This window comes from Protobothrops mucrosquamatus, unplaced genomic scaffold (genome assembly GCF_001527695.2).
Source record: "Protobothrops mucrosquamatus isolate PMUCROS unplaced genomic scaffold, P.Mucros_1.0 scaffold3320, whole genome shotgun sequence".
Lineage (NCBI taxonomy): Eukaryota > Metazoa > Chordata > Lepidosauria > Squamata > Viperidae > Protobothrops > Protobothrops mucrosquamatus.
Window position 1 is genome coordinate 1 of NW_015389310.1, and position 64,922 is coordinate 64,922.

The 64,922-nt window shown below is 45.1% G+C and overlaps 9 protein-coding genes and 3 non-coding genes across 12 annotated transcripts; 6 read left to right on the plus strand and 6 right to left on the minus strand.

Annotated features, from left to right (window-relative positions):
* Positions 1–162: 162 nt before the first annotated feature.
* Positions 163–5,338, minus strand: CCDC180 (coiled-coil domain containing 180; the record flags this gene model as incomplete). The annotated part of the gene is made up of 9 exons (XM_015826825.1): positions 5,110–5,338; positions 4,859–4,977; positions 3,540–3,727; positions 3,168–3,256; positions 2,395–2,504; positions 1,955–2,083; positions 1,439–1,549; positions 997–1,092; positions 163–326 (listed from the first exon to the last, which is right to left on the minus strand). Coding segments are annotated over exons 1-9 (1,235 nt in total), but the record flags the coding sequence as incomplete, so codon positions are not given.
* A 988-nt stretch (positions 5,339–6,326) lies between these two features.
* On the minus strand, positions 6,327–10,021 carry SURF6 (surfeit 6). Its single transcript, XM_015826827.1, has 5 exons — positions 9,894–10,021; positions 9,279–9,493; positions 8,281–8,520; positions 7,676–7,761; positions 6,327–7,353 (listed from the first exon to the last, which is right to left on the minus strand). The coding sequence occupies exons 2-5, from the start codon at positions 9,370–9,372 to the stop codon at positions 6,667–6,669; spliced, it is 1,107 nt and encodes a 368-aa protein (XP_015682313.1). The 5' UTR covers positions 9,373–9,493; positions 9,894–10,021; the 3' UTR covers positions 6,327–6,666.
* A 3,424-nt stretch (positions 10,022–13,445) lies between these two features.
* MED22 (mediator complex subunit 22) lies at positions 13,446–15,728 on the minus strand. Its single transcript, XM_015826828.1, has 4 exons — positions 15,667–15,728; positions 14,819–14,943; positions 14,203–14,283; positions 13,446–13,690 (listed from the first exon to the last, which is right to left on the minus strand). The coding sequence occupies exons 2-4, from the start codon at positions 14,939–14,941 to the stop codon at positions 13,472–13,474; spliced, it is 423 nt and encodes a 140-aa protein (XP_015682314.1). The 5' UTR covers positions 14,942–14,943; positions 15,667–15,728; the 3' UTR covers positions 13,446–13,471.
* Positions 15,729–15,960: 232 nt separating this feature from the next.
* On the plus strand, positions 15,961–21,204 carry RPL7A (ribosomal protein L7a). The gene is made up of 8 exons (XM_015826833.1): positions 15,961–16,028; positions 16,821–16,941; positions 18,044–18,193; positions 19,130–19,270; positions 19,526–19,605; positions 20,223–20,353; positions 20,767–20,836; positions 21,056–21,204. The coding sequence occupies exons 1-8, from the start codon at positions 16,026–16,028 to the stop codon at positions 21,158–21,160; spliced, it is 801 nt and encodes a 266-aa protein (XP_015682319.1). The 5' UTR covers positions 15,961–16,025; the 3' UTR covers positions 21,161–21,204.
* On the plus strand, positions 17,893–17,967 carry LOC114923406. Its single transcript, XR_003810614.1, has one exon. It is a non-coding gene; the product is annotated as a small nucleolar RNA SNORD24 (small nucleolar RNA).
* Positions 18,990–19,055, plus strand: LOC114923407. Its single transcript, XR_003810615.1, has one exon. It is a non-coding gene; the product is annotated as a small nucleolar RNA SNORD24 (small nucleolar RNA).
* LOC114923405 lies at positions 20,058–20,135 on the plus strand. The gene has a single exon (XR_003810613.1). It is a non-coding gene; the product is annotated as a small nucleolar RNA SNORD36 (small nucleolar RNA).
* Positions 21,205–21,452: 248 nt separating the features above from the next.
* Positions 21,453–27,380, minus strand: LOC107297466 (surfeit locus protein 1). The gene is made up of 9 exons (XM_015826829.1): positions 27,311–27,380; positions 26,217–26,289; positions 25,929–26,059; positions 25,305–25,387; positions 24,336–24,527; positions 24,081–24,153; positions 23,656–23,818; positions 22,918–22,999; positions 21,453–21,909 (listed from the first exon to the last, which is right to left on the minus strand). Exons 1-9 carry the CDS (start codon positions 27,371–27,373, stop codon positions 21,843–21,845), a joined length of 927 nt encoding a protein of 308 aa, XP_015682315.1. The 5' UTR covers positions 27,374–27,380; the 3' UTR covers positions 21,453–21,842.
* A 65-nt stretch (positions 27,381–27,445) lies between these two features.
* Positions 27,446–31,200, plus strand: SURF2 (surfeit 2). The gene is made up of 6 exons (XM_015826834.1): positions 27,446–27,556; positions 28,360–28,514; positions 28,956–29,059; positions 29,371–29,562; positions 30,192–30,346; positions 30,948–31,200. The coding sequence occupies exons 1-6, from the start codon at positions 27,449–27,451 to the stop codon at positions 31,020–31,022; spliced, it is 789 nt and encodes a 262-aa protein (XP_015682320.1). The 5' UTR covers positions 27,446–27,448; the 3' UTR covers positions 31,023–31,200.
* Positions 31,201–32,498: 1,298 nt separating this feature from the next.
* Positions 32,499–41,341, minus strand: SURF4 (surfeit 4). The gene is made up of 6 exons (XM_015826832.1): positions 41,207–41,341; positions 36,073–36,259; positions 35,119–35,195; positions 34,934–34,977; positions 33,965–34,151; positions 32,499–33,295 (listed from the first exon to the last, which is right to left on the minus strand). The coding sequence occupies exons 1-6, from the start codon at positions 41,252–41,254 to the stop codon at positions 33,029–33,031; spliced, it is 810 nt and encodes a 269-aa protein (XP_015682318.1). The 5' UTR covers positions 41,255–41,341; the 3' UTR covers positions 32,499–33,028.
* Positions 41,342–44,662: 3,321 nt separating this feature from the next.
* STKLD1 (serine/threonine kinase like domain containing 1) lies at positions 44,663–55,778 on the plus strand. The gene is made up of 17 exons (XM_015826826.1): positions 44,663–44,728; positions 45,650–45,694; positions 46,186–46,260; positions 47,512–47,582; positions 47,971–48,023; positions 48,257–48,375; positions 49,686–49,837; positions 50,188–50,318; positions 50,784–50,867; positions 51,867–51,986; positions 52,165–52,305; positions 52,434–52,562; positions 53,186–53,314; positions 53,906–54,034; positions 55,104–55,244; positions 55,348–55,427; positions 55,770–55,778. Exons 1-17 carry the CDS (start codon positions 44,663–44,665, stop codon positions 55,776–55,778), a joined length of 1,674 nt encoding a protein of 557 aa, XP_015682312.1.
* Positions 55,779–55,871: 93 nt separating this feature from the next.
* Positions 55,872–61,201, minus strand: REXO4 (REX4 homolog, 3'-5' exonuclease). Its single transcript, XM_015826835.1, has 9 exons — positions 61,104–61,201; positions 60,633–60,899; positions 59,742–60,067; positions 58,881–59,030; positions 58,177–58,370; positions 57,785–57,873; positions 57,232–57,306; positions 56,725–56,799; positions 55,872–56,518 (listed from the first exon to the last, which is right to left on the minus strand). The coding sequence occupies exons 2-9, from the start codon at positions 60,852–60,854 to the stop codon at positions 56,423–56,425; spliced, it is 1,227 nt and encodes a 408-aa protein (XP_015682321.1). The 5' UTR covers positions 60,855–60,899; positions 61,104–61,201; the 3' UTR covers positions 55,872–56,422.
* Between the last annotated feature and the right edge of the window lie 3,721 nt (positions 61,202–64,922).

Here is a 64,922-nt window from a genome sequence, read left to right on the forward strand (position 1 = left end):
CCCCTGAACCCTGGCTGTGTGTTAAGGGAGATCACTAGATCACCCCCTATCCTGGACTGCAGCCTTGACCTCTGCCATTTCTGGGGCTTCACAAGGCCTTCCACAAGGCTGCCTTGCTCAGGTTAAGAGCGCCCTGCCCTCTCGCCTCGCCGCATTCCTCACTGGAAGCTGGAAACGAGGTGCTCCTTCTGCACGACTTTCCAGATCTCCTTCCTCTCTTCCAGCTGACAGCGATAAAAGGAATCCTTCTTGAGCTCAGCCTCCATCAGGTTAAGGAACAACTTGGAGATCGCCCTCCGATTGGCCAGGAGAGCTTGGTTGATCATCTAGGAGTAGAGGTGAGACAGCCAGTGAGGTGTGTGTAGGTTGTTTAGGGACCGTTCAAAGTTACAACAGCACCGGAAAAAGTGAGTTTATGAGCCTTTTTCACACTTAGGACTGTTGCAGTCACACTTAGGACTGTGGCACGCTCGGCTGCTGCAGTGCCCCGGGGTCCTGTGATCCCCTTTTGCAAGCGTCTGACAAGCACGGTGTCGTGGAAAAACCCAATGGAAAAGACAAGAGACAGCAACACAACACAATAATTCTTACTTTTAAGATTCAGAGGTTTTATTTTTCTAATAATTGGGAATATAGCATTACAAAGCATTACTTACATTAACAACGCATTGCAATGAGGACAATAAGGTATAGCAAAGTACCTATTTTGCAATTTCATATTGCACAAAGCTCAGCAGGTTGCAAATAATACGTCCATATTGCGAAAGAATATAGAGTTGGAGTTAAAGCTTTGTTTTAAATCACGACTGTGGGGCCGATCTCAAATTTGCTCTAGGTCCGTCTTGTCACGTGAGGAGGGGGGGGCTATATTTTCATCTCCCACAGTGGGGAAGCCCGATGGTCAGTAAAGGAATGATTGTATTGATTGTAAGAATCAATCAATTGATTCTTACTGCAGACACCCACACACCCAGATCTTAAGAAGAAGGATCTTACCATGGCTTCCTGGTGTACGAATCTGTGGACATCCGAGGATAAGAGATAGGCAAGATCCTCTAGCATCTTGGTGTACTTGCTCAGGATGACTGTGATCTGGAAATGCAAGCAATGTAACAGAAGAGCAGAGTTGGAAGGGACCTGGGAGGTCTTCTAATCCAGCCCCCTGCTCAAGTAGGAGACCCTAAACCATTTCAGAATAAATGGCTGTCCAATCTTATCTTAAACACCTCCAGTGATGGAGCAACTGCAACTTCTGGAGGGAAGCTATTCCACTGATTGATTGGGAATTTCCCCCCCTTATTTCTAGGTTGTTCATCTCCTTGGTAGGTTTCCATCAGTTGCTTCTTGTTCTGCCTTCAGGTGCTTTGGAGACTAGATCGGCCCTCTCTTCTCTGTCTTCTCTTTATAAATTTAGCCTGTGTCTTCCACAGAGGCTCACCTGTTCTGCTCGGTTCACCTCGGCCCGGTGTAAAGCTTCATCCAGTTCTTGAATCCACTGCCTTCTTCGCTGGGTCTCTTGAAAGAGAAGACCCCACATTTTCTCAAAGTCCTGGAAAGAAGAAATGTGGCGTGACGTGACACCCACTGCATTCACAAGCGACGTCTTGTAACCAAGAAGCTTAATGGCACAAAATATTCTGTGGCGAGTCTTTGAGACTTATTTCACTTATTTTCCTTCTCTTTCTGGAGAAAGACAGGTTTAGGAGGGCCATTCAGAATAGTTTCCACTTCAGCTTTCCGTGGAAAAATGCCTCTTACCAAGCGACAGAAAGATTCAGCAATCAGCACTTTTAGAATTAAAAACACCCTGCAAGAGACAATTTTCAGCAGAAAGCTGGAAGAATAACATCTAAAAAAAAAATGGTCTGGCTCAAACTCCACAGCTGGTTTATTTGCTCCCAAAGTGGGAAAATTAAGCACTGGAGATTTTTGGAAAAAGGAAGCACCCACTGACCTGTATGGTGTAGGAGATTAAAGTGACGTCGCTTTCAGAGGCACGAAAAAAGGATTCAAAAGCCTCAGCTGATTCTTGTAACTGGGTCAACAATAATTTTCCAGGCTTCACATAACATTCTTCTATTTTCTGAAACAAAACCAAGTAGAGTTTTGGCAGATGAAACAAGACCGGCTTGGATTCTGACAGGATTAGAAGTAGTTCTCAATTTATGACCCCAATTTGGACTAAAATTCTGGTAGTTTTGGTCGCAAGTTGAGACACGATCCGACCATTTTTTTTACGGCAGTTGTTAAGTGAATCTCGTGGTTATAAATCCAAATCCACTCATCTGGGCATTTATTTATTTATTTTGCCATTTCAACGACCGGCCATAACTTGAGGACTTCCTGTAGAAGGAACAATAAAAATCGGGCTAGGGCTTAAAACAGCCGCCTCACCTTTCCGACGCGTGCTAGTTCCTGCCGGAATTGTGCCACGGTTTCTTCGTAACATAATTTTTTGTTCTCGTAGATCCGCTCCACGATACTGCTGGATCTTTTCTCTGAAACTGGAAGGGTGGATTTCAGACAGGGATCAGGCTCCTCCTGCTTATGGGCGAAACCCTGGTTTGTGTAATTATTTGTTTAATTGTAAGAGGCTGGATTTGGAAAAGGGCTGTTTCCTGAACTTCTCACCAGCCACAAAAATAAGAAAAAGAGTCAGATTCAAGAGGCAGTTGGGGTAGTGGTTAAGGCATTAGGCTAGAAACCAGGAGATGGTGAGTTCTAATCCAGCCTTAGGCACAAAAGCCTTTGGGCCAACCACTAGGAGTCTAGGAGTTCTAGTCCTGCCTTATGCATGAAAGCCAACTAGGTGACTTTGGGCCAATGCCCAGGAGATGGTAAGTTCTAGTCCTGCCTTACACATGTAAGCCAGCTGGGTGACTTTGGACCACTCTCCCGCAGCCCAACCCACCTCACAGCATTGCTGTTGTGGGGAAAATAGGAAGAGGAAAGAGTATTAGGCACTTTCATTACTTGGAGCAATTTATAAAAATAATAAAGGCACGATAAAAATAAATCTTAGAAAAAAACCCCTAAGACTCTTCTTCCATATTCCTAAATGTAAACTGGGGTTTTGCAGTGATATTACTAAATAAATAAAAAAATATGGATGTTTCAGTTCAGCACAAAACAGCAATGTCAGCACAATTAAAAATGTTAATATTTACTGATGACATCGGCAAGCCCTCTGACTTCCCGCGCGGCAATTACATTCTCGCTTTCTTTAGCCTTTACGTGTGCCAGAGTCACAGCCTCCCTGCAACAGAAAACGGAAAACTTGTCGGAAGGTTGCAAAAGGGGATCACGTGACACACACCCCCCCGGGACACTGCGACCGTCATAAATATGAGTCAGTTGCCAAGCGTCCGAATTTTGATCACGTGACCAGGGGGAAGCTGCAACGGTCGTTAAGTGTGGAAAAGGGTTGTAATCCACTTTTTTTTTCATTGCTGTTGTGACTTTCAACGGTCACTAAATGAACTGTTGTATAGAGAGGACTGCTTGTACTTAACAACCTCTTTAGCACTGTCCTTCCTTACTTGTACTGCACTGGATTTTCAGTGAGCTGATCATTGGGCATTGCCTCGATCCACGTCTGTTGGCGTTCGGACAAGAATCCATAGCTGGTCCTTCTTTCCAAATCCCTCACTAGCGGAATCTTTCCCGGAAGGACTTTGTGCCGGCTGATCTTGCTCCTAGCTCTCCCCAGGGCGTGCACCAGGTTGATCTTGGCAAAGCAAAACAGAATGGAAGAAAAATAGAACTGGCTGTGATGATGATGAGGATGAGGATGATTATATTTATTTCCCACCCTTCTTGCCATGGGGATACTCTAGGCAGCTCACAAACCACAAACAAAAACAAAGAAGTAAAAAGGAAATTTAAACAAAACAGGAACAAAATAATCGAAAAAACAAGGAAAAAAAGAAAACAAAGAAAATACATTGATAAGACTAGTAAAATAGCACAATGGGCCACTTTGATGAAAAATAAAAAAAATGACTATTTTTCTTTCTGGATGGATGGAGACGTTTTGCTGGATAAAGATAAAAATGAAGTTTTGATCCTGGGATTTGGTGATTAGATTTGCTAGGTCTACAGAAATACTGGGTATCATTAGAGTTTTACATGTTTAATGTTTTTATTTGCTTACATTCAAAAGCAGAAGGTTACAGATATTTATTACAGAAGTGCCTAGTACTATTGTGTGCATTTGTAGAATGCAAGGGAGGAGGAAAGAAAGGATAAAATGAATAAAGATAAAAAACAGAAGAAAGAGAGGGGTAGGTACAAAGGCCCGCAGAGAGGAAGGAAGAGAAGCAGAAAGAAGGAAAGAAGGTGGAAGGAGGGAGGGAAGGAAGGAAGGAATTCCAGCTAAAGCGTGCAGTTTTATTTGCTTACATTCAAAAGCAGAAGGTTACAGATATTTATCACAGAAGTGCCTAGTACTATTGTGTGCATTTGTAGAATGCAAGGGAGGAGGGAAGAAGGGATAAAATAAAGGAAGATATCAAGATAAAGAACAAAAGAAAGAAAGGGAGGGGTAGGAACAAAGGCCCACAGACAGGAAGGAAGAGAAGCAGAAAGAGGGAAAGAAGGTGGAAGGAGGGAGGGAAGAAAAGAAAGAAGGAATTCCAGCTAAACCTCCTAAAAAGAGAGGGGGAAGCAAACTTCTTCCAAATCCCATTGACTGAGTTGGATTAATTCCTTTTTTTGGGGGGGAGGGGGGGAAATAAAGCATAAGTCCATCCCTCAGGCCTCCATCCCCTAAAAATAAGAGGGAATTTCATAAATAGGCCATAAAGCTGAGGTGGTGGGAACCATTGTTTCCCCTTTTCGGCTCCTGCAGTCTTTGCACCTCGTCATCGAAGATCTGCCTGTAGACCTTCCCGCTGGGAAGGACCCGTGCAATCCCCACCGTAGTGGTGATGGGAAGCACGTGTGAACTCTTGCTGGATTTGCACATGGCGGGTTTAACTGGAGAAACCGCAAAAGAAAGTAAACAAGGGTTAGAAACAAGTGGATTAAAATATTTTTCTCTCCCCCCCCCCCACGCCCTGTCAAACCTTCGGCCTCCTCCCCCCACCTCAGCCGGCAGAGCCGACCCACCATTCCCAAGACCACGTCCAACCCGCGAAACCCGCGTCTCCGGTTTCCATGGTAACAACTGCAGGCGAGGCGGAGAGGCCCCGTCTCGCGAGAACCCGCGGGAATCCCGAGCCGGCTTCCTGGTCCTCTCGCAAGCCGTTGCCTCGAGACGCCCGCGGTTGCTAGGGGAGACAGAAAAGAGCGCGAGGATGCTCTGGGCTCCCGCTTGGTCCTTTTTCTGGCCAACCATCAATGCCAGGGATAAATAAAACAAATTTATAAAAATTTATGGGCTGTCCATCATACCATCTGGTAACCATTGTCCTCCCCCCTCCCTGCATCAAATGCCAAAAATTCAGCATTTTATCCATTTTGGATCATACGTTGTCCAAGGAAAACCACTCCTGCCATTGGATGGGGCTGACAACAGATTATTCCCCAGACTAAGGCTGGGGAGGGCCGATTCCAAATTTGCCAGAGCTCCTGCCTTTGATTTTTGCTACAAAAGCAAGATCTGCCCTATCACAGCCCAATGCTGTGCCACTATTTGCATCACATACTATATCAGGGTAATGTTAATTTTGCTGTTCGTGACTCAGTGCATGGGGCAAATCCAAGGTTCTGTAAAAATGTGAAAAACCCAGGGCCTTATATAAATGCAACTGAAGGCCAAGCCATTACCTGGGCACAGAAATTTCCTTCATGTATGTTTGCACTGACTATCAAGTCGCTCAATGAACACTCACCCACTGGTACTTCTTGCACCAGCACAGATTCTCATGAGATTATAAAAGAACAAACTGCAAAAACATCTCAGTTAAAGATATATAATATAAGCAGGCTTCTAGCTCTGCACTATGTGTCCAGATATGTTTATTTGAATTCAAAGATGCTTCACTTTTGGCATATCAAGCTTGGATAGAGGAACTGATGTGTGTCTCGGTGACCACTGCTGAAAACAGGATAAATTGAGCTTCATTAAACTCAAGCACATTTGAGTTGAGGGATGCATTTCCTGTATTTCCAGGAAATGTAACCAAAAGATTTATCCCCAAGACGAAATTTACATCCTGTAATATTTTTAACCCGGTCATTTAAAATCTAGGAAGTTACAAAACTGAATGTCCATTTTTGTTTGCATTTCAACATATGGTATAAATCCAGGCAGCTGGGTTGATTTATAGTTTCATGTATTATACCAAACAGTATACCAAATCAACAAACAAGCTGAGAATGCAGACTAGAATAGAAAATTTAATAATCCCCGCTTTCCTTTAATTTATTCCAAACATTAAGAGGATAAATGCCATCCTCTCACCCCATGATTCTACTTAACAGGACTTCAAGTCTCACTCCCCAAAACAGGAAAGGATAATTTGATAGACAACGTGTGGAAAGAGGCAATCTAATGACTGGTAGAGAGACTTCAGAAAGAGGTTTGAGGTCCTCCTCAAACTAAGGGTTGACCCAAACAGACTTGGTTGCATCATCTCCATGTCCCATCAGCTCAGAGGAAGATTTTTGTGGGTTCTCTAACATCCATCACACTATTCATCCAAACCCAGATTGGGTTAAAACTCAGTTTTTGCACTTAGAGCCAGCTTTCTTCAGATCTTCAGGAAGAATGCGGCCTTTCTTCCGAGCTTTAGCCTTCTTCTTCTCGATCCTGTTCAGCTTCTTCTGCTGGATGTTCTTGCGACGTTTCTCTTGTCGCTGCTGCATTCTGTCCACCACCTGCTCTGTCCGCTTTTCCCATTTCTTCTGACGCTGGGCCTTACGCTTCTCCTTGCGTTTCAGGGCGGCCTTCAGCTTCTCTTCGTCATCACGGATCTTCACACCTTCTGCCTTGTAAAGAACATTGGTCCACTGCATCTTTGCTTCCAATTCCTTAGCTTTCTCCTCATCTTTGGCCTTCAGCTCTTCCAGCTTAGTCTTCCGAGACTCCAGCCGGCTCAAGAGTTGCTTATAATTCTTGCCGGTCAGTGGCGTTATGTTGCCTTTTACGGATTTTCTTTTATCCCCCTTCTTCTTCACTTTGTTCAGCTCCTCTTCCACGTGGACCTCCACCTTGTTAAACAAGATGTCAGCCTTGCTCTCCACCTGCTGGGTCTCCGAATCCATGGTGGATGACGCCTCTTCTGCTGTTTTCTGCTCTAATTTCTCCTTCATTTTGATCTCTTTCCTCCGGCGTTTCTTTCGCTCTCGTTCGTATTTCCTTCGCTGGCGCTTCTCCAGCACGGTGGGTGACAGAGCTTGGGCACCGGCCTGCAAGAAACAGGAAACAATCCAGAAAGTCAGTTTAAACTGCACTGCTCAAGTGGACAACCTTGTCCCTAATGTGGTAACTCCAGAAATTCCAAACAAAAAGACGATCACACAACAAACTACTGTAAATTGAGGACTATCTGTATTTTAAACACTCCCCATGAGGGTGTGAAAAGATATGGAATTATTGCAGTACCTGTCCAGAGGTCAATGGCTATATTGCCAGATCAGTGATATAAGCCTGAAGGTAAAATTGAAAATAATACTCATTTTCTCCTGGACCTGGAAAGATAACTTTTTAAAACTTATGTCTCCGTCTTACCTTCCCAGATATTTCTTGAATTTTGTTGTGTAGTCTTTGCCGCAAGAAATCCATTGCAAAATTCGTGTCAGATGTCTTATTACTCCCTGGGTACATTAAAAAAAAAGATGAAAAAGTATAGCCCACCCGTGCAACTTCACAACAATCCTGTGAGGTGGGTTGGGCTGGCTTTCATGCTCAAGACATGCACTAGAACTCTCTGTCTTCTGGTGATTGGTCCAAAGTCACCCAGCCAGGTTTTGTGCCTAAGGTGGGACTAGAACTCATAATCTCCTGGTAATTCGCCCAAAGTCACCTAGTTTGCTTTTGTGCCAAAAGCAGACTAGAACTCACCATCTTCTAGGGATTGGCCCAGTCACCCAGCCGGTTTTCATGCCTAAGGCAGGACTAGAACTCACAGTCTCCTGGAAAATGGCCCAAAAATCAACTAGCCAGCTTTCATGCCTAAAATGAGACTAGAACTCAGTCTCCTGGTGATTGGACCAAAGTCACATAGCCAGTTTTCATGCCTAAGCAAGACTAGAATTGCCAGTCTCCTGGTTTCTAGTCCAGCATCTTCACCATTAGACCAGACTGGCTCAGTTCCCTTTCTATCACATTCTTACCTGTAACACCAGGTATTGCCGGTGTTTCTTTCCCATTTCTTTCCTCTGCACTGGCACCAGGTGTGATTGGAGTAACTGAGCCTGGCTTCTTAGCATTGGAACTTGCTGGTTTGGCTGGCGACGATTGGCTGAATTTGCTCCCAGAAGCCCCCACCGTATTTTTCTTTTTCTGATTTTTTTCTTTCTTTTTCTTCTTCTTGGGCTGGGTGCTCTCATCCCTCAGCCTGCTTCCCGGCACTCCTTTGAAAACAGACCAGTGGATTTATTACGTATTTAATTTATACCTTTACTTTTATTATTTTTACAAATAGCTCAAGGCTGCTAATATATCTAATACTCCTTCCTTCTCCTATTGTCTGCACAACAATCCTGTGAGGTGGTTTGGACTGAGAGGGAGGGACTGACCCAAGATCACCCAGTTATCTTTCGTGCCTTAGGCGGGACTAGAACTCACCATCTCCTGGTGATTGGCCTAAGGTCACCCCAGCTGGTTTTTATGGATACGGTGGGACCAGAACTTATCATCTCCCAGTTTCTAGCCTGCTGTCTTAACCAATAGACAAAACTGGCTGTCTGGATTTCCCATTCAATGAGACAAAATGAAGATAAATCAGTTCCCATTGTCTAGCCACTCTTACCTGCCCATTTTAGAAAAATATCCTTTTTCAAAGCTCTAAGGTGAGTATTTTGAAGGTCTCAGATTTAATTAAATGATCCGATAGAGAAAGAAAAAAGCACAGTGGCTTTGCAGAGAAAGCTGCAACTTGAACTTTAAAAGACTGAGAAAAATAAGAGTTGCCTAATCCGCTAGTCCTCTGCCCGATCCTTTTAAAAATAGCAACTTTACTGTTCTATCAGAAGTTTCCTTCGAACGCCCAGAGCCACTGAACAGCAAGATGGGAGGCATATAAATTTAATCCATAACTAAAGTCAGGACGTGACTCTTCTAGATTCCAGTATATAGCAGCGAGCTAAATTGGTGCAATTAATAATCGTACCAAACTTCCTTTTTGCTGGCTCATGGACTTCCTGGGTGCAAATCTTCTTTGCCACCATTTGCAAGTAACAGTCCGTAGCAACTAAGCTGGCCATTTTAGAGTAATGCCCAACCAAGATCAAACCAGGTTTTCTCCAGAGGAAAAACACCACTGAAATGATGGGGGTTTCACATCGCCGTTTGGCCCTTCATCTGTTTTGCCACTGAGATGAAATCCTGTGCAAAGAAAAAAAACAACAACTGATGAACAGTGCAAAGCCATAAAGTATTTTTTAAAATGCAGAGAGAAGATTCAATTGATAAATATTTGTAAGACTTAAGGCCAACTTGGATGAATGTTTAACATCTATTGTCTGATTTTTTCTCTTGTCGCTTTTATCATGTTCTATGCTCCCTAGAATCACTTGATAGATAGAAAGAAAGATGGAGGAGGAAGAAGGGAGAAGGAAGGAAGGAAATAGATTAGAGGGTGAAAATTTTTTTTGCATCCTCTCTCTTAGCTTCCCTTTTGCAGAATTGGGAAAGAGGGCAAGGTTGATAGTTAGCAGTTCGCAAGCCAAAGCCCCAAACTTCCTGAGCTAGGAGTCTTCGAGGGCTGGGGAAAGAAATCCATTACCTGGTGGTGGTGAGGGGGGAAGGAGGGTATCCGGAGCGGGCTCAGGATCGGGGGGCGCAAAAGAGGCGCAAAAGGAAAAAACCCACGCGCAAAGCAAGGCGCGCTCGGCCAGCTTTTCACCCACGTGGCTGGAGAGGTAGGCTTGCGAATCGATCCACCCGATCTCTTTGCAACCAGATCGGGGCTCGATTGCTGCAGCCTGGGAATATTCTGGGATGGCGGAAGGGTGGGTCAAAAGGCAGGGGCAGGGCGAAGAGGAGGAAGCTTTGCGCACGTGGTTTTGCTGCTGCTGCGCGCTTCCCGGGGATCGCGGTTTGAGCGCATCTGCACGGCTTCTCGTTGCCCCGATACGTTTTTTTTTTCTTCCTGTCCCCTCCCAAAAATGGAAAAATAGGGTTTTCAGCCCAGAGAACCGGGCTAAGCAGAATCCCTGAACCATTTCCCCATCCTATTCCGTTGTGATATTGGAGCGTTTTGCTTTAAATAGCTCCAGTCCTTTCCATAAACTCAATAGAAATGAGAAATAATAGCAGGAGATAAATAAACTCGCATCTAGCTCGGGATCTCGTTTTCGATGCTAGTTTTGACTCAGGGCTCCTAATTTTTTTTTAAACTAATTAAGCAAACCACAAAGCCAGCCAGCATTTTAGTACAGGCTTCACCTATATTTTCAGTTTTGTAATGATAGGACTTAAAACAATAGCTTTGCACCAATCTGACCCTTAAAGCACATTTTTGAAAGATGTAAAAGTGATCCGCCCTCTGCAGCTGACTCACTAGAACACCACAACATAAATTAACCCCGCAAAATAAACTTGTGTCTTATTTTGCCCTTCGGGCTGTGACATTCTTTCCAACATCGGTCTTAATTCTGCAGTTAAGTACATAAATTCTCCCATCAAAACAAACGTCTTATTTTTGAAATTCAGTTTTGTGACGTCCTTTGAAACATCTGGATTCAGTTTAGTGACAAGTCTTTCGACACAGACACTCTCCAGGTTCATGTCTTTGTGTTGGAAAGAACTTGGGCACTACTAAACTCGGCTACCTTTATTTCAACAACCTCGTACAATAAGGAAAAGAATACGCTTAAAAAAGAAACAGTAAATTTTACCATTAACAGATAAATCTTTCACATGTCCAACAGGTAAATGTCTCTCTAAGGTTACCTGGTTTTTGAAATCACAACTCAGGTCTAGTGTAAAAGTTGTGGGTTTCTTACTATCACTGTCTGGTACCTTAAACCCCACTGGCTGGATTTTTGGGGGTTTGTAACTCAACAGTATTTGGGGACCTGATGTTTTTCTCAGAGTCCCAGAAAAATAGACTTCATAACAACACACCGGTCATTTTCCTAGTCTGAGCATCTCCTTAAAGAAATGTCTTGAGTTGTGATGTTAAATATCTTCTCACAGAAAAAAAAAATATTTCCAGAATATCAAAGCTGTGTTGCAACCACGAATGAGAGGGAGACAGCTTTTATATATGTTGTCCTCAACTTACGACGACTGAGGCCAAAATTCTGTCGCTAAGGAAGACAGTGGCTCACGGAGCTTTGCCCGTTGTTTCTTGCCAGCGTTGTTAACTTCCCCATTGATTTTGCTCATGAAAAGGTGACAAAAGGGGATTAAAAAAAACCACCAGGGATTGCTACAACCGTCACAAATATGAATCAATGCCAAACCTCCGAATTTGGATCACATGACCCTAGGGATGCGGCAACTGTCGTGTGTGAAAAATGAGCATACGTCCCTTTTTTTCCAGTGCCATTAAGTTTGGTCACTAAATGAACTGTTATAACTCAAGGACTGCCTATAATGCCTAGCGAAGACACCCAGCATGTTTCCTATGCAATACAAGGTATTCCTCGTCTTACGATCAAAGTTTCTGTTGCTCAAGTTTATTGTTCCAATGCCCGCCTGCGTGCAAGCAGGGGATCCCTTTTAGGGGTGCTCGGGGGCACCCACTCCGTGCCCGTTGATGTGCGGATGCAAAGGGACCGAGCCCTGTGCGCCGGGAAGATTCTGCTCCATCGCGCCGGCGGTGGCGGCAGCCACGGAGGCGGTGACGAGATTTTCCAGAGGTGACCCCGCCGGTTCCTGTCCCCAGTAGGCTTCGGAAAGAGAGAGATTGGCGGCATCGCAGACGCCGTAGCTTGGCGGGAACGAGAAGCCGGTTAAGGCAGCGAGGAGCGTCAAGGAAAGGGAGACAGAGGCCGGAGGGAAAGGGGGAAGAAGGAAGGAAGCAAGAGAGAAGCAAAGGCATTACAAACACAGCAACACGTTTCAGAAGGCAGTAGCAACAAATTAGGATGGGGGGGTGTTCCCTTTTCAGAACCAGGGTTTGGCCTGGGGCTCTTTAGAAAAATATATATATATTAATCCTAGGGGTAAGTCCTGGACTTACAATGGGTGATTTAGTGACTGTTCGACAAACGGCACTGGAAAAAAGTGATGGCTGTTTTTAGCATTTACAGCATTTCTCCCCCCCCCCCGGCGTGGTGACATAATCACAATTTAGCAATTGCCTCATAGTGTGTCCCAGGGTCATGTGATCGCCTTTTGTGACTTTCCGTCAATCACAGTCATTGGGGACACCAGATTCAATTAACAGCCAGGCGACTGACTTAAAAAACTGCAGGGGTTCACTTAGCGTGGCAAGACAAGTCATAAAATGGGGGCAAAGCTCACTGGAACAAATGTTTCACTTAGCAACGGAAATGTTGGGCTTAAATGTGGCCGTTAAGTCGAGGACTATCTGTATTTTGTAGGGGGGGGGGAAATCTCCCAAATCCTGCCCCACCTTCTTCCTTCTCTGCTCCAGAAGCCCTGCTCAGAAGCCAGCAGAAATTGCAAAAAGAAGGCAGACAAGTTGCGAAAAAGAGGCAAAGCCAAGCAGTAAGAGACAGCAGGAGAAACAAGGCGATTCTCAAACAAGCTGTGGGTTCAATATATATATATATAAAACAAATAAATAAAAAATAAAATAAAAACCAGCCCAAAGTTGACATTTATCTTTTTTTTTCTTCCCACCACAGTTTTATTTGTAATAAAGCTGCAGCATTCATTTAGGGAATCCTCATATATACTATTAGAGATATACGGGGGGGGGGGGGGGAGAGACACTAAGAACATCATCAATAAAATAAGATCTGGCTTATTTCCGACCGAGGAAGGGAGGGAAAAAAAACACCATTTAAATCAGTGTTTCTCAACCTTGACAATTTTAAGGCATGTGGACTTCAACTCCCAGAATTCCACAGCCAGCAATGCTGGCTGTGGAATTCTGGGAGTTGAAGTCCACATGCCTTAAAATTGTCAAGGTTGAGAAACACTGATTTAAATACAAAACTGCAAGATTGTCATGCAGTGTTTCCCTTCTTAGAAGTTGCATGGAATTGCAAACAAGGAAATATGAGTGGCTCCATTTTTTTTAAGGATGGCCAGAACCACCCTAGAAATATTAAAATAACAGTTTTGGTTTTTTTTTAAATCAGTTTTAAGTCTCGGAGCGCAGCCTCTGTCTCCAGGGTCAAAAAAAGAGGCCACGGTGTGGTTATAAAAGCTTCTCCGTGGATTTTATTTGTACCTGGAAGAGTAATATTCCTCTTCCAGTTCGTAGAGGTCGACGGAGATTTCATCCCGCAGCGCAATCAGTTTCTTGTCGCATTCCTCTTGGAGAGCCCGCAATTGTTGATTGCGTTGGTTGATGGCTTCGTTGACCGAAGGAAAATCATTAAGGATTAAGAATTGTTTCAGATCTGACACCAGCTTCATGAGGGACTCACCGGCTCGGACCTGATGGAAAAATGCATATACAATGGCACCTGGGTACTCAAAACTGCTTTGAAACTCATCCAATTTGGCACTCAACGCATTTTGCTACAAACATTTTTTCTCTCGATTCTTATTGTTTGATATTCAACACACAAGCTAAGAACTTGTCGGTGTCGGCTGCCTTTGTGACTCACTACATTATTCCTCCTGGGAAAAATTTTGTTTGGTGCTCATCATTTTTGATTACTCCTCGCGCCCCCCGGAACCATGAGTTTGAAAACACGGCCAAATTTTATCAGAGTAATTAGCAATTTCGGTCATGGGTTATTTCCTTCCCATTTTCTGGTGGGACCGAATTAAAACCCAATTTGTGAGGGCGGTTGGCAGGCTCAGCTCTTCTCGCTAACGAAATTAATTCAGTTTACTTTATCTAGTTATTTATCAATAATATGCATAAATAAAGTTAACTTAATGAAAGGCAGGCATCGCAAAGCAACCTTCGGCTGGAGAACTCTCCGATCCAGCCCACTCACAATATTTGCTGCTCTGACGTGCATCTCATAGTTGTCCTGTTCGCCTTGTGTTGCACGAGACACTTGCGTTTCTTCTTCGATCTGAAAAAGGAAGCAGGGACAAAATCCGAGAATCTGGGTGTTTTCCTGATACCCAAGGATAAAACCACTTGATTTGTGAACCACAATGAGACTGTCCCCTTGTCCAAGCCGATCGCTTCATCTCAAAATGCAGGCTATCTTCCTGCACAACAAATGTCTACACGTACTCCTTGACTTAATTGTTGAGCAACCAAAGTTACGACACTGGAAAAAGTGATCAACAACCGGTCCTCACACTTATGACTTCCTTAAGTCAAGGGTTACTTGTACTTTGCTTGATTTCCAGGAATGATCATTTTATTCCTTCTGCTATGAAAGTCAATGTTCTGGCCCTTTAAAAAGCTGTCGAGAATTTCCCCCCCTGCTAATAAAATCAGTTTTTCTGTTTCTTTGCATTATGCAATGTTGTTTGCTCACTAGACATTTTCACAGCATGAGGAATATGGCAAAGAAACCACGGTGGCTTATAATGAGCCAAAGTTGAGGTCTGAAGAATTGGGAGGTTGGGAAGAAAGGTCTGTTCCCAGATATCTACCTTTGCAGATTTAATGATTTCCGTAAAGTTGTCCATGATGGATTTGACATCATCTTTCAATCTCTTGTTATAAGACTGGAGGAGTGTTTCTTTGCTCTGGGGTAGGACCCTTTGTTGCGACATGGCTGGGAAAGGAAGGGACCAAGAAATGGCATCACAAATTACAAAGTCCCGGGATTCAAAGAAAAATGCCTTAAAAATCAAAATCTGAAAGCCATGTTTTGTTTTAAAAAAATGAAATATTGCCCATAAACCTTGCGTTTCAGTTTTCAGAGTTAAAATTGGCACTTTGTGTCAATGTCGGCCACGCGTCACCTCTATTGCCCATTGACATCAAAAAGAAAATTAAAAAGAGAGGCCGTAAATAATCCAGCAACGGATAGTCTAAATTCATAAATACACACTTGTGCATAGGCATGCGTGTCTGTCTGTTTGTAACGTATATGTAGACAAATAGATGATTTGATTGATAGACAAATCTATCAAAACTGAGGAGCTGGAAACCAAATCACAGAAAAGGGTATGTTCCAAATTTATTTAACTAACCAAGGGACAGAAGTGGAAGAAAGGCTGCTTTCACACTACACAATGAACCAAAAACTAACCACCTCCATTTTAACCTATTGGCTGGTCACGTAGCTAATTCAGGGTTCAGAGTGTAATGCAAATTCCCCCCCCCTCTCTCCAACCCCTTCAAATCTAGCCTCCATTAACCATGAAGTAGAGCACCGTGACAATAAGGCTAATGAGGACTAGAGCCTTGCTCCACACATTTAAAAGACCAGAGACAAAGTGGTTTGAGACAGCAATGCAATTATTTATTTTTTTTTAAAAATCCATGTTCTCACCTTATCAACATCCACCCTTCTTACTTCCGCTCCTTAAGCAAGCATTTCTCATCCGAAAAGAGAGCTTTCTCACGATTGGCCGAATTAACCCATCCTGAAAGATGATTGGCTGTTCGGGGAAGGAGACTCTCTTCCTGTTGTATTGGGTTGTCCCGATACGAGGACTCTCTAGGAGCATGCAGAAGCCGGATGGTCGCTTGTCGTCTCTATGGTGAAAGCCGGCTGGGGAAAAAAAAAAAATCGGTCTTCCTCTTCCGCAACTTCCCGCGTGGTTTAGCGCCCACCTCTCGCGAGAACCAGCGCGACTGCGATATACTACCCAGAAGGCACCGCTCTCTCTTTTTCTCCCTCCAGCCAAGATGGTGAGTCCCCGCGACGTGTTGGGTGTACCGGATCTTCTAATCCGGCGCCATCCGCCCATCGGAGGGCCGACTCGGGGGGCTTCACCGCGCCCCAGAAGGCCAGGAACCCCACCGAACCGGAGTCAGCTACTATCGGGAGGGAAAAATAATGGGAAGCCGGTGCTGGGCCGGAGCTTCGGCCTCGATGCTGCCGCTGCTCCAGGCATTATCAGTCATGCCGATCGGGAGGCAGAGCAGTGACTTAGGCCTTGCTGGCTGAGGAATTCTGGGAATTGAAGTCCGCTTCGTTTCGATGCCGCCAAGGTCGGAGATCCCCTTGAATTAGGCAGAGCACCAGGGAATCTTCAAACTGGACAACTTTTTTTTAAGGTTTGAGGACTTCAACTCCCAGAATTCCCCGGCAAGCCGAGTCATGCCATGCTGGCGAGGGAATTCTGGGAGTTAAATCCGCCAGTCTTCAAGTCGCCAAGATTGGAGATCCCTGACTGAGAGCAATGGACATCTTAGTTGCTAGTCTAGGCCATTAATATTAGTATTATTTATTGAATTTATATAATATGCTAGTCTGGGGCATTAATAGAGTTAAAATGGATATTTGTAAGTGGATTCGCACTTGGTTGGGATGTTGGGAGTTCTAATCCGGCGCCTAGTCTGGTCGCCAGCTTTGGGAACAGCCATTTGGGAAGTCGTCAAAAGCTTGGGAAAAGGTGTATGTAGGAGATGGGGCCTTTGCAGATCTGGAGAGAGGTGGCTTGAGCGATCCTGGTTTAACTTGTGCTTCCGTCTTTGCAGCCGAAGGGAAAGAAGGCCAAAGGAAAGAAGGTGGCTCCGGCCCCTGCGGTGGTCAAGAAGCAGGAGGCCAAGAAGGTGGTCAACCCCCTCTTTGAGAAGAGACCCAAAAACTTTGGCATCGGTGAGTTGGGAAGGAGGACGTGGATGGTGGGAATCTGGGCCTTTCCTTTCTTGCTCATCGTGCAGGGAATGGGAAGAAAATGGCTCTGTGTCAAGAATGTTTTCATAAATTTATTTGGTTTGGAATCCTGGGTGCTTCTGAGCTTGGTTGTTTTCTTGCAGTTTATTTCTTGCAGTTTATTGCCGTCTTTGGACAAATATGGAGATAGTTCCATTTGGAGAATACAGATACTGTGCCGCTTTCAACTGGCTGCTTCCTTCGAAAACCGTGAAAAGAAAATAGTAGCCATTCCAGCTTAAAAAGAAAACTCCTGTGGTGCTTACGGTCACTTAAGAGACCCTCTCTCAAAAGCCCTTTGGAGCAAGGCACTGAAACAGATGCCTTGGTTGTGTACTTGTGTACATTTTCTTGTGTGGTAGTTAGATCTCCTTACAAGCCTGCTTTCACTTGTATGTATCCTGGGCTGAAAGCTGTACGTTGACTGCTAGTCAGAAGTCATTTTCAAAGTGCTGCTGTTACAAAGCCCTGAATAGGTTGGAATCAAATTATCGGGGAGATTTATTACCACATTTTAAACATTCTGGAGAAATTGCCCTGCTTCAGCTGTATTACAGCTGTTGAGATGGGCCTCCTGAAGGTTAGGGAGACCACACTTTCATTATATATTAGAAAACTTAAATTGTTGCCCTTGATTCTTCGTGGAACCTATTTATTCTTTGTTGCTTTTGCTGTTGCTGAATAACGAAATAACAAGCTTTGATATTTCATTGAAAAGTTGGCATAGAAAACAAACAGGAATGCAGAAATACATATAGATTGAGGGAGGGGGAGAACCTGGTCTTTTGGGTGGTGGCTGATCTGTCTTTTGGGGGAAGTTTGTTTATGACACGTATACGTCGCTCATCGTACAATCAAACAACTCTTGAAGTTGACTGTTGTGAAAAGGGTGCAAGCAAATGATGGACAAGAATATTTGCTAACTGAGTGGCAGTGCTGACAAGCTTACCAACCAAGATCTCTGATGCTATTGCCCCTTTTGGTTTTGGAAGGAAAACGCCGGCTCGCAAAACAATCCTCTTGAGTTTAATGCCGTATCTTTCAGGCCAGGATATCCAGCCCAAACGAGACTTGACCCGCTTTGTGAAATGGCCTCGCTACATCCGACTCCAGCGCCAGCGGGCCATCCTTTACAAAAGGTTGAAGGTGCCCCCGGCAGTGAACCAGTTCACCCAAGCCCTGGACCGCCAGACGGGTAAATTGTGATTTTTTTTTTTCTGTTTAATTATAAAAGGAAGGAAGCGGAGCGACGTATCTTAACACTTGCAAAATTCAGGGCTACAAATGAAATATGGGTCTTCCTGTCTGCAGGTAGCTATGATCAGAATTGAATCTGAAGTTACATCCATTAAGTAGTCCAGGTCGTTAACCAGGTCGCCACGCGACTGCACCTGATTTTATGACCACCTTGGGCGCAGTCTTTTAAGTGAGCAGTTAAGTAAACTCATTGGACCCAATGGACTTTTTTTTTTTTTTGTCTTTTGCCAGAAACTGGAGGTAAATGCTTTCCAGGAAAAAAAGCCATAAATTGTAGTCATGTGACTGGAACACTACAAACAGTCATAAATTGGGGGTGGTTTGCCAAGCACCCAAACTGTGATTATGGGAGAAGGGGGGTCTGAAACTTTGAAGTAGCTTTGGGGAGGTTTGTCTTAATGGTTGGTGACTGCTCCGGTCGTAAGTTGAGGACTTCCTGCAGTCTTAGAGGAAGGTTGAAATGGAGATGGTCAACAGCTTGCTTGAATCTTTCCCCCCCCCCCCTTTATATATAGCTGTATTTAAACTTACAGCGTGCATTTCATTGCTCAGAAAGTAATTTTTGGTGCTCAATTGCCAATTCAGAGCGTAGTGCCAATAAACATTTGATTTCAGGGTATGAATTTGCTGGCTAGATTCAAAATAATGTGGGGTATATGAAAAGAGGGGAGGAAGGGAACCCTCTTTCGGGTTTAGCCTGGAGGAGAAGGGGGGGGGGAGTTTTTCCTCTAATGTGCAGATGATGGAAGCAAATAACCTGAGTTTCTTGATGACTCCCAACCACCAAGATCGCTGATGCACAAGGATCCTCTATTCAGTTAGGAGAGCCGGCGAAGAAATCCTCCAGTTCTAATTCAGTGTCTTTCTCCCGCAGCGACTCAGCTTCTGAAGCTGGCTCACAAATACAGGCCTGAGACCAAGCAAGAGAAGAAACAGAGATTGTTGGCTCGGGCAGAGCAGAAAGCCGCGGGGAAGGGCGACGTCCCAACCAAAAGGCCGCCTGTGCTGCGAGCAGGTAAACTTTTGAGCATCTCTGCGTGGCGTTCCTAAGCTTGGTTAGCTACAAAGGAACAGCCTTCCCGGGGGTTTGTCTCCACAACCAGCTGTTGCGATGATGTGAGAATTTCTTCGCCTGAGCTGCTGAATGAAGAGCAAAGTTAGGGTTAGGCTGAGCTTTAGCAGGTTGTCCTATTCCTCGTTGGCGCCGTGTACGGTCCAGCTTAGCGAATGCTTGCAAATTTAAGTTTTACTGGTTTTTTTTCCCTTTCAGGTGTCAACACAGTCACAACCTTGGTGGAGAACAAGAAGGCTCAGCTGGTGGTGATCGCACACGACGTAGACCCCATTGAGGTAAGCAGATGGAGAAGACTTTTGTCCTTTTGTATTTCCAGATTTTGTGCTACAGGGCGGCTGAGAGTCCCAAACTCAACGCTGCCGTCTCCCAGGCTTTTGGGGTAAAGAAGCCACAGGTTTCAAAATAAACCTTTGGCTCACAGGCAGGAGGAATAAGCAGCACGTCACTCCAGTCAATATTTTCTCTTTTTTTTTCCCCCTTTCCTCTGATAAATTTGTAGGATGCAGGCTAGCCTGGTATCCTAAATGGACTGGGGAAAATGCAGGGAATAATGAATTCCTCGGTTGCCTAGTGTTAATCTTACTTTCTTGGCTCTGGAGAAATGGCTGCTTTGCATCACTCTTGTGCTTTCATAGAGTGACAAAAAAGGAGGCAAAACAAGCCAGAAAAGTTGTGAGCTTGGAAGTGGCTGTTGTTGCAAAGCTTGGGATTTGCTCGGGCTCGGCGATTGCCGTGATGTTTGAATTTCTTCACCTGACTCCCCCGTGGAGAGCAAAACTAAACGAGCTTTTTAACACTGAGCGATCGCCGCTGCCCGGGTCTCCCCCCACCCCTCGGTCGAGGTGCCGTAGGGTCCCCTAATTAAAGATGGGTTTCCTTCTCCCTGCTGCAGCTGGTGGTTTTCCTGCCCGCCTTGTGCCGAAAAATGGGAGTCCCCTACTGCATCATCAAAGGCAAAGCCAGGCTGGGTCGCCTCGTCCACCGGAAAACCTGCACTTGCGTGGCCTTCACACAGGTTAATCCGTAAGTAGCCTTTAAGGGAGATTTGAGGGGGGGGGATCCTGCCCACCTCTGCACGCAGCAGATCTAGCGGGGACTTGGTTCCGATGCCAGCTGAGCAGTAATTATTTCAGTAGCTGCTAGAAGATCATAAGACTTGTGGATTGGAGGCCTGTTAGGAGAGCAGCTGGATCCCCCCCCCCCCCGGGGACACTGCGACCGTCGTAAATATGAGTCGGTTGCCAAGTATCTGGATTTTGATCATGGCAATGCTGCAATGGCCATGTGAAAAATGGCAATAAGTCAACTTTTCCCAGTGCCGTTATAACTTTGAGCAGTGACTAAAGCGAATGGTTGTAAGTAGAGGACTGTCTGTTTCTGGCATGCAACTTTCATGTTGAAATGGTGGCCTTGACCCTCTCTTTTTTTCTGTGCAGTGAGGACAAAGGAGCCTTGGCTAAACTGGTGGAAGCTGTCAAGACCAACTACAACGAGAGATACGATGAGGTAAGACTGGCTGTCCTGTGTTTGGTTTGGCTTGCGAAAATGTAATCCACGGGTCTCTTAAGGGGCTGGATGTAGATTATATGTTTCTCGGTACTCTTTGTTAGCTTCTGAGTTACTGCAGTACACAATGATTTGGAAAGATAACTGTCATTTCACTACGGCAGAATCAACATTTTTCTTCCCCGCTTTCAAACAAATGTTGCTTTTTTCCCTTTCCAGATCCGTCGTCACTGGGGTGGAAACGTCCTGGGTCCCAAATCTGTCGCTCGGATTGCTAAACTTGAAAAGGCCAAAGCTAAGGAACTGGCCACCAAGCTTGGATAGACGTGTCAGTTTTTCTGTACATAAAAATAAAATTCTAAACAAAAGGCCCTTGTGTGTGTGCTTCAATTACTTTGAAGGGGTGTTTATAAGGAGTTGGTGAACTCGCAGCTCTCTGTCTGATTTTTATAGAATATAAACTAAAAACACCTAATGATCTTTCCTCTTCCTATTTTTCCCAACGACAACCCTGTGAGAATTACCGGCCCAAAGTCACCCAAATTGGCATTATCTTAGCCATCGTTCTCTGTCCTATTTTCCATTGTCCCCTCGTTCAATATCAGGAAGAGTTGAACACGATAAAAAGGTACAATTTTATTTACAGTCAACATTTATAGAAACATGATTTGTGTTACCAGAAATACAGGATTCCTCCAATGCCGAAGCCCCTTAGTTTTAATTTCTTGTTCATTGACTAGCCTACAGTTGAAAAGACTTTTTCTTCAAGGCTCCCTGTTACTTGAGTGTCTTGATACCAGTAATATTTCCCCAAATACGCGAGAATAAGCTTATTTTAAGAGAAGCCCTGGTTCCCAGGATCTTCTGGCATGGGTGAGGGTTCTGCTCAGATTGCTGATGTCCATCCAGAAGTCCCACATCATCTTTGAAATGCTCCATTCTATGACCCTGGGCTAGATGGCCACTTTTAAAACCGCACCTGGACCACGTTCTTCAATTGTAGGGCTCAGAAAGGCACCTTCTGAATGAATCTCTTGTACCACAAGAAGGAAGTGGCCGCACACAGGGCGTACCTGTGCAAAAGGAGCAAATGTTTTGATTTTCACGTACGTGAATATTCGGCTGGATGGTTTTGTATGATCCAGTTGAGCTATTGGTTCAGTAACAATTGCTTAATTTCTAGATTCCTTGTTTTATGAAGATAAATCAAGCTGATGAGGGGGGCAGGAGAGTGCTTGAAAAACTTTACTTCTGTATGGTTCACACTGTTAATCCGCTTGTGGTTTCCAAAAGAATTTATTTGGGCTCTGCAGAACTGGGCTATTGGGTGTGGAACCCCACAAAGGAGTAAGGAAAGGGACTCGTGAACGCACACAAGCTATCCACTCCTGCTTGATGTGGTTCTTCCATAGCAACTTTTCTAAAGCAGGGTTTGTCAGCTGACATTCAGAAGCCCATCTGTCTCAACGAGGGTAAATAATAGGCAATCCATAGCATTAGAATTAATTTATTGACATAATCAAAATGTGTTTGTTGGGGTTCTGGGTTATTAGGAACTATAGAAAATTCACCACTTGCCCTGGGCCGCTGATGTGTGGATTAAACCAGGGGTCCCCAACCCCCGGTTTGTGGACCAGTACCGGGCTGCGGCATGCCAGCAACCGGTCCACACAAATAAGCAAAGCCCCATCCGTGGGATGCAGGCAGTTTACAAAACCACGCTCTCCGGTCCATGGAAAAACCTCTCTCCACGGAACCGGTCCCTGATGTTGGGGACCTCTGGATTAAACCACAGGGGCACTGGAACCAACAAACGCATCCTGGTTTGTTTTAGGCTGATTGGAACCTTAGCATCCTGCACAAAGCTCCTGACAACTTGCCACCTATGCGCATAAACCTCGAGAAATAAAGCCTGAGGATTTTGCGGCAGCTTAACTTGTACGAGGGAGGAGTATTTTAACCACCTGGAGCACACATTTTTTTGAATTGGTGGATTGCTGGCAGATTGACACTTCCTCGTCTTTCCCACTCCTGCCAGCCAACCCCTCCCCACCAGCTAAAATAAATGTGTTGCTACTCACCAAGTAAGTATGTACTGCATGTGCTCGTTTCGTAAAGTTACTCGGGTCTGGCCACCAATTGGCCCCCCAGGAACGGAGCTTCCTGGGAGTAGAGAGAGAATCGGAGTTGGATTCAGTAAGATTTCATTTGGGTCGATCGCCCATTCAGTTCAATAAACTTAGATGAATCCCTTCAAGGCTCTCTTAAATATTGCTTCAAGGAATTAGACTTCCCCAACCCTCTGCCCTTGAGGCTTGGGGCATTTGAAGTCCCAAAGTTGGGCTTTTCTACGGAGACCACCACCCTGCCATTAAGACTGTGGGCCTGTCTTCCCAAGGGAAACGCATATCGATTGCTTCCCATTCGTTTGCACCTGGAAGCAGTCTTAAGCTTTAACAAATCTTGAAACACTCTATTTAGTACTAAATTAACCAAGATAGGTACACAGATTCCATGTGAGGGTTTCTGGGTCATTAATCCAGAATGTCACCGCTACATGTCAGCATGCCAGGGTTGAATTTCATCCAGATCGACTAGGCAAGCTGGGTTACAAATTCCGCCGTTCTCTGCATTTAGTAAGGAATTTCAATCTAAAATACTGTATTTGGGGGGCCACCAAGGCCTGTTCCACTCAAATGATTCCTTAAACTATCTAGTGGGCATCTCGATGTTAGCAAATTTTAAATTTTGCCTGTATGTAACATCCAGGAAAATCAGAAGGGGGGGGGGAGAGAGGAAGCAAGGTTTAGGGCACTTACTATAGTCTGCATCGATAAAAATAGGTTCCGCTCCGGTGACTTTGGCCATGGTGTCCAAATCACGGTAAAACCAAGTGTTTTGTTCAATGTTGTTTTCCGCCACAAAAGGCCTCCGAGGTTCTGACAGCCGCACCAGCCCGGTGAGTTCGATATCCGCTTGGATCTAAAAAAAAATAATAATAATAAAAATGAAGAAGAATCATCCAACTGTAATTTCTCTTCTTCAAAACGTGACTAGCTAAATCCGAAACAAATCTAGAAAGGAATAAAACCGTTTCGAAACATATGATCAATCATTTCGGTTATAGGTCCTATTGCTTGGTGCAGAATTTTCATTTTATGCCTTAAGGCAGGGGGTCTTCAAACTTGGCCCTTTTATGACTGGTGGACTTCCAACTCCCAGCATTCCTCAGCCAGCGGCATACCTGTCCCTTTAATCTGGTCTCTGGATTCATCTTCTTTCTGGGAACAAATCCTCTGTTGACTAGGATTGTTATCCTGCAGGGTTTTTTTAAAAAATAAAAATAAAAGGTACTTAGTGGGAACTTCCGCCCAGTTAATTCTCAGGGTAAGTGAGTGCAAGACTGCATTTTATTTATTTAAAACCTTAATCTAGCCCCCTAGCGTTCAACCAACGCTAGGCGGCTCCTTAAACCCGGTAGCTGATAATATATACACACCCAAGGTCAGTGCAATAAAAGGGAGTGATCACGTGGGCTCCGCTCTCTACGTTGGACATGATACGGCCAGCATTCCTGGCTTCTTTCTCAGCATCTACTGGGGAGCGTGGGAGTACATACAGCTCTTTGGTGTGGTCAAAATGACCTCTGACCTTGACCGGCACGTATTCCATTTCGCTCACTTCATAGAGGCTGTAGAAAAAGAGCAAGATAGGAAGGAAAATCTGGGTTATAGCTTAGACAGTAGAAGCCCCTGGTGAGAAAAAAAATCCCGCCGATTAATATCATTTATGATTGAAAGCAGGGCAGAACAGACTAAACTTAACTGCCTGTAATGGTAAAGAAAGAGACAACAGCCACAACTTGATATAAAGAAAACTTAAGCAAGCTGGCTGCTGAATATACATATCTCTTTTTAAATACCCAGAAAATTGTAATTTCCTACTACTTTTTGTCCTCATATAACATGGTCTCAGCCAATTAGCTGGCAACTGGAACAATTATGCCCGCCAGGGCTACAGTTCTCATAAAACTAGCAACAAAAAAATAGTTTGGAGTGAAATGAGGCAAGCCAAATTCTGGAAGGTGAACTTGCAAAAATGTGAGCATGTAGGGAAGCCTCTGCCCTGGCAGCCATTTTATGGTTATTTGTGTAGTACATTTTGCAAAGAGGCTCAAGTTACTCCAAACTCAGTAACTTTAAGACTTATGGATTTCAAGCTCCCAGGATTTCTTCAGCCAGCCATGCTGAGGGAATTCTGGGAGCTGAAGTCCACAAGAATTTGTTTTCTAGAGGACTGAAGGAAGTAGAGTGTATTCTGGGCAGGAAAAAGCAGCAGCAGTTTTTTCTTTCTGATGAAAATAAATAAAAGCTTTTGGGGGTCTTCCCACCACCATCAAAGTGGAGGTGCCCATTTGATGTTCTCAGTGATATTCTAACTCTCTTTACCATTCCCAAAAGACACTTACTCTGTTGGCAGTGGAATCGGTTCGGCAAAAACCCTGCTTTCCAGCTCAGCAATCAGCCTCAGCTTCCATTCCCGCCGCTGAATCTGACACAAAGCACAAAAAGTTGGACTTTTGTTCCATTGTGAAGGGGGAGAAATGCATCTCCATCTACAGAATTCCTCACTCACAACAGCCTGGCGTATCTACCCAGCACAATAACAAGCTTTTAAAATTCGTTCTTCTGAATGCATTAGAATAATAAGAGTAACATTTGAAAGAAATAAGGTACACACTTAAAGAGGCTTGCTCCACAAAAAGCTACCCTGAGCAATTATTAACGGATAGGCATTTCTTTAAAGAAAGGTTTTTCTGTCCAGTAATTGAAAACCAGAAGATTCAGCACACTGAACAAATCTTTTATTTTACAAGTAGTCCTACACTTACCACCACAACTGAGCCCAACGTTTCTGTTGCAAAATGAGACAGTTGTTAAATGAGCTTGATTTATACCACGCAATAGCTTGATTTATACCACACAAAAGGGTAAGGAAACATGAGAATAAGGTATACTAAGCTACCCAAAAATGTATCCAGACCTCAGTTTAAAAGATCCAAAGAGCCAGCCTTCACTTCAACAGTGTTTACCTGCCAAGATCCAAGGAAAAATGAACCTATTGGGATGAGCAGAAGTCCCCATTTTAGTATGTTTTCTTCTGTGGAGTGGGCAGTAGCAGCTGAGGCAAAGTTTCTCGCTGGACAAAGTCTCCAGCAAATCTCTGGGGAGAAAAAAAGAGAAAAAAATAGTATTAGTGGCAAAGCTATTCATAAAAACTCGGAGGTGGCATCCGGTTTATTTCTCAAATGTTCTTTTTTTTAAACATAGGTTTTTTTCTAAAACAAAACACCAGGTTATTTCACATGGGTTCGACTCACTCGGGGGCTGCTGTAAGGCCTCTTTCCGACAGCAGCGGGCAAAGGACCTCCTTCCATCATCCAGGCAGGAAAACTGAAGGAAAAGAGTAGAAGTTGAAGGAAGAATGGGAAAAGAAATGCCAAAGCCAATACATTTCAATTTATTCAATTTATTTCACGCACTGACGGTGAACTTCAACCCAGTCCCTCAACTCATTGAGAAGAGGCCCTAGCTAGCCTACCTCGCAGGGCTGTTAAGAGAGCCAAGCTCAGGCCTTCCAGCTGCTTGGCACTCCAATGCCCTCAGGCTTTCAAAGGACCCTTGCCATTGAAAGCTAGGGCCCTCCAATTGTTTGGCACTCCAATGCCCATAAGTCCCCACCAGGGCCTTCCCAACGACCCATGCCACTGAAACCCACCTCCCCTGATATATTTGGCACTCCAATGCCCATAACTCCCAACGGGGGTCCTTCCAACGACCCATGCCACTTAAACCCGGCCCCGATATAATTGGAACTCCAATGCCCATAACTCCCCACCGGGGCCTTTCCAACGACCTATGCCACTGAAACCTGACCCTCCCCCTATATATTTGGAACTCCAATGGCCATAACTCCACACCAGGGTCTTTCCAAAGACATATGCCACCGAAACCCGCCTCCCCTGATATAGTTGCAACTCCAGTGCCCATAACTCCCCACCAGGGCCTTTCCCACGACCCATGCCACTGAAACCCGCCTCCCCTGATATAGTTGGCACTCCAATGCCCATAACTCCCCACCGGGGCCTTTCCAACGACCCATGCCACTGAAACCCGCCTCCCCTGATATAGTTGGCACACCAATGCCCATAACTCCCCACCGGGGCCCTTCCAACGACCCATACCACTGAAACCCGCCACCCCCATATATTTGGCACTCCAATGCCCATAACTCCCCACGGGGGCCTCCCGAACAGCCCCGTCCCCAGCCCCACCGAGCTCAAAGCGGCTGCCGGGCAAGGTCAAACGGCCCCATCGCAGCCGACAAACGAGGCTCGACCTGCCGGACAGCCGCCTGCGAGGGGCGGATATTATTATTATATTATTACGGCCGCCGCGGCGTCGTTTCCCTCACCCGAAGCCTCCGGAGAGCGCCCCGGAACGCCCCGTCGCTTAGTAACCGCCGCCAGGCCGCCATATTGCCTGGTTGGAGGGTCAACGGGCGAGGACTTCCGGTTCGCGCCGCCGCGACTTCCTGTGCGGCGCGGAAAGCATGGCGGAAGCGCCGCGCGGGCAGGGAGAAGCGGAGCCCGTCTCCTCCGAGCTGGAGCGGTTCCTGCAGCGGCACCCGAGCTTGCGCGTCCTCCCTCCGGGGAAAAAGGTGATCGGCGCTCTCCGGTCCGGCGCTACGGAGCTCGGGGAGGCTGGGCGGGTTGGGTGGGAGACCACGCGGAGATCTCCAGGGAGGCGGGGAGGTTTGGTCCAAGCTGGGGACCAGTTAGAACAATTAATCAGTGGAACTGCTTGCCTCCAAAAGCGGTGAATGCTCCAACGCTGGAAGCTTTTAAGAAGAGACTGGACAGCCATTTGGCTGAAATGGTATATAGGGTTTCCTGCCTGAGAAGGGGGTTGGACTAGATGACCTCCAAGGTCCCTTCCAACTTTATTATTATTGTTGTTATTACCTCCGTTTGAATCAGGCAGGCTGTTCTTGAGGGCAGGTTGGCTTGGCGGCACCTGCCCTGCCTTGTCCGGCTTCGGCAGCTCGAAACAGCTTGGTGGAGGGGAGACCACTGGGAAATCCCTGTTGCCCAAGCTGGGAAGTTGCATGCGAATTGGTCTTGGCTTAAGGAGGCAGCTTTGGTGGAGAGGATGGCTTGGCGACACCTGCCCTGCCTTCTCCAGCCCGCAAAGCTCAAAACAGCTGGGCTGATGGAGGGGAGACCACTCGGAAATCCCAACGGGTTGCACCAAAGTGGAAAATTCAATTTGAACTGGTCTTGGCTTAGGCAGCCTGCTCTTGAGAGTTGTATTGGCTTGGCAGCACCTGGCCTGCCTCAGCTGGTCTCCAAAGCTCAAGAAGTCTGGGCCGATGGACACCTGGATGGGCCACCACTCAGAAATCCCAGGAACGACAGAGCTCCAGTCGAATCGGTCTTTGTTTACCCTGCCTTTCTCCTCCAGGTCCGCTGCACGTTGACCGGTCATGAGCTGCCTTGCCAGTTGCCTGAGCTGCAGGCTTTTACAGCTGGGAAGAAATACCTGCGTTTGAGCAAGGCCCCGGGTGTCTCGGACTACAGCGAGTACGAACCGCACATTGTGCCCAGCACCAAAAACCCGTACGTGCGGTTCACAAATGGTGTCCCAGCAGGGGGAATGGCTGAGTTTGTGCATTATGCTCGACCGTGGTTAGCTCAGACTGAGGTTTCTGCAGCAGGCAGCCTGGGATGGATTGAGTTCAAATCGAGCAAGCCATGGAACAAGTTAGTGGGATGGATTGATGGCAGAATTTGATGGGCGGTTTGTTGAGCTGCGGTGTAGCACAATGTGCTCAGTGGAGTGATCCAGTTTCCTCCTTCCCCTTTAATTACACACCACAAATAGCTGGGATCACAACCCAGCCAGATTAGAAGGTTATGTGGACGAATGATCATGTCTGTACAGTATTAATATTCAGTCTTTTTCATAGGTAAAACTTTTTCCTTCCTTCCTTCCCCTTTCCTTCCTTCCTTCCTCTTCCTTTCTCTTTCTTTCCTTTTTTTTTTCTTTCTTTCTCCTAGGAATCAACTTTTCTGCAAACTGACCCTGCGTCACCTCAATAAGATCCCGGAGCACGTTCTCCGTCACGTCCAAGGCCGGCGTTACCAGAAAGCACTTCGACGATGTGAGTTGGCAGTAGAGTCTTGTTTCTTTTTTTCATCCCGACACCAGCGTCTTTTCTCAAACGATTCCTTTGTTTCCTCTGGCTTCAACCTAGCCTAGGAGGTGGTTAGATCACGTGCTCCAATCCTTGATGGTGTTTCCAAAGGCAAAGAAAACTTCCTCCAAGGGGAGAGAAGCAGGCAAGGGGTGCTGGGTATGGCAGGATAGACTGCCCCAGACACAGGTTCTATTTAGCACTGATCGCTTGGAAAGGTGGAATGGAAAGGGCCTGAAATCTTTCTGACTGGATCCTTTTCTCTCTCCTCTTTATAGATGAAGAATGTCAGAAAGAGGGGCTGGAGTACGTCCCGGCTTGCCTCTTGCAGAGACGCCGACGGCCACGGCAAGACACGGGCAACGGCTTTGGCGCAGGGAAGGGGAAGCCTAGAGGGGGATTCTGGGAACCTCCCGCCAGTGATGAAGGGGGCAATGAAACGGACGACAGCCTGAGTGACTTGTACCCGGGTAAGTGAACTAGAAGGTCAAAATAACATCTGGATGCGAGCTATGATTTAGCAGGTCCTGGGTTTGCTGTTTTCCTCTGCCCACCCCATTCTGTTTCCTTGTCTGCTGTGTGCTTAAGAAAAACTCATCACCGATATTCCTAAGGGAGAGCCTTGTTCACTAAAGTTAGAAATGTTTTGCACAATGAACTAGACAAGAAATTCCAGCCTGTTTTGTGCATATCCCTTCTTGTCTTGGGTGGAGATCTGCCATCTTTGTATCTTATATTCCTGTTCCTTTCTCTCCCCCTTTTAACCTTTGACTGATAAATGCTTAACTGTAACTATGGTGAATGTTATTACTGTTTTTATCTTTTCAATGTTTCTGGTTTTAAATGTTTTCTAAGCCGCCCAGCGAGAAGGGCAGCACAGATAAACCCAATAAATAAATAAAAATATTTTACCAGGAATGGGAGCTTATTCGTTACTACAGCTATTTTCTAAAACCGTAACTTTTATGCCACCAGGGCTGGTTTCTGGAGGTGGAATTTGTAAGAAAGGTTCTGGTGTTGATTTTAAGGGATTTTTTTTTAAGGTTTACATTTAATGTTAAACGTTTAAACATTTAATGTTTAATGCTTATTTTCAAAGCTGAACTGTTCCCAGAAAAAAACGCCGCAGGCAAGGAGACCCCCCACGAAAGTATGAGCGACAGTGACGAAGAGTCCCCGAGGCCGGTGGTGGAAAATGGCAGCCAGATCGAAACGATGGAGGTTGATTCGCAGACAGCCACGAAAAGGAGAAAGGTAAATCCAGACAATTTTGACATTCGTGGTTGTGTTCATGCTCACCTTTTGCTAGGCTAGGTTAAGACTTAGGAGTTGCACGTGCTAAGCTTGGTTCCTTTTAAGCTCTGCTTACATTGCATCCGTTTCTGGACCGTGAGGGATTTGGGGATAGTCCCATTCCTTCCCACCGTTAATGCTATTTATAGATTAAAAGCGATTGCTGTTTTCCAATTCTTCACACCTTCGTTCTTATACAGACAAGACACTGTTCGCTCTTGACACGGTCCAGGATTTGCAGGTTTTAAATAACCTTTCTTATATTCCCAGGAGTGATCAGGTTAAATAAACGGTAATATTTTTAGTAGTAAGATAATTCTGGAGCTGAAGGTCAGACATTCCTCTGGTTTCCTTTTAAAAATCAGCTGAGCAGGGACAGCATATAATTCTGAACATCCCGAGGACTTTTTCTCAGCAACATATACAAGTACCAGACTTGGATTGCCAGTTAGTAGGTCTTTGCCCCATCCTCATGAGGCCTAGAAACTCCTTTAAAGAACCATTTCTTTACAAGTTTCCACTTACTGTCTGCCTTTTTTTCCCCCCCCTCTTGTCGGTCCAGAAACAAGTCACCCCTCAAAAGAAGAAATTCAAAAAGTGGAACAGAAAATCTAAAAAGCTTCGGAAGAGCCATTAACAGGAACTCAAGTCTTTCTGATGGGTCAAGCTCCAGTTTGTCTGTGCGGCGAGAAGACTATCATTAGCACTCGAGCATGTTGCATTTTATTTAAGCGTGGTCCTTTTTTTGAGGGTGTGTGTGTAAAATTGTATACATGTCACTGTTCTTCGTTTATATAAAGTTGTTCCAACTTTACTGCATTTCTGAATTCTTCACTTCAACAGTCAAGGGCAAAATTGCCACAAGGAAATCCGTTTCGTCAGAACCCCAAATTTTTATTCAACTGCTAATTCTGGTCGCCTCTAGGCAGCGAATAATTACAGATAAAGGCCAAATAATACTTGTTTTTCTAAGATTTTTCTTAGAAAGAGGGAGGGGGGGAACATTGCTCGTTTAAAAATTGCGATAAACAAGAGCCCACCTTAACAAAAACCAACAGCCGCTCAAGCGACTGCCTGGTTTCTAAGCTAAAAGTTGTGTGTTTGTCCTTGAACTTGGAAAAGAAGGCGCCACAAAATATTTTTCTGTTTTAACGTTCCCAACTCTGCCTTCCAGTACAATCAGATTAGAGGGTTGAAAACTTTTGTGCAGTATAAAATGTTTGGAGCAATGAAAGGTCACTATGCCGAGACAGCAGATACCAGGGAAGCAGGAGATAAATTATAACTAGTCCTCAACTTACGACAATGTACTGTATGTTGGTGAGACAGTTGTTAAGCAGCTTTTGCCCCATCTTACAACATTTCTTGCCAGCGTTGTTAACGGCCATTGTTAAATTAGTCACACGGTTAAATGAATCTTGACTTCGCTAGTCAGAAAGTCGCAAAAGAGGATCACGTGCCCCTTTCCCCCTCCCGGGACGCTGCAACCATCATAAATGTGAGTCAGTTGTCAAACATCCGAATTTTGATATAAGTTGAGGACTTCCTGTAGTTCCACTTCTGGCTAACACAGTTTTCAGCTCCAAGATGAAGCATCCAATTGACTTTGAAAGTTATTTTGATTATCTGCTCAGGGGAGCCATCGGTGGTAGCTCACTTTGCAATTATCTTGTTCAGAATCGAATCACAGCTTTGAAATACAGCTTGACTCACATTTATGACGGTGGCAGTGTCCCGGGGTCGTGTGATCTTTTGCGACCCGACAAGCAATGGAGAAGCCAAATTCACTTAACCCCCACATTACTAACTTCACAACTGCAGTGATTCATTTAACAACGATGGTGAGGAAGGACGTAAAACGGGGCAAAATTCACTTAAGAACTGTCTCACTTAACAACACATTTGGGGGCTGGGTTGTGGGCGTAAGTCGAGGATTACAATACATTTGTTGCAGGAGATATTCCCCGAGTTAAAAGGTGGCTGGAGAGACCCTGATTTTGCTCCGACTTGTCACAAAATGAGTATTTTCAAGTGCTGCAATAATGTAAAAAAATCTCTTTTAACTCTTTCGGCCTAACCATTAAGATTTATAACTTGGATGGTCTGTTCTCCATCTGGGATGTGATTTCATTTAATTACAACTTGAGCGTCGACCAAAAAAACAAAACAAAAACAACAACCCAAAAATACAAGATGGGACACCCATCACACTGAAAAGTACACAGCAAGGTTATCGGATCACAGCAGTTTTAAATTTAAGAAACAAAAAACAGTTGTCAAAAGAAATTCAGCTGTGGCAGACTCGGTGGCCGCTTCTTCGTTCCAATTTTTTTTTTTATCCAGGAGATTATATAAAAAAAAAATGCGAGAGAAAGACAAAAGTTCTCGAATGAAGAAGCACCTGGCAACGGGAATCAGATTATCGGCGCAGTCGTGAACTAAAACAACTTTTTTTTTAGAAAAAAAGAAAAAAGAGATTGTGCCTTTAAAAAAAGGGGGAAAGAAGCACCTTTGCAAATGCTTGCCAATGCTTGTAAATGTTTGGTTTTGAATTCCCAAAACTGTCGAGTCGGTCCCCGGATGCCGAGACGCTGTGTTCCTTTTTCTTTTTTCTTTTTCTCCCCTCCGTTCCTCCGTTCTTCTCTACCATTCCTTCTTCTTCTCGTCCATGGAGACGCCGCCGGGACCCAGGGCCACCACGAGAAGCAGGCCTCCGATGACCGACATGGTTTGGAAAAAGTCGTACTTGAGGAAATCGTGCATAGGCTTGTAGCCGGGGACAGTCCAGAAAGCGTTGAAATACAGGTTGATGGCAAAGAGCCAGATGACCAGAGTCAAGGCCGCCAGCTTGGTTTTGAACCCGATGGCCACCAGGATGATCAGCACCGTGCCCACCATGTTCTGCAGGATCTGCGGCAACCGGGAAGAACAGACCGTGAATGAGAGCTAGGCAGAAACAGACACAGAGCTAACCCCCCCCAAAAAAACCCCACTTAGCAACAGAAATTTAGGGACTCAATTGCTGTCGTAAGCCGAGGACTGCCTGTGTGCTTTGACGCTTACTCGGTCCAAATAAATCCCATAGAAGAGGAAATTTCATTTTGATGTATGCCGATTGGTGTACTTTAAAAGTGACAATAAAGTTATTATTATTAAACACCTGGAATTCGGATTTAATACCGTCTTAAATCTATAAATGCATCTATCCATCTCTCTGGTCAATTGAATAAACACATTTCTGTTCAATTTTAACATCGAAGGCTTTAACACCTCGCGTTTTGGATGTTGCGAGCCACCCAGAGTTACCATTTTAGAATTATAAATTATAATTATAGAATGATAATAATCATAAAAGCGAGGTCATGTGGCTGTGGGACCCTGTAAATGGCCCAAGCGCAGTCATATGACCATGCAGGGGACGTCTGTCGGAATTCCGAAACCGGGTGATCCCTTTCGAGGGAGGGGGGAGTCTGTCATAACATCAAACAGTTGCTAAGCGACAAGTCCTAATTTGAGGACTCCTTGCATCTTGTGGAACACCTGAGCTGATTGTATCTTCCAATTATGTTAGGCACTTACCGAAAAGAAGCTAACATCTAAATGCAGGAGGGTCATAAACATGAGGACTAGAAGCACTCGTCCCCCCAGCTGCATGTATTGCTTCGGGGAGCTTTCCCGCATGGTAGGTACTCCGGCAAACATGCTTTTTCCTTCCGACCGAGACTCCGCCAGCAGCAACAGCAAACCCCCTCCTAGAGCAAGATTTCTGCAAGGAGAGAGAGAAGAGACACCCCCCCCCAAAAAAAATTCGTAATATTTGGCACAACCAAAACTTGCAAAATCTTTTCACCCACGTCAACAGAGGTGGAAATGTTTCCAGACCACATTCCGTATCCTTCTGGGGGTTCCCTGTCTCCTTTGGGGGCCATTTTTAAAGGACTGTAAATTTGACAAGCAAGGCAGTTAAATTAAAGAGCCCGTTTTGTCTAGGTGTTAAGGCACCAGGGTGGAAACTGGGTGATGGTGAGTTCTAGTCTTGCTTTATCCATGGCCAGCTGGGTGACTTTGGGCCGAACACCAGGAGTCAGGGAGTTCCAGTCCTGCCTTAGGCATGAAAGCCGGCTGGGTGACTTTGGGCCGAACACCAGGAGTCAGGGAATTCTAGCCCTATCTTAGGCATGAAAGCCAGCTGGGTGACTTTGGGCCGAACACCAGGAGTCAGGGAGTTCCAGTCCTGCCTTAGGCATGAAAGCCGGCTGGGTGATTTTGGGCCGAACACCAGGAGTCAGGGAGTTCTAGTCCTGCCTTAGGCATGAAAGCTGGCTGGCTGACTTTGGGCCAATCACCAAGAGACGGTGAGTTCTAGTTCCATCTCAGGCACGAAAGCAGCTAGGTGACTTTGGGCCAATTGCCAGGAGACTGGGAGTTCTAGTCCCGAATTTTTATTTTATTTTATTTTTTTTCGGACCGGGTGCTACAAGATCGGTTCGCAAGGGGTTCTAAGCTCGGTTAGAATAAGTGTGTGAAGCAACGCAAAGTGAGACATACCTCATCAAAAACTTCAAGTCCCATAAAATGCTGTATGCAATTGTCTAGAAGGGGGGAGGGAGAAAAAAAAAAGACAAGACGATGAAAACCTGAAATATATTCAGAGCCCCATTTCAATCCCGTAGGGAATTCACTCCGTTTTCCGAGACAGGTTTTGGAAAGGAGAAATGGGCGCGGTTTCTCACCTGTAACGCAATAATTCCGAATAATCCAAAGCAGGCGTATTGGACAAAATTCCTGCTCAGCACCAGAATGCAACCGCCTAGGAGAAGAAGAAGAAGAAAAATGTAAGAATGCAGGTAGTCCTCAACTTGCCAACACAACTGAGCCCAACATTTCCGTCGCTAAGTGAGACAGAAAAAAATCAAATGTCCTTGCTCTGTCCACTGCAGTTATATGCCCATCAATAAAATATCAGCTAGTTTTCCACCCCGGAATCTGTCCACTCTCTTGAGCTAAGCCCAACAGGATGATGAAATGAGAGACAGTTTGGTCTAGTGGCTAAGGCACCAGGCTAGACAGCAGAGAGATCATGAGTTCAATTCCTGCCGTAGCCAATGAAAGCCAGTTGGGTGACTTTGGGCCAATCATCGGGAATTTGGGAGTTCTAGTCCCGACTTAGCCAATGAAAGCCAGCTGGGTGACTTTGGGCCAATCACTGGGAGTTTGGGAGTTCTAGTCCCGACTTAGCCAATGAAAGCCAGCTGGGTGACTTTGGGCCAATCACTGGGAGTTTGGGAGTTCTAGTCCCGACTTAGCCAATGAAAGCCAGCTGGGTGACTTTGGGCCAATCACCGGGAGACAGTGAGTTCTAGTCCGACCTTAGGCATCTATGCCATCTGAGTGACTTTGGGCCAATTCCCAGGGGACGGTGAGTTCTAGTCCCACCCTTAGCTGGGTGACTTAGGGCAGTCCCTCTCTCTCAGCCCAACCTACTTCACAGGGCTGTGGTTGTGGGGAAAAGAGGAAGAGGAAGGAGTGTTAGGCACGTTGGCGCCTTGAGCTATTTGTAAAAATAATACAGGTGGGATACAAACAAAGAAATAAAATGGTCTCCAGCTCCTGGGTTCCAGTTCCTGACTGTGCCCCCCCGAGAAACACAACTGGCGTAAACCCCGAACCCCCCCTGGGTCGCTTACTTAATTGCCCAAAGAGGTTAATGAAGACGAAGATGGAGGCCAGCACGTAGCCGCAGTTCCACGTGCTGTTGATGTAATCTCTCTGCTCGCTCCACTGGAACCACATGCGAATCCCGTCTTCCAGGAAGGTGCTGATCAGACAGAGCCGGGCCACGTGGGGAAGGTACTGCTTCGTCACCCGCAGGAACTGTCCAGAGAAGTCAAAAGAAAGACAGGTAAAGGAAGGGCAAAAGGCCGGCTCCCCTTCTCTCCCCTGCCCCCTCCTCCATCAGATCTTCGCCGTGCAAATTATGAGGACGTCTCCTGCGTCATTATAAGTAGTCCTCAACTTATGATCACAGCTGAGCCCCACATTTTCAATGTTAAGTGAGACATTCGCTAAGTGAATTTTGCCCCATTTTAGCCACCTTTCTTGCCTCAGTCGCTAAGCGAAACACTTGTCATTAAGTTAGTAAACCGGTTGTTAAGTGAATCTGGGTTTTCCCATTTGACTTTTCTCGTCAGAAGTCGCAAAAGGGGATCACACGACCCTGGGAAACTGCAACTGTCGTAAAGATGAGTCAGCTGCCAAGCGGCCGGATTTCGATCACGTGACTACGGGGGAAACGCTGCAACGGTTGTAAATGTGAAAAAGGGTCCTAAGTCCCTTTTTTTCAGTGCCGTTAAAACTTAGAAAAGTCACTAGATGAACAGTTGAGTCGAGGATTAACTATATTTACAGCTGCCAAGTTTGGCCTGGATTTGAAATTCACGTGTTTGCATTTTGGAGGCTCAGCAGCCCTTCGCAGTCCTTGGCAGTCTCTCCATTTGCAATTTATAATGCTACTACTACAAAACAGCCAGCTTAATTCCCGTGCTCCTTTTCCTACAATTAAAAAGCCCGCACTGGGGTTTTTCAAAGATGGCAAAAAAAAAAAAAATCTCTCGCCGTTGCGCTTTGCGTGCCAATCATTTTGATTTTCTTCCAAGGAGCCAAATCAGATTGGAAGAATCTTCAAAGAGACTGAAGAGAGAGAGAGAGAGAGAGAGAGAGGAGAGAGAGAGAGAGAGAGAGAGAGAGAGAGAGAGAGAGAGAGAACACCTTGCTCGCATCAATACTAGAATTTTTTATTAGCTTTAAGGATTTGTGGCTTTTAAAGGAACAAGTTTCTAGCCCTTGTGGTTATAACCTCCCCCCCCACCTTCCCAACAAAGGAAAAAAAAATCCCTGACGCTGTGGATCATGGCTACTGAAACCTCAGACAGCAGAAGTACAGTAGCTGCAAAAAGATTTGCAGCAAGGAGAGAAAACACGGCCAGCAACTCCGTGCTTGCAAAATCGGACTAATTATACAGTACAGTGATTGCACAAGGAGAAGAAGAAGAAGACGTAATGCATGTTTTCTTAGTTTCTATCGTTTGCCCCGTTTTTTCTTCCATTGCTAAGCAAAATGGTTATTATGAGTAGTGCCCAAATTATGACTTTCTTGCTGCAGTTGTTAAATGAATCACTGCAGCCGTTAAATGAATCTGACTTCCCCATTGACTTTGCTTGAGGTTGCAAATGGCAATCACAGAGAGAGAGAGAGAGAGAGAGAGAGAGAGAGAGACACACACACAGAGAGACACACCAGGATGTTGCAACCACCCTAAATAAATATTGGTTGCCCAAACGCCTGCATTTTGCTCGTACAGGGATGCTGTGAACGGTCGCAAGTGCGAGGACTGATCCTAAGCCACTTTGTTCAGTGGTGTTGTAATTTCAGTCGGTATACAAATCGTTACAAGTTGAGGACATCCTTCACGTCATCAATCCCTCTCTGTAAAATCAAGCCAAGATCATAGACTTTTCAGATACTCCCTATTTCAAAACAAATTATTTTTTCCTGGAAAGCACCCTGAGATTTGGGACTCCCCAAATGAACAGATAAAATTATACACAGATGGATCACGCGGATTAAAATTACACAGGTAAGAATCTGGGGGTTCAAACCCCACAGTTAACCCTGGACCGCCTCAAAACATGTTTATTTTATTTCTCGGTTCAATTGATGTGCTGCCCGTCTCACCATCGAGAAGACTTTTGAAACGTATTCTAAACGTATTCTGACTTACAACAGGACGCAACCATCTACAGCGGTTAGATAGGCTTAGTAGAAAAGCGGAAACGAGATCCAATCTTGGTGGAGGCGTCTCTGCACGCAGCAAGAGCCGTGGACAGCCTCTTCAGATGTAACCACAAGCAAAGATGGTTTGCTAAATCCAATTAATACAGGTGCTCCCTGATTTACAACAGTTCATTTAGTGACTTGAAGTTAAAATGGCACTGAAAAAAGCGGTGGTTAGGATGGTTTTTCACACTTACGGCCGATACAGCATCCCCAGGATCACGTGATCCAAGATTCAGACACTTGGAAACTGACTCACATTTATGACGGTCACACAGCTCCGGGGTCATGTGATCCCCTTTTGCAGACTTCTGACAAGCCAAGTCAATGGGGATTATCTGCGTGTATATAGTTATTGAGCAGTTTTAAAGCCGCTGGTTCTTCTTTGGCTGCCAATGAAATGGCTGCAGCAGATCAATCAATTAATGATCAATTAATCTGTCCAAGTTAAGGGCAAACATAACCTTTCGCAGTGCCAGGTGGTTCCTAGCGCTCATGTTGTGCTAGCAATGTAACCAGAGATCTGGAGAGGAATCAACAGCAGGAAAGAACAAATAAACACAGCCAACCCACTGATAACAAACCAAGACATGAGAACGGTGATTCATTGAGATTGTTTTTGCAGCTTGAAATGTTAGGTTTACTGCAATGGTGGGTTTGCTATATGGGAAGACAGCCGAGATCGTAGATTTATTGAAAGGGACCTTTTTCTGCCAATGTTTAGGGGCTCGGCATGTTGTGTGAATTAGCCCACAATGAACAAAACGCACATGAAATGGGGCAAGGTGATCCTGACCACAGTAGTATAATTTGCGGTGTCAGACCTACGTTGCTAATGAAATAAACCCAGTTTATCAATAGACGAGAATATTTGTAGGCCAGGGTTGAAATGAGGGGTCCTGGTGCTCTCTGAGATTGGTGGTTTTTGAAAAAGATGTTTCATGACCCAACTAGGGTACATCATCAGTACTAGAAGGGAGTGGGGTGTGTGTGGAGAGGAGGAGGAGGAGGAGGAGGAGGAGGAGGAGGAGGAAAACTGTGGGGTCCTTTGTGCTCTCTGAGCTTGTTTGTTTTCTTGTAGACATTGGATTACCCAACTAGGTAACATCATCAGTGCTAGAATGGAATAGGATTTGGGGAGGGATGTTCTTGGCAGTCTCTGAGCTTGGTGGGTTTCCTGCAGACGTTTCATTATCCGACCAGCCTCAGGTAGCACTGATGATGTTACCTAGTTGGGTAGTGAAACGTCTGCAACAAAACGTCCAAACTCAGAGGGCCCTAAAGACCCCCCCCAAATTCGATTTATATCGTATTCTGAAAAGGCCAAATTGTAGATTTGTTTTTTTAAAAAAATTATAGCCTAGGAAAAAACAGACCGGCCAAGTCACCTCTTGGATCCTTTCCATGGTCAAAGATAACTGGCAAGGTTCTTCTTACCAGCCCTTGACTGGACTTTTTTTTTATGTTTTTCATTGTTCGTGTTTACTTTTCAACAGCAGATGAATACTCATTTAAAAAGGAAAAAAAAAGGCAAGCCAAAAGAAGGCAGCCTGACCTAGCTTTTTGCCCTGCTCATAGGGTGTGTGTGTGTGTGTGTGTGTGTGTGAGAGAGAGAGAGAGAGAGAGAGAGAGAGAGAGAGAGAGAGAGAGAGAGAGAGAAATAACACAGGGACAGAAAGAAGTTTAAAGAAGGGCTAACTCACAATTCGCCAAACTAGCCAACATGACCAATTAGTCACGCATATCCTTGGAAAGTTGGGGCAAGCGGCACCACGACAATCCATCTAAAACGCTGGAGCGAAGCCGCTGATATTTTCATTCATTTTATTCACAGAGAAGGCTGAGCAGGAAGGTTTTCAAAACCTTGTTTTGTGTCCTGTCAGCTTATCTTACTCAGCACAATATGATCGATTTTTTTTTTTAAGAACTAAGATTAATCCTTATCCAGCCAAGCATGCGTGTGGTTCATTGAGCGACCGTTCAGAGTTACAACGGCACCCAGTCACTTAGCAACCCGCTTGCTTAGGGGCACAAATTCCGGTCGTATGGCGAGGACCACCTGTCCCCATCATGCTCCCACCGGCTAACTTGCGAGCAAGGAAGAGACATATAATCCAGGACATCCCAAAAAGCAGGCACGACAAACAAACAAGCCTAGATCCGACGTCAAACCAGGTTAAATTCTGGGAAGTGGCTCCAATTCCTCAGTCAAGGAAGACAAAAAAAACCCCAGCTGCCAGCTCTGTTAGGCCGGATCTACCATTTTGTAGAGGAACGTGTGCGTTTTTTGCCGAGGGCCGCCCTAGACCATCTCTAGCCCCGAAGCCGTGGTTTACAGCCCAGGCTGTGTGCCAGGCTAAACCGAAACTTATTCAGCAACCATGGTTAACACTGGCCATCTTAGCCTGGGGTGGGCCTCTTTTTTCCCCCGTGGCAGAAGGAAGAAAAGCCATCCTTTTTTTTTCCTTTTTTAAAAAAGGGGGGGCCTTTTGTTCAGCCAAATCTCCCCATTCAGCTCCAGAGAGCTGGGGGCAACTGCCTGGGCTACCCCCCACACCCCGCTTCCCAAATGCAGGGTCAGCTCTGATGGGGGAGAGCCCTGCTCCCCACACCCCCTCCACCAAATGGACCTCTAGACCTTTCTGCCTTCCGTTTTTGCTTTATTTGTTTATTTCTTGTTTGTTTATTTATTTTTTTGCAAAGGATAATTTTAAAAGCCAGCCAGGCACTTTCAATTCCAGGACCGTCGGCAAAAAAAAAAAAAAAAAAAAAAAGTGGAACGCAAAAAGATCGATGAAAACGGCCCGGGAAGAGACTGAGGGGGCGGGAAACCCCCCCCCCATATGACGCTCCCTCCCATCTCCCACGTTTCCCTCCCTTCCCTCCCTCGCCTCTTTGCAAACCAAAGGGTCCAGAAAGCCCCCCACCCATCCAGCCAGCCAGCCAACCACTTGGCCGGAGCCCCTCCGACCCAACCAAACCCCCACCTGGTCTGCAAAATCCTCGGCGTTGCCCATCAAGTCGTTGCTGCCCATGGCTGGTTTTTCCTCTTCCGTTGGGGCGGGGGGGGAAAAAATCTGCTGGGAAAGCCGATTTGTAAGGCACCCGCCCCCCCCGGCTCTTGGAGCGCTGCTGCTGCCGCCGCGATTGCCCAGGAAGTGGCGGAGCCGCCGCGTTCGCCTCGCCTCGCCTTGCCTGGGCTGTGCCACGTAGGCCGATCCTTAAAGGAACCGCGCGAGGGCCCGAGCAGCCGGCAGGGAGGGCGGGAGGGCGGGCGGACGGAGGGCCAGACCCACGGGAGGCGGGCAGGGAAGGGAAGCCCGGCCCCGTCTCGTCTCGTCCCGCCCAGACGGGGATCCCCCGCCTGCAGCGCCCAGGGCTGGAGAGATGCGCCGCGCGTAAAAACGCGCGCTCCGCCCGGTGCGCAAAAGCGCGGGGCCGCTTGGCCAGGAAAGAGGGTTGAGTTTTTCCCGAATTTCCGAGCGAAGAGAAAGCGCAAATGGAGGACGTTCGCACGGTCAGATGTTTCGGCTGGATTGGGCATTTGTGGGGCCTCTCCCGGTCGACTCAGCCAGCCAGATGTTCGGGCTGGATTTCCCATTTTTGGCCTAGCTGTCAAGTCATCCCAGCCAGATGTTTAGGCTGGAGATGGCATTTGGGCATTTTGATCCCCCTGTCAAGTCATCCCAGCCAGATGTTTAGGCTGGAGATGGCATTTGGGCATTTTGATCCCCCTGTCAAGTCATCCCAGCCAGATGTTTAGGCTGGAGATGGCATTTGGGCATTTTGATCCCCCTGTCAAGTCATCCCAGCCAGATGTTTAGGCTGGAGATGGCATTTTGATTGCCCTGTCAAGCCATCCCAGCCAGATATTTGGACTGAGTTTGGCATTTTGAGCCACCTCTCATGTCAGCCAACCAGATGTTTAGGCTGGATTTGGCATTTGGGGCCACCTATCAAGACAGTCAGCCAACTGGAAAGAAAAGCCATAAAATTGGGCAAACCTCACTTAACAACTGTCTTGCTTAGCAATGGAAATTTGGGGCTCAATTGTGGACGTAAATCGAGGACTCCCTATAGAGTTGGCTTTAACGGGCGTGCCAAGCCAAGAAAAACACATTATGGCTTAGTCAGTGTGACAGGTGAATCCATCATTCAAACGTCTCCAAAAGTCCAAACATAAGAGTTTCTACAAAACGACCTGTATTTATATGCTTATGAACGTACTAAAAAGAAGTGGGTGGTACAATTTACCTTGCCAAAAGTCATCTCTCTTCCAACCAGAATATTCCCCTAGTAAGTAGCTTGCTTAAGAAATCTGTTTTCCATGATGTGTCCATCTGCTTACCTGGAACAGATGTTAAAATAAACTGGTCTGTAATTTCCAGGAACTTCGCAAATTCTTTGGGTGCCATTTTAATGCCGAGTCTAAATGACATTGGGGAATTTCTCATTTCAGTGGTATTTTAACCTGTTTACTTTCCCCAAGTTATCCTCTGGACTTGTACTCGGTTAATGTTTGATTGGTCAACAAAGCTGACCATTGTCTTTTGCCCTCCTTCTGTTCTTAAAACACCCTTTCTGGAAAAAAAAAAGTTAATTTAGGTAGAAGTACACTGTGCCTATATTTTTCTGCAATGAAGACGGATGCAAAGAATTAATTTAGCTGTTCTCTGTGTCTTTAGCTTTCACACAATTATAATTTGTGAGGTCCTAGGTGCTCTTTGAACTTGGTGGTTTTCTAGCCAGCACTGATGATGTTACCCAGTTGGGTGTCAAGAAAACAACCAAGCTCAGAGTGCACCAACCTGAATTATGAATATTTTGTTTTATCCATGCCTTTTAATTTCCCATCTTTAACTTTCAAGTCGATATTCTGCTTCTGATGTATTTAAGGCTATTATTTTGGACTCAATATCCCTTCCACATGGATTATTTCAAGAGTTTGTTTTTAAATCCGCAAATCCTTCCTTCCATTATTGTTAACAGTGAGAAGAGCCTTTTTTTCACGTTTCCGGATCACTTTCCTTTCCTTTGCAAACGGTCCCTCCAAATAATTCTGCAGAGGCTCAAAGACCCCTTGAGTTTTCCAAACGGAAAAGACCCCCCCGTGTCAAAATAGTTTGTCTGTTTGGTGCATTTCCAGGGGGGGGGGATTTTGGGGTGTGTGTGTGGCTGGGCGGGGGGGGGGGAGAGAGAGCCCAATAAAAGCACTTTGCGCCTTTGCCAGATCACGGAGCGAATCTCTTTGCGAGTTGAAATCTGTTTTGTTCTTTTTTCTCGGAACGTTCTGACCGATTGATTGATTTAGGAAAGGAATACGGAATGGGGAGTGGGCGGAAAGGGGAGAGAGCTAGAGAAAACAGACAGGGAGGGGCAGGAAAGAACGATCTCCGCGGGGAGGGGGCTAGAACCGTTTACGCCCGACGCCCCCGCCCCATTATTGTTCAGCCATGGAGAAATACCAGGTCTGGGGTGGCGAAGCTCGCGGCGGGGAGAGGGAATAGGACACTGGACCCCCCCCCCCTTTTTCAGGAAAGAGAAAAGACTCGTTTCTGAAAAGGGGGTCTTGTCTGAAATGGTCTAGGGTCTCCTGCTTGAGCAAGGGGTTGGACTAGAAGACCTTCAGGGTCCCTTCCAGCTCTATTCGGTTTGATTTGATTGATCCGTACCCAGACTAAACAATGCAGTGGGCGAGCATCTCCCCCTCTTCACACAGCTGGGTGGTTGGTGGGTCAGGCCAGGAGGCAGTTTAAGCAACAGTTAAAGAAACCATGGTTTAGTGTAATGTGTGAAACCAATTACAATGATTGTGTGTATGCATGTACATACGTGCATGTGTGTGTGTGTGTGTCTAGCTGTACATACATAATTAGATTAGGCAAAATAGAGATAGATAGATAGATAGATAGATAGATAGATAGATAGATAGATAGATAGATAGATGGATGGATGGATGGATGGATGGATGGATGGATGGATGGATGGATGTAAAGATTGAGAGAGATTAGATGAGATAGACAGGCTAGATAAATATAGAGGGGGCAGGTAATTGGATGAGATAAAAAGATTAGATAGATAGATAGATAGATAGATAGATAGATAGATAGATAGATAGATAGGTAGATAGGTAGGTAGGTAGGTAGGTAGGTAGGTAGGTACCATAGATAGATAGATAGATAGATAGATAGATAGATAGATAGATAGATAGATAGATAGATAGATAGATAGATAGATAGATAGATAAAGACAGACAGACAGACAGACAGACAGATCAAGATTGAGAGAGAGATGAGATAGATATAGAAAGATGGATAGGTAGACAGATGGACACAAGGCATGAGCTGGGCCATTATAGAGTACTTGTATAATATTATTAAAATCGGATCTGTTTGCTTCCGAGGCAGATTGTGAAGGAGCTGCCCCCGGGGGCTCTGGGAACGATGCTGGTGGTGGAATCCATGGCAAAAGGAAAAGACACCGCAAGAAAGAAATACATGTTGAAAAAGGTGAGAGGGATGCACGGAAACGCAGGTCGCCATGGCAACAGGATGCAGTTCCCCAAAAGACATCCCTGTGAATTTTCTCAGAGGCCAACCTCGCAGGTCGAAACAACACAGATGGAGCATTTTTCAGAATAAAATCAGCTTTGTGATTCCCTCATAAATGGAACAAAATCAGGTTTAGGGTCCATCAGCCTAGCCATAGCCGGGACTTCATCGGCGGGTTTAGCCTTGCGGTCTCTTCTGAAGGATTTCAAGTGGATGTTCAGCCTTTGATCTGCACTCTGTTTAATGTTCACCAAAGTCTTTCTGCTTCTTTAAACATAAAACTGGAATTAAAAGCAGCCGCTGGCAGGAACGAATATTGTCAGTGTCTGGCCAAATGCTCAGCTTGGCAGAGAAAAGGAAATTTTTACAGGTAGTCCTTGACTTACAACTTAAGTTTCTGTTGCTATGCGAGATGGTCGTTAAGCGAATTTTGTCTCATTTTATGACTTTTCTTGCCACAGTGGTTAGGTGAATCGCTGCGGTGGTTAAGTTAGTAACACGGTCGTTAAGTGGATCTGGTTTCCCCCATTGGCTTTGCTTGTCAGACCGTCGTAAGAGGGGATCACATGATCCCGGGACACTGCAACCATCATAAATACAAGTCCATTGCCAAGGGTTTGAATTTTGATCATGTGTCCGTGGGTTGCAATGTTCCTCAGTGTCAAAAGTGGTCATGTCACTTTTTTTAGAGTCGTTATCACGTTAAACAGTCACTAAATAAACGGTTGTAAGTTGAGGACTACCTGTATTCAAAAAAGAGGAAATGTATTTATTTTTATACATTTGTTTCTTAGTTGGTGTTGGTTTGTTCATTTTTTTTAATCGTGGTATATTTTAAACTTTAATCAAAATGTTTTGACTGGGTCTGTTTTTGGGCAGGTCGAATGCATTGATGAAAATCAGGCGAATGATGCACTCAAAGAGGTAATCATCCTTATTTAAATTGCACCCAGTGAAATAATGTGAGATCTTTGGCTGTTGTGCCTGGGAAAACATATGCCGGGATGTGTGTCATTAAGTGTGAAAACGGATCATAAGTCACTTTTTTTCAGAGTGCTTGTAACTTTGAACGGTCACTAAACAAATTGTCGAGGACTCATTGTGTACCTTTAATTCTCTCCCACTTGACTTTGTCTGGTTCAGACAAGCCAACTAGTATCTGACATTATTACAGTGGTTTAGTTGTCTGAAATGGTATAGGGTTTCCTGCTTGAACAGGGGGTTGGACTAGATGACCTCCAAGGTCCCTTCCAACTTTATTATTAATTATTATCTAAACAATTTAGGCACCACATAAAAACCTGAGCGCAATCTAGGCACAGATTTCAAATTTAGCTTTGTAAGGTCGTTCTTAAGCACAGTTAGAAAAAAAAAGACTCTCTTTTTTTCCCTGATGGGCCATTTTTTTCCTACAGGTGATGGAGCTGTTGAAACTAAAGCATAAGAATATTTGTGCCTACAAGGAATTCTTTATCATCTGGGACAACAAGGTGAGAAACGGGATCCCTGAAGTTGCAAGCATCCTGCAAGGTTTTTTTTAGAATTGAATGGGGCTGGGCAACAGCTGGGGGGACTTGGCCCTCAGCGGAATTGATAGAATAATTGTATATACACTATGATAGCTGTAAATAAAATTGGTGTGAGAACTGGGTGATTTGAATACAGCTAGTCTTTGAGTTACGACGATTGAACTCAAAATCTCTGTTGCTAAGCAAGGTGGCTGGGAAGCGAATTTCACCCCATTTTACGACTGTTCTTGCCACAGTCTCGTTCAGTGAATCCCTGCAGTTAGCAACAGGAATGTTAAGTAGGCGTCCCCCGTTGACTTCGCTTGTCAGGCCGCAAAAGGGGGATCACGTCGTAAATAGGAGCCAGTTGCCCAGGATCTGGATTCTGATCATCTGACCCTTCTCTTTTCAGATTTCTTCTCTCTTCCTTTGCCTGGTGATGCACCATTCCCACCACGAAGATCTGTTCTCGCGTATCAAAGCTAAGAGGCTAAAACACGAGAAGTTTCCAAACAAGGTCCAATCAAAGCTGGCAGAACCGTCCTGATTTTTTCAAATCTGTTTGGGTTTCGTTGTTGTTGGGTTTTTTTGTAGAAATCAATCTACTTCTTGGAATGTTGGGTGAACTAGCTATGATCATATTCGGGCCATAACGTGGTGGCTTTATTTGAGCTAAGCACGTTGGGGGAACACAAGCCAGTGTGTTTTGTTAACCTGGATCTGTGGGAAGAGGGTTAGGGTTGCAAACTGGCGTAAACCCCAAGTAATTGCAATCTCAAACTTGAAAATGCACTGCAGCAAATTCTTTTAAATTGCAGATTGCAAATGCAGCCCTCCTCGGTTTACGAAGGAGCAGAATTAACATTGCTGAATCAGATGGTGGCTAAAGGGGAGATGCACCTGGCCTTTTCTGCAACGGTTGATAAGCAAATTATTGTGGTCGTTAAATGAATCGTGTGGTCGTTAAACAAATCCGGCTTCCCCCACTGACTTTGTTTATTGGAAGCCTGCTGGGAAAATCCTTTCCTCAATCAATTAATCAATCATCAATCTTTGGAGGAAGAACGGATCCATTGCTTGAGAAATTCCAGGACGGGCATAAAACACGCCTTTGTCAACTTGAAATTACCATTTGTCAAAATGAAATTGTAATTTCATTTCCTCACCCTCTTTAATTGTTGAGTCAAGAACTCTCCCTTCTTCCTAAACCGGCTCTCTTGTTTCTCTCCGCAGGCGATTCGGATGTTCTTAGGTCAGATGGTGGATGTCTTAGTTTACCTCCATCGGCTCAAAATTTTTCACCGGTGAAAAGGATTTGATTGTTTGTTTGTTTTTTAGCAGAAGGCACACGACCCCCATCGGCTTGAGGGTGGCTTGGTGGGTTCAGCCCCTGTTCCAAATGGGGAGGGTCTGGCCCACTGGGAAACGATGCTGTGGTGTTTTAAGGGGTAAAATGGTACATAAAGTGACCCAAATATTTACCCCAGCCCAATCTGGATCAGGGACTTCTAACGGGCTGATTCTCCCGCTACTACTGTAGGCAGTCAATCAACTTACAACATCCCCTTACAAGAAGTTGTTTGGGGGGGGGCAGGGGGCTGAATCTGGCCCTCTTCTGCGGTATTTCAGGAATCTCAAACCATCTAACATCCTTTCTGCTGGGGAAGCGTCTTTCATGCTTTGTGATTTCAGCTCGGAAACCCTCATGGCCGATGAGATAAAATGGAAAATCAGGGCTGAAGAAGGTAAGTCGCACCACGGAAAGGCATCTGAATAGAATAGAGCTGGAAGGGGACCTTGGAGGTCTTCTAGTCCAGCCCCCCCTCCCATTCAAGCAGGAGAACCTACACCATCTCAGACAAGTGACTGTCTCTAGCCAGTTTTTCTTAGCGACAGAGTTTTTGGGCTCAACGTCGTAACTCAAATCTGCTCTTTGTGGCAACTTCAAAATTGTCCCGGTGGGTTTCCTTTCCCGCAGAGCCCGATTCTAAATGCTGGATGGCTCCGGAGGCGTTCCATTTTTCTTTCAGTGACAAATCTGACATTTGGTCGTTGGGCTCTATTTTGCTGGACATGACTGCCTGTTCTCTCTCGGAGGTACGTGGCGGCGTTCCCGGCAAGGGCACACAATAAAAGCTTGCAAATTTTAAAGTCTTGCGAGGTGACGGCAAGGGAGGGCGATAAAAGCAATTTCAAGATGGAAAGCGTCGTGATTTGTCAATGTTTAAATTTATTTATTTATTTATTCAATTTATATACTGCCCTATCTCCCTTACGGGACTCAGGGCGGTGAACAGGCGATACTAAAAACCACGATAATAAATAAATAGTTTCTGTGTTAAAATCAAATTAAATAACAGGCCTGTTCTAAAAACACACCCATACAAAACCCCCCACTAAAACATAATCAAACTACGCCAGGCCGGCCGCACGGAATAGATGGGCCTTCAGGGCTCGGCGAAAAAGGCGCAGGTCCGCAACTGTACGTAGGTCGGGGGGCAGGTCATTCCAGAGGGCAGGAGCTGCCACAGAGAAGGCCCTCCCCCTGGGGGTCGCCAGCCGGCATTGTCTGGCCGACGGCACACTAAGGAGGCCCTCTCTGTGGGAGCGGACTGGCCGAAGGGAGGTGTTTGGTAGGAGGCGGTCTTGCAAATACCTAGGTCCATTGCCGTGGAGCGCTTTAAAAGTTGTTACTAACACCTTGAAGCGCACCCGGAAGGCCACCGGCAGCCAGTGCAGCTGGCGCAGGAGAGGTGTTACATGGGAGCATCAATGTTTAAATGATAAACTCGCGCTGCAAATTCCAGCTTTGGGAAAGGATGTCTGGGCACAGATCTCAAGTTCAGAGAGAATGTCTTTTGAAAACTGGTGCACAAACCAATTTAGCAGATGTTCCTCTGTTAAACGCGGGAAAAAGCTGACGTCTGCCACGTACTTTACAAGCATTTCATTCGAAGCTACAGTGGTGCTGGGGGAAAAAAAGTCCTCACACTTACGACTGTTGTAGTGTTCCCACGGTCACGCGATCAAAATCCCGATGCTTGGCAACTGGCAGGTACTTAGGACAGTTGCACTGTCCAGGGGTCATGTGACCTTATGCCCTTCCCAGCTGGCTTCTGACAAGCCAAGTCAGTGTGGGAAGCCAGAATCACTCGTGATTCACTTAAAACGAGTGCAGTGGTTCACTTAACAACCGTGTGGGGGGGGGAAGGACATAAAATCGGGTGCCACTCATTCCACGACGGAACCAGGTTGCAAAAGACCTTGCTGGGGAGGTCTGTTGTAAGAGTGAACAATTGCTAAGTGCTAGGTGATCTGTCGTAAATAGAAGACTGGCTTGCACTATGAATGGATTACTGTTCTTCGGCGTCCTGTTAAGAATCTCTCTGGGTTGTGTGTGTTTGTAGGTGAAAGAGCCCGTGTTGTTACTGCACAACATTAAGAAGGAGGCCACAGCTCTTGAGGCGGCTTTGAGTGAGATGAAGAAACGGAAACCTTCGCTGTCCTCTCTGCTTTTTCTGATGCTGAAAATTGATCCTTCTGTGAGGCCCACCGCAGAGTGAGTTTCTCCCATTAGAATAGAGCTGAAAGGGACCTTGGAGGTCTTCTAGTCCATCCCCCTGCTCGAGCAGGAGACCCTATGCCCTTTCAGACAAATGGCACTCCAATCTCTTCTTGAAAGCCTCCCGTGATGGAGCACCCACCACTTCTGGAGGCAAGGAGTTCCACTGGTCGATTGTTCTCAATGTTAGGAAGTTTCTCCTTGGTTCCAGGTTGCTTCTCTCCTCGATCAGTTTCCATCCGTTGCTTCTTGTCCTGTCGTTTGGTGCTTTGGAGAAGAGGTTGACCCCCCCTCTTCTTTGTGGCAGCCCCTCAAAAATTGTTTCTCTCTTTTTTCTGTCATTTTAGGGAGCTGGTTGAAAATCCACTTATCCGAGAATGCCTCATTGAAGCCAAATCTCCTTTAATAAAGGTGGCGAAAAAACTTCCTCCAGGTTTCCTGGATATAATTCAGACGAATAGGATCCAAACAATTTTAGGTAATGCTGGCTAAGTAATTTAACATACCACTTTCATGTTGGGCTGGTTTTTTTTCCCCTTTCATGTCTTAAGGAACACAATACAGAGAAAGTCATTTCTGGCTATTTTCGAAGCTATAACTGTATACTATGTAGAACAATTCAGTAATTAACGGGGGGAAAATATCTCAAGTGACTGGATAAACTTGATGGAAGCGAGAATTCAATCCTTAATCAGAAATAAGTCCTGTGAAAATCAAGGGGAGTTAACTTCTAATAAAAGAACGTGGGCTGAATATTTGTTTTGACCAAGTGTGAGATGCCTCTGAGGATTAAGGAAGATTTCAGGAAAAAAAAATCTTTCCTTGCACATTTGTGCAAACGCATCAAGAGAATTGAAACTGGAGCTTCTATAGAACATTTTGTTAAAAAAAAATTGTAAGGTGGATCCCACGGGAAGTTGCTTTTTTATTTTTAATTCTGCAGAATTCATGATGTCTTACCCAGAAGTTGAGGAAGCGCAAGAAAAGGGCATTGAACGTCTCAACAGCCTGTTGAATGAGGGGGAAAGTACGTATTTTTTTTCCACGTGACTCTTTCCTTTAAGTTCATCTTCTTCCAGGTTGTCCTTGATTGGCAACTATGCATTTGGTGACCGTTCAAAGTTACAGTGACACTGGAAAAAAGGGGGATTTACAACTCGTCCTCGCATTTATGACTATTGTAGCATCCCCAAGGTCAAATTTGGGTCCTTGGCAACTGGCATGTATTCATGATAGTTGCAGAATCCCAGGGTCATGTAATCAACTGTTTATGACCTTCCCAACAACTCAATGGGTGGGGGGGGGAAGCTGGATCTGCTTAATGACTGTGTGATTCATTTAACAACTGAGCAACCAAGGCAAAACAGTAGGTATCAAGCGTGACTCATTTAAGAAACGCTTTGCTTAACAATGGCCCCTAATTGTAGACGTAAGTCAAGGACTATCTATATTTCAACATATTGGGTTCTTTGATGATCAAGACCCAGGTTCTGGACTTGAGTGGGCTGAGAATGCTAAGATTATACCCTGCGATGCTTTTTTTTTTCTCCCACATTTCAATATTTTGCTGAAGTTGTCGTCCTACCCTGATTTAAGGTGTAGAAGCCTCAATGGCTGAGCCATACAACCTAACAACATCACCATAACGAGTGGAAAATAGGAATTCAGACCCTGAGCTTTATGTGTGCAGATTTATTGTGTTATTGGACAACAGATCTAGGTTAGCCATCCTCAGATTAATTTCTGATACAGTACTGCCCAAAGAACGTCCAAAGCCAGGCTGGAAATTCACGTTTTAAAACAAGGCTGGTGCTGGGACTGTAGCTGCTGCCTGCTGGTCTAATCGCCTGTGGTTATCAGTCTGATTTCCAGAATCCCTTCGCAAATGATCCGTTTTAATCTGGATTTCCAAGCATTTCCCGTTCAAGAGAGAAATAAAGCCGCCCGTTGGTGCTAAAATGCAGGAGAGTTATAATTAGGCACGAAAAACGAACGTGAACAGCTGCAGCTTCTTCCCCCCCCCCAGTTGATGTCAAGGTGTTCCTTCACCTGGTGGATCCGGTGATCGGTGCCATGAACAAACACAACGATTCCCTTGAGACACTGTTGGCTGGATTTTCGTTGCTGCTCGGAATCACCGGGAGAGGTGAGAAGACCAGCAACCCTCAGGTTCTCCGTGATCACCCAAATAATTATTTATTGTTCCTTAATTCTAATAATAATAATAATGATAAAGTTGGAAGGGACCTTGGAGGTCATCTAGTCCAACCCCCTGCCCAACAAAGGGCCTAGAGGTTTCTGGGCTCAATTTCTGCTTTTGACAGCTGTCACTCAGAACTTGAACGTGGAGATACTGGCTGAGGAGGACCATCTCAGCTGCCTGCTGAATTCGATGAGGACCCATCCAGACCACGAAGACCTGCTTTGCATGATCATCTCCTTGTTTATGATTATGTCCTCCAACGGTACGGTGCTCTCGCCCAGCCCGGTGGCCTCGCCGGCTGGGAATTCTAGCACAGCTCCGATTACACAAGCTCTGCCATCCTGCCCCGTTTGTTCACCACCACCCTCTCTTTTTTCTGCCACTTTCTAGAAGCCGCTGCCGCAGCCCTCCGGGGAGCCAACATTTTCACAGATGTCTTGACCACCTTGTGTCGTTTTGCTCACAACAAAGAGCTCTGCCTTGCTTGCTGTGGCCTCATTTGGACCCTGGCTGTAAACGGTGGGTAGGAAAGAAAAAAAAAAAGCCACCATACACCTCCGATTGTGCAGCTGGAAAATATGGCCTCTGTTTGGACAGGCGTCCCTAGCTCTTCCAGATGTTTGTAAGCCATTTGGGGTGGAGAAAAACCTATTGCGCCGATTTAGGAGGAAGACAGGCAGTGGATGGGTTGATGAAAGCAGCCAGGTTAATCGAGCATAAGGTGTAGTACAGGTAGTCCTCAATTTACAGCCACTTGCTTAGCGACCTAGAACGAAGGAGACATTTCCTGACAGTGACGACAATTCATCAGTGGAACGGCTTGCCTCCGGAAGTTGTGGGTGCTCCAACACTGGAGGATTTCAAGAAGAGACTGGACGGCCATTTGTCTGGAATGGTCTAGCATCTCCCTCATTTAGTGTGGGGTGCCAGCTGCAAGGGCTAAGCCACAACACAAATAGATGTTGGACAACCATTTGTCTGAAATGGTATAAGGCTTCTTGCCTGAGCAGGGGTGGGGTGGATTAGAAGACCTCCAAGGTCCCTTCTATTATTCTGTTATCTGAAGTTATTTTGGGCTCGGCTGAGGACCAAGTATACTGCACTTCGTGATGACTGTTGTGGCCCTTTTTTTGTCAATTCAGTGGCCGACGTGGCCGAGAGCCCACTGAAATACGCCACTGAGCTGGTCTCCGTCATCCTCCACTTGCATCTCCCCCACGTGGAAGTCGCAGAAATGGCCGTCAGCGCTTTTTGGGCCCTTTCTCTTCACGGTGAGTCTCCTGAGCCAGGAGGAAGATGGGCACTCAATCACATAATCAGGGATGGAACTTCTCCTGTAAGTTGTTGTGCTCGTAAGTCAAGACAGACTCCGTTTTAGGACAATTTCATGGGGGTTCTTAAGCAAGTCAAGTGAATACAGCTTCCTCCAGCGGACATTTTTTGACAAAATTGGGCAGAAACAATACAGTTTCTCCCAGGGGGGCGTTTTTTTTTTTCTTTTTTCAAAAAAACCCCACAAATTACGATTGCGTGTCCCAACGAGTCGTAAGTACGAAACCAGGGCTTGCCCAGCGTCCCAACTGCAATCCTGTGACCGTGGTGTGTGTGTGTGTGTGTGTGCCACAGCTGTAAGGTACGCGTAGAGTTCACAAGTCGTTTTTCCCACGGCCATCGTAACTTTGAACAAACAGTCGTTAACTTGAGGATTGCTTGTCTGACGTTGAAGAAACCACATACTGAGTTCTACTAGGCCGGTTCATTTAAAAAAATTTTTTTGCTTTCCGTTTCCTTTGCACCACCTTTTTGGAAATATAATAATCGTCATCGTAATTTCGTGGGATGTTTTCCGGTTTCCCTTGCAGGATGCATAGATGAAGTCAAATATGAACCGTATTCCCTGCTTCTGCTGGAAGCAATGAGGCAGCATCCGGACAGCGCTGTGTTGGTGAAAAATGCTTGCCTTGCCCTGGCCAGCCTTCTGAGGACATCCGGTACGGGTTTCCAAGCCAGGCCTTGAACTCCATCGCTTGGTAGATGGAACACAGTCCCCGACTTACGACCACAAAAAAAATGAGCCCCAAATTCCCGTTGCTTAGTGAGAGAGTTGAGTTTTGCCCCATTTTACGAGCTTCCCTGCCACCCTTAGCCACACGATTAACTTCCCCATCGACTTTGCATGTCGGAAGGTCACAAAAGGGGGGTCCCGTGACCCTGGGACTCTGCAACAGTCCTAAGTACATGCCAGTTGCCAAGCATCTGAATTTTGATCACGTGGCCGTGGGGAGGCCACAACGGCTGTGAAGTCATTGGCACAATGGCTGTGAAGCAACGGATGGAAACTGATCAAGGAGAGAAGCGACCTAGAACGAAGGAGAAACTCCCTGACAGTTAGAACAATTAACCAGTGGAACAACCTGCCTCCAGAAGCGGTGAATGCTCCAACACTGGAAGTTTTTAAGAAGAGACTGGACAGCCATTTGTCTGAAATGGTATAGGGTTTCCTGCCTGAGCAGGGGGTTGGACTAGAAGACCTCCAAGGTCCCTTCCAACTTTATTATTGTTATGATTAAGTCTGAAAAATGGTCCTAAGCCAATTTTTTTCGGTGCGGTGGTAACTCCAGTGACGAAATGGTTTTAAATTGAGGGTTGCCTGTAAGTCCAGCCAGAATCCTTCTGCCCTGGGGGAAAAAAAACCTGGGAGGAACGGATTGCCAACGGTAATAACTCAAGAATATTAAGAGGCCAAGCCAGATCGGATTCAGAAAGGGAGCTGGGAGGAAACACTGGTAGGATTAGACTCTCCCTCCACAGGGCAGTTTTTATTCGAACTCATACAAAACGGCAATCACAGGATTACTTCCACACGCAGAGATACCAGCTCTATGTAGCCAGCCTAGACTGTTGTCCTTTCTTGCTTATACAAGATTTGCTGGAGGTTTAGAGGCAGGAAAATCGCATATTTAGGATACCATAATGTGCTCTGAGTGAACGGAGTGAAAGTTAGCATAGTCTGCTGGGAAAATCAGCCGGGGATTTAATAAAATCTCCCTCTTTTTTCAGAGTTATCCGGTTTCCGATTCATAGTGACAGACCAGAAGGGTAACGGGATCATCCTGCTAAAGGATTGCTACCAGGTCCACAGGGAAGATCCCGAAGTGGTGGAAAACATTTGTGTCCTGATCGACGAGATGTTTAAATACAGTAACGACGTTTGTGCAGAATCCCGTCTTGCCCAGCCAAGGAAAACCGCACAAAAATGATTCCACTTACGCCAAATCCTTTTTAATTTCTTTTAAATCACAAGACGAAATTGTGGTGGAGATGGTCTCCCACAGCGTTACCGACATGCTGATAGAAATGAAGAGCAGATTTACTTCTAGTTTGGTAAGGAGGAAGGAATATTAAGGGGATACTTTTTGTGGCAAACAAGATTTATTTTAATCCGGTCCGAAAGGGAACTCAGAAGATGGGTAAGCAAGATGACACCGGAAATTGCACTTTCTGATGCCCCAAATGTTGTATGTATTTACCTCTAGGAAATTGTGGCCCTGTCAGAAAAGGCACTCTCCAAACTGCAGAAGAAAGGTGAACTGAATTGTTTTTAAAATTTAAATGGATTTATCTAGATAAACAAAGCTTTTATTTCCTAAAAGAAAGTCCAAATCTTTTAAAGCTATGCCCTTTTTAATAAAATATAACTTTTTTCTCAATTTTTTTACTTCACAGGGCTTCTAACAAGGCACGAGCCCCAATAGATGACTTTTCTTTTATTTTTGTTTTCTTGCTCTATCAATTATTTCAAAATGAACAGGAGGGCAAAAGCTTTGCTCCCTTTTACGGAACTTCGATTATTTATTTGCAAAACGTGAATGAGCTTATATTTTGCCGAACACATTAAAGGTTGTACAATAAATAGGAAAACGAGGCGCGGTCAAGCCGTGTTTTTTTTTTTTTCAACAGACGATTGCAAGGATCAGATCCTATCATGGACTGCAGCAAAGGAAAAAGGATGAATCTTGTTTTAAAACTTTTTTGACCTACCTGGTGGCTGGAGAAGGGTGTGTACATACAGATTTAAGCAGAGAAGCCAAAATGGCACACAGAGAGAGACAGAATCTGCTTTTCTCTGCTGTATTACCGCTAATTTTGGAACCTCAAACACAATTTCAAAACCATCTGCCTAACGCAGAAGAGGTAAGGAGAAAAGATGGCTGCCATTTCAGTTAAACTTAAAACGTGTCTTCCGTTGAAGTAAAAACCCCCGATTAATGGCCAAAGCCAAGTTAAGGGCGAAGAGCAGCTGCAGGACTGATCAAGCAAAAGTTTTTCCGATCGGCCAGTGCTGCAGCGAACACAGCCGGACGTGAAACGGTCCGGATTTAGTCTTTCTGGGCCTTGGGGATTCCTTTCAAGGACGCTTCCCACTCTTTTTTCACCAAAGTGTAAAGTCGCATCGCAGCTTGAGCGTCTTGAACCTGGGAGAGAGAAGCAGTTGAGTGAAAGGCAGGATTTGCCGCTTCTGAGCCGGTCCGAAGATGGGCAGGGCTGAGATATAAATCTGTCTGTTTCTAAAAACCTCTGTGGAAGCCAGACCCCCCCCCCCCTTAGTCTCAATGGAGCAGAGTACTGCTCCCCATCCTCCTGGGTTAGCCTCCCAGGGATCTGGATTCTAATCACTTACCGAACTGTGTTCTGAGGTCTGCACCTTGACGTTGAGCAGTTTATCGCACAGCAGTTTGAGGGAGGGTCTTAGGCTCTAAGGAAACAGAGAAGCATTGATTAGATCAGGGGTCCCCAACCCCTGGCCCGTGGCTTGCCAGCAACCGGTCCGCACAAACAAGCAAAGCCCCATCCGTGAGATGCAGGCAGCACACAAAACCACGCACCCTCCAGTCCGCGGAAAAACCTCTCTCCACGGAACCGGTCCCTGGTGCCCCAAAGATTGGGGACCTCTGGATTAAGAGGGAAGAACGTGGCTTGAATTCTCTGGGCTGATACAGTCTTAGCCTCTGTTTAGCAAGACGGACAGGTTTAGAGCAGCCACAGGGAAGACAATGAGGAAAATAAAAACTTACGCAAGACTTTTGCGCAAAACGGAAACGCTTAAAATGGCTGGTCCCGAATGAGAAACAGCTTGTAAATGTGTAGAATCGGTTCTCTTGAAATCCAAAAAGGATCTCTTTCTCACCTTGACCTGCTTTTTGAAAGGTTTGTATCTTTGTGTGTCCCGGATTTTCTTTTTGGGATGATCAAGAAGTAGAATCTGGAAAAATAATAATAATGATGATAATAAAGACCCATCGGAACGATTACTCAGGGCCCCCAAAATGTGGTTAGTGGACTAGAAGACCTCTGAGGTCCCCTCTGGCCCTAGGTGAGAAGTAGCTTATTTAAATCTCAGCCCCAGAAGAGTGACGGGAGTTGAAAGCCCCACATTTGGAAATAAGTATTTCTTAATTTGGGGGACTTAAAAGGCCCAGAAGGGGAATGGGGCTGAACAAGTGCCTTGGCCAGATAAAATCTATGGATACTAAAACACAAGGCACCTACTTTTAGTTTAATAATTGTTTACACACACAGAGAGAGAAGTTATGATTTATTGTAATGAATAAATTATACATATTCAGGCATATTTCTTCCCGCAAGCGAGGAAGAAAAGATAAATCAGAAAAACCAGCTACACTGTGGAAATAACATTCTGAAACAAAGGCATGAAAAGGCTATACTACAGTCCTTAGTACCTTTAAGTCATTGTGAAGAGCGTGTCCAACTAAAATCCTACCCCTTAGGATGTCAGCTATGTCTTTCTGGACGGTTCTGAAATCTTCCCCTAAAATTCCAAGAAAACACAACATTGCAGAAAAAAGATTTTGTTTTTTTTAATTTAGCGAATTTATTACTGTACAGGGTATAATATCCTCAGCCATAAAAAAAAGTAGATATATATTTTCACTGAGCAGGATGCAAGGACCTAACCTCCCAGGCCTTACTCCACAAACCATGATTAAAGAAATAATGGCTCAAGGCAACGTGACAACCCAATCATCAGATGCCTGGTGAACTTCAGTTTGATTTGGCAGGCTACAACAACCCAGACATAAAATTCAAACCAACATCAGCCCGGCTTTGTTACCTGTTTTTAAGTGCTCAGGCCGAATCCCACTAACGGCGGTTCTGTAGTCTGTGACTTTTTCCGTAGCCTTGACATACTTGTCATAGATACATTTGCCAAATAAATTCACAACCGAGACACGGGCCAGGATGCTGTCTTCACCGGTGGGCCCCACGCCCACCATCTCACAGTCGATGGCCACTGCTTTGGTTAGCCTGCCAAGAAAAGAGTTTGAACATAGAAAAAGAGACATCTGCTAACTTTCCATTATTGCTGCTGCCGTTATTATTAGGGTTAGTTGCACGGCAGATGTTCAGACCCTCCCAAGGGCCTGGGATAGGCAGTTGGGTTTGTTGGGGGGGGGGGGGTTAAAGGTCATGTGTCAGGATGGAAGCTGTTCCAAGTCAAGCTGTCTTTTGCAGTTGACTGACGGGTTTTTTGTCAATGTCGAAGTGTGTCAATTGCAAAATGGTTATTGTTTAAATGTCGCGAGGCCTCCTCCCACTTTAAAAAGATTTGGGGTGGCTTATGACAATTAAAGCGGGTTAAAGACAGGATAGGCCAGACTGAAAAACGTAACACGGGTCCACACATCTCATGCCTTCGAACATAGCCAGGTCTTAAGGCTTTCCAAAACCACAGGAGGGGGGAGCCTCACTTAACAAAGAGAAATTTTGGGCCGTATATAAGCGTTCAACCCTCTGAATCCACAGAAGCATAATCACCCTTCAAAAGCATGTTCTTTCACCAGCTCAGGTTCCATTGTCTGCTGGATTCTCTCCTCTTTGATGCCCAGATTCTCCCGGGCTACTTTGGCAGCTTCCGGTCCCAAGGCTGCTTCGATATCATCTGGATCCACGTCATCAAACCAGATGCTAGAAAGCCAAATGGGAGCCAGAAAGGAGGACTAAGGAGGGTCGGCTTCAAGTTACCCACTGTGAAATAACCCGATGTCCAGAATCCTCACCTAATTCCAGATCATCTGGAATTAGGTGTATTCCAGTATTTGAGGGGCTGCCACAAGGAGGAGGGGGGGTGTGTGTCAGCTTATTTTCCAAAGCACCCAGAAGGCAAGACAAGAAACAACGGATGGAAACCAATCCAGAAGAGAAGCAACCTGGAATCAAGGAGAAACTTCCTAACAGTGAGGACGATTAACCGGTGGAACAGCTTGCCACCAGATGTTGTGGGAGCTCCATCACTGGAGGTTTTTAAGAAGACACTGGACTGCCACTTGTCTGAAATGATATAGGGACTCCTGCTTGAGCAGGGGGCTGGACTAGAAGACCTCCAAGGTCCCTTCCAGCTCTATTCTGATTGACTGATCTTGACTCAACAAGAGGTAGCTTTCCAAAATTTAGCCAGGGGGCCCTTGTGAGAAAAATGTAAAGCCTACCTAAACGGGAGCTGAGGAAACAAACTCAGGCAATCCTCGACTTACGGTCGCAATTGAACTGTCTCGCTTAGCAACAGAAATTTTGGGCTCAATTGTGGTCGTAAGCCGAGGACTAAATGCTTGGGGTTAGACCCCAGCTACTTTACCTAATCTGTATGGAAGAGTATTGTCCAAAGCCCACGAGTCTTACTCTATAGATGCTGCCGCCACTGGATCATCCTGTTTCCTTCGTTTATGTTTAATATCTCCTTGCTTCTTCTCTCCGTTGTCCACCTGGACATTTCTCTGCTCTTTGGCAGCCTCTTGAACCTGTGGTGGTTTCTTCACTTGAGTGGACTTTTTAGATCTCGTGACACCTGCGGGACTCAAACTTGGAACCTGAACCTTTGACGTCAGCTTCTTTCCAATCCCATTTGGTCCCGATACGCAAGGAACAGTTTTCACGTCCTTTTTCTTGGAATATGTGTTGGGTGCAGTAACGGCAGAATTCAAACAGCTGGCCTTTTGTTGCAGAAGCTAAAAAAAAAAAGACACACAAATGTATGTGTTCAGTTTTCAGGTTGGATTGCTAAACCAGATTTCCACATTTGTTGCATCAAAACCACAACTGCTTGGATTTACCTAGCTTCCTGAACCAAAACTAGCTTAACGTGATTTTTCCCCCCCCCCCAGCCTTGGCTCATCAAATTTAAGATAACCAGCTGCTGGAGATTCCGATCAACTTTGATTGAAGAGGATTTTAATTTTGTCACCATAACACCTCCCAAACATGTATATTTCTTTGAAATCCAAGCAGCACGCTTTTTAAATCTCGTCTTTCGTTTGTGAGCCTTTGGGTACAAATTCCATGATTAATTTGACTTGGTCTGGGCTGAAATGTTAGCAATAGGATTGTAGGATGTCCAGCTTTTGTTTGCCAAGTTGGTGAACAAAGCCTATCTCAGGTTTCCCCTCCTTTTATATGATTAATCAAAGATTAACATGATTGTCACACCCAGCACCTGGCATTCTGTTCGCTCAAAAAGGAATTCCCCCACCCCAAAAAATCAGCTCTCCAGAAAAAGTCATTGTCCAAATATACCTCTTGTAGGGCTTTCCAGTTTGATGAAACTTCCTGGGACGTTTTTGGAGGCAATTCTACTACTGCTTTCGTTTCTTTGCTCGCTCTCTTCTCTACTTGGTTGATCTTTTTCCAAAATATATTTTTCTTCTTCTTCTTCTTTCTCTGATTCTTAAGGTTGTCTGGTTTAGTTGTAGAGTTATCTGTTTGGGATGGAGAGTCCTTCTTTTTCATTTTGGTCATCTTTGATACGAGACAGTCATTCAGCTTTGACCACAAGCACTAGAACTGAAGACAGAGAGACTCATGTTTTATCATACAAACAGGAGAAAGAGAACCAACTAAAATAGTTTTAAAAAAACACACACCCCAAGGTACCTTTGCTTTAGTGACCAGAAAACAGATACAAATTCTAGCAACTGCTAGAACTTGCCCAGACGTGGCTAAGAGTGAGTTAAAGAAAGTTTATTTCTTCTTTTTTCAACCGCTCACCTGGCCTTTCGGGGCTCCCAAGCTCCATAAACGACTTCCTGAGCAGACGTGATGATGCTCCGACTTTCCCCGCCGTCCCTGCAGCAAATCCGCGTGGCTGCAGCAGCGCTGGCAAACCGAAACCGGAAGTGGGTCCTTTCCCCCAGAGGGCGCCGGTGGGAAACACGAGCCGGGTCACTTTCGTTCCTACCGGCAGGCAGCATCCTCTAAATAAGAGTTTTCACAATCTTGGCGACTTCAACATGAGGGAAATTCTGGCTGGGGAATTCTAGGAATTGGACACTTCCTATCTTAAAGGGGCCAAGGTTGAGAAGCGTTGATCTAGAAAGAAAAGGACAGAATAGAATAGGACAGGATATAGAATAGAATAGAATAGAATAGAATAGAATAGAATAGAATAGAATAGACAGGACAGGACAGGACAGGACAGGATAAAGAATAGAATAGAATCAAGAATAGAATAGGACAGGATAGGATAGGATATAGAATAGAATAGAATAGAATAGGGAATAGAATAGGATAGGATATAGAATAGAATAGAATAGAATAGGGAATAGAATAGAATAGAAAACAGAATATGGGATAGAATAGAATAGAATAGAATTAAGGAATAGAATAGAATAGAATAGAATAGAATAGAATAGAATAGAATAGAATAGAATAGAATAGAAGAATGGAATAGAATAGAATAGAATAGAATAGAATAGGGAATAGAATAGAATAGAATAGAATAGAATAGAATAGAATAGAATACAGCTGGAAGGGACCTTGGAGGTCTTCTAGTCCAGCAAATACAGCAGCTAATCAAGGGATCGGGTAGAAGGTCAAAAGCTTGGCTTGGCGACATATAAGCAGACGATGTTGGAATTACTTCTAGAAGAGAATGCGGTAGCTCAGGGTTGAACTTTGGAGTGCTCTCTGTGCTTGGTGGATTTCTTGCAGATATTTCATTGTACTGCACTGATGATGTTATCTAGTTTGGTAATGAAATGTCTGCAAGAAAACCACCAAGCTCAGAGAGCTCCAAGCACCCTACAATGTTGGAACTACTGGTGACTAGTTATTGGTGGCCCAGCTAAAAGACAGATTGTAGCTAATCTCGGCTGCTTTTTAAAAAGTTAATCGTTGGACAGGAAAGCACCAGAAAATCCCAGGCTAGCTGGAGAAGTTGAAAAAAAATATATCTTAGAATAAGGCAATCGCCATTCATTAACATCACTTTGTCCAAAAAACCCAACGTGATTGGTCATGAAGTGATCAGGAGCTGAGCTCAATGGAAAAGTGATTTTAATGTTGACTTATGATTTGGCACTTTCCTTGTCTTGTCCTTATGCCACTAAATTTAGAGATAATGCTAAAACAGAAGTACTTGCTTTCCCGCCAAGGCTGTTTCCCCAAAGATATGAGACAGGCTGATCCAAGTTTTCAGTTTTCTTACATTTGTCATTTGTATCATCCATTTTCCTCAACAGGACAGGAAATATTAGAATCGACAGCTCCACTTTTTTATGCATTGGACATTCATGGCTTTGCTCCAACAGTAGGTGTGTTTCCAGGATTATACACTAAGGAAAGGTTGTTGTAAAAAAATAAATAAATTTTGAGCTGTTGCTAGCTAAAGTCACAGGGTCCGTTAAATGATTATTAACTCAGCCTTCTCCATGTTTCCTAGAGATAATAGCCTGCTACTGGAAAAAATAAACATGGGAAACAACCTCACACAGTTTTTTTTCGCTCTCTCTCTTCCATCCTTTCTGTTCTACAGCTTTTAAACTCCCCCCCCCCTTTTAAACTCATTTCCATCTCAATTATTTGGTTGTGGCTGGTCTGCAAATATTGCACAAGCCCGCCCTCTGCCCATTGGCGCCTTTAGCAAAAACAGAGTCCCCTGATTACTTGTCCCATTTATTTAAATGTGGGGCCCTTTATCCCGTCTGCTCCACAGCTGCCTGTTTGCAGAACCCGAAAGAAACCAGCATTTGTTCCTTGGTTGCTCAGTAAGGTGGCTTCAGCTCCTGAATCATGGCTAAGAGTCTTTTGAAGTTGTTTTTCACATTCTTGTCTCTGAAGGTTTGCTGGCCCTCCGAAACACACAAGGTAAGTTTGACCTCTAGCCGAATAAGGATTTGGGGGCAGGAGAGACGGCTGCTAACTAATTGTTGGCTTTGTGTGTTGATCTGCAAAATGTCCTGCTGGGCACTGAGAATGTGCAATCCGCAAATGACACAAGGGTGGGGGGGGAGTTCTTTAATTTCATCACAGCCCACATTCATTTTCCACATCCCGTCTTGGATCCAACATCTGCAAACTTTTTTTTCCAGCTGTCTTTCTGTTTTGATGCGTGGAGCTCTGACTTCTTTCATCTGTGGTCCTTTGATCTGTGATCTTTTGATCTGTGCTCGGGATGTTTTTGATCTTGATCTGTGAGGTTTTTTACTTTCTTTCACACACACACCCCTTCTCCTTGTAGACTTTTCTGAATAGTTTGGAAGCCAGGGACGTTTACTTTTATTTCGGGACCAATTCAAGCCTTGAAGGTAAGAAGACACCAGGCGTGGCACCGATTTTAATTATTGTTGTCCTGATTTTAATTAGGGTTGAGATGTAACGAGGCAAGTGTATGATCTAGCCCAGTTGTGTTCCATATTTAGAACAGAATAGAACAGAACAGAATAGTAGAATAAAGAGTAGAGTAGAGTAGAGTAGAGTAGAGTAGAACAGAACAGAACAGTATAGAATAGAATAGAATAGAATAGAATAGAATAGAATAGAATAGAATAATGATAGAATATAATAGAATATAATAGAATAGAACAGATTGTAGAACAGAAAAGAAGAGATTGTGGAATGGAATGGAATAGAATAGAAACAGAATAGAATAATGGAATGGAATGGAACAGAACACAATAAAGAACGGAAGAAGCTTCTTGGATGAGAAGCAAAGTGTTTTCAAGGAAAAAAACCCCAAGAAAAACACTTTTGGGGCGACTCCTTATTTATTTAATAATTCCCCTCTTCTGTCATATACTAAAAACTATTTTGCAGCAATGTTTGGAGACAATTTGAGAGCCCATACAGAAAAGTTCTTGAACTGTCCTCCAAAATATATAATAAACCCAAGTTTGGTTCTGTTCGGGCCCAACATACCGGTATCTCTATTCTCGTTTTTCCAGTGCCAGAATTTGAGGTTGTGCCTCTGGCTTGCTCCTGTGAAGACAGACAGACATCTTGCAGAGTTCAGCTTTGTTCCTTCCGAGCTTCAGGAGACCTCTTGGCCGTTGAGTTCCCTCAAGATCGCGCTCTTTCCCCCCCATATTTCGTGAGCACCCGAAGATTAAACTCTTCTGCTAGTTTGCTTCGGCGTTTAAGGCATCACTGCTTTGCTGGAGGGAAGCCTCTCAAGCCACCGGGGGCAACAGGCCGGGTCACTTACTGTGAAGGGCAAATGGTGAGTTAACATCTCAAGATGTTTCAGGCTGCGAAGGTGCCGGGTTCCATTAAAATCTCCCAGGGTGTCCTGCCTTCAAAATATGTCACAACCGTTCCAATGCAACTCAAGTCAGTTGGCTTAGAGTGTTGAGCTAAATTTGATGGGTGACTTTGGAGCAGTTGCTGTCTCTCTCTCAGCCCAACCTACCTCACTTGCTGTGGGGAAAATAGGTGGAGGAAGGTGTGTTGGATATGTCTATGGATATTCTCAATCATCCACATCAGGGGTCTTCAAACGTGGCCCTTTTACGACTGGTGGATTTCAACTCCCAGAATTCCTCAGCCAGGCACGCCTGGCTGAGGAATTCTGGGAGTTGAAGTCCACCAGTC

Coding starts and splice junctions, on each gene's coding strand:
- SURF6 (XM_015826827.1), bottom strand. CDS start 9,372: ATGGCCAGCTTAGTTGCTACGGACTGTTACTTGCAAATGGTGGCAAAG. Junction 8,521..9,278: donor GCCAGCAAAAAGGAAGTTTG/GTACGATTATTA, acceptor CTGTTTTCAAAG/GAGTGCCGGGAAGCAGGCTG. Junction 7,354..7,675: donor TTCAAGAAATATCTGGGAAG/GTAAGACGGAGA, acceptor TGTTTCTTGCAG/GCCGGTGCCCAAGCTCTGTC.
- MED22 (XM_015826828.1), bottom strand. CDS start 14,941: ATGTCGCAACAAAGGGTCCTACCCCAGAGCAAAGAAACACTCCTCCAG. Junction 14,284..14,818: donor AAATCATTAAATCTGCAAAG/GTAGATATCTGG, acceptor TTCCTTTTTCAG/ATCGAAGAAGAAACGCAAGT. Junction 13,691..14,202: donor ACGTCAGAGCAGCAAATATT/GTGAGTGGGCTG, acceptor TTTTTCCATCAG/GTCCGAGCCGGTGAGTCCCT.
- RPL7A (XM_015826833.1), top strand. Junction 16,942..18,043: donor ACCCAAAAACTTTGGCATCG/GTGAGTTGGGAA, acceptor CGTATCTTTCAG/GCCAGGATATCCAGCCCAAA. Junction 19,271..19,525: donor GCCGCCTGTGCTGCGAGCAG/GTAAACTTTTGA, acceptor TTTCCCTTTCAG/GTGTCAACACAGTCACAACC.
- LOC107297466 (XM_015826829.1), bottom strand. CDS start 27,373: ATGGCGGCCTGGCGGCGGTTACTAAGCGACGGGGCGTTCCGGGGCGCT. Junction 26,290..27,310: donor GCGCTCTCCGGAGGCTTCGG/GTGAGGGAAACG, acceptor CTTTTCCTTCAG/TTTTCCTGCCTGGATGATGG. Junction 24,528..25,304: donor CCGATTCCACTGCCAACAGA/GTAAGTGTCTTT, acceptor CTTTTTCTACAG/CCTCTATGAAGTGAGCGAAA.
- SURF2 (XM_015826834.1), top strand. CDS start 27,449: ATGGCGGAAGCGCCGCGCGGGCAGGGAGAAGCGGAGCCCGTCTCCTCC. Junction 29,563..30,191: donor CCTGAGTGACTTGTACCCGG/GTAAGTGAACTA, acceptor TTATTTTCAAAG/CTGAACTGTTCCCAGAAAAA. Junction 30,347..30,947: donor CAGCCACGAAAAGGAGAAAG/GTAAATCCAGAC, acceptor TTGTCGGTCCAG/AAACAAGTCACCCCTCAAAA.
- SURF4 (XM_015826832.1), bottom strand. CDS start 41,254: ATGGGCAGCAACGACTTGATGGGCAACGCCGAGGATTTTGCAGACCAG. Junction 36,260..41,206: donor CCGAGGATTTTGCAGACCAG/GTGGGGGTTTGG, acceptor TTCTCTGGACAG/TTCCTGCGGGTGACGAAGCA. Junction 34,978..35,118: donor TCGGAATTATTGCGTTACAG/GTGAGAAACCGC, acceptor CCCCCCTTCTAG/ACAATTGCATACAGCATTTT.
- STKLD1 (XM_015826826.1), top strand. CDS start 44,663: ATGCTGGTGGTGGAATCCATGGCAAAAGGAAAAGACACCGCAAGAAAG. Junction 47,583..47,970: donor CGGCTCAAAATTTTTCACCG/GTGAAAAGGATT, acceptor TTGTGATTTCAG/CTCGGAAACCCTCATGGCCG. Junction 50,319..50,783: donor TAGGATCCAAACAATTTTAG/GTAATGCTGGCT, acceptor TTAATTCTGCAG/AATTCATGATGTCTTACCCA.
- REXO4 (XM_015826835.1), bottom strand. CDS start 60,854: ATGACCAAAATGAAAAAGAAGGACTCTCCATCCCAAACAGATAACTCT. Junction 59,031..59,741: donor GTGGCGGCAGCATCTATAGA/GTAAGACTCGTG, acceptor TTGGCTTTCTAG/CATCTGGTTTGATGACGTGG. Junction 58,371..58,880: donor AAAGAACATGCTTTTGAAGG/GTGATTATGCTT, acceptor TTTTCTTGGCAG/GCTAACCAAAGCAGTGGCCA.